The sequence below is a fragment of the Ambystoma mexicanum genome, chromosome 6p (assembly GCF_040938575.1).
Source record: "Ambystoma mexicanum isolate Mex_15411 chromosome 6p, UKY_AmexF1_1, whole genome shotgun sequence".
Taxonomy (NCBI): domain Eukaryota; kingdom Metazoa; phylum Chordata; class Amphibia; order Caudata; family Ambystomatidae; genus Ambystoma; species Ambystoma mexicanum.
Genome location: NC_090935.1, coordinates 440,687,387 through 440,759,475, shown reverse-complemented (window position 1 = coordinate 440,759,475; position 72,089 = coordinate 440,687,387). Strand labels below are relative to the sequence as shown.

The 72,089-nt window shown below is 48.9% G+C and overlaps 1 protein-coding gene across 1 annotated transcript; it reads left to right on the top strand.

The window, feature by feature from the left end:
• The first annotated feature begins 49,150 nt into the window (after positions 1–49,150).
• Positions 49,151–52,447, top strand: LOC138510732 (caldesmon-like). Its single transcript, XM_069626484.1, has one exon. It carries the CDS (start codon positions 49,151–49,153, stop codon positions 52,445–52,447), a length of 3,297 nt encoding a protein of 1,098 aa, XP_069482585.1.
• Positions 52,448–72,089: the final 19,642 nt, after the last annotated feature.

Below are 72,089 nucleotides of genomic sequence, written 5' to 3'. Positions count from 1 at the left end.
TCGGGGTGCGGGGGAAGTTACACAAGCGAAATCAGCAGGGTACGTGTATTCCAGGGGTGCGCGGGAAGTTCCACACGCGATTCCATCAGGGTACGTGTATTTCGGGGTGCGCGTGAAGTTCCACACGCGATATCAGCAGGGTACCTGTATTTCGGGGTGCGGGGGAAGTTACACAAGCAAAATCAGCAGGGTACGTGTATTCCAGGGGTGCGCGGGAAGTTCCACATGCGATTCCATCAGGGTACGTGTATTTCGGGGTGCGGGGGAAGTTCGACACGTGATTCCATCAGGGTACGTGTATTACAGGGGTGCGTGGGGAGCACCACACGTGAATTGCACGTGTGGGCCCTCCCAGGTGTTCCCTCTACACCCTCCACGGCACCTGCAGGTGGCTCACACCACAGGGGCCTACCCTGCACATGTCCTGCAGGCACCCCATCCACCATGGCCATGCCCCCCAGCCAACCCACATGTCAACTTGCACTACTGTCCACCAACGCATGTCCCCCTGCACCCCCAGCCACCAGGGGAACCAACCACCAGGCCCCCACCCATGTCTCCCACCACCCCCACCCCCCCAGTCACCAGGGGCAGCCTCCACCAGGCCCCCACCCATGTCTCCCACCACCCCCACCCCCCAGCCTACCAGGGTAAGCCTCCACCAGGCCCCCAGCCATGTCTCCCAGCGCCCACACCACCGAGCAGTGCAGGGGCACCCACCACCAGGCCCCCACCCATGTCTCCCAGCACCCCCACCCCCCAGCCACCAGGGGCACCAACCACCAGGCCCCCACCCATGTCTCCCACCACCCCCACCCCACCAGTCACCAGGGGCAGCCTCCACCAGGCCCCCACCCATGTCTCCCACTACCCCCACCCACCCAGTCACCAGGGGCAGCCTCCACCAGGCCCCCACCTGTGTCTCCCACCACCCCCACCCCCCAGCAGTGCAGGGGCACCCACCACCAGGCCCCCACCCATGTCTCCCAGCACCCCCACCCCCCAGCCACCAGGGGCAGCCTCCACCAGGCCCCCACCCATGTCTGACACCACCCCCACCCCCCCAGTCACCAGGGGCAGCCTCCACCAGGCCCCCACCCATGTCTCCCACCACCCCCACCCCCCAGCAGTGCAGGGGCACCCACCACCAGGCCCCCACCCATGTCTCCCAGCACCCCCACCCTCCAGCCACCAGGGGCACCAACCACCAGGCCCCCAACCATGTCTCCCACCACCCCCACCCCCCCAGTCACCAGGGGCAGCCTCCACCAGGCCCCCACCCATGTCTCCCACCACCCCCACCCTCCCAGTCACCAGGGGCAGCCTCCACCAGGCCCCCACCCATGTCTCCCACCACCCCACCCCCCAGCAGTGCATGGGGCACCCACCACCAGGCCCCCACCCATGTCTCCCAGCACCCAACCCCCCAGCCACCAGGGGCAGCCTCCACCAGGCCCCCACCCATGTCTATCAGCACCCCCACCCCCCCAGTCACCAGGGGCAGCCTCCACCAGGCCCCCACCCATGTCTCCCACCACCCCCACCCCCCAGCAGTGCAGGGGCACCCACCACCAGGCCCCCACCCATGTCTCCCACCACCCCCACCCCCCAGCCACCAGGGGCACCAACCACCAGGCCCCCACCCATGTCTCCCACCACCCCCACCCCCCCAGTCACCAGGGGCAGCCTCCACCAGGCCCCCACCCATGTCTCCCACCACCCCCACCCCCCAGCCACCAGGGGCAGCCTCCACCAGGCCCCCACCCATGTCTCCCAGCACCCCCACCCCCAGCAGTGCAGGGGCAGCCTCCACCAGGCCCCCACCCATGTCTCCCACCACCCCCACCCCCCAGCAGTGCAGGGGCACCCACCACCAGGCCCCACCCATGTCTCCCACCACCCCCACCCCCCAGCCACCAGGGGCACCAACCACCAGGCCCCCACCCATGTCTCCCACCACCCCCACCCCCCCAGTCACCAGGGACAGCCTCCACCAGGCCCCCACCCATGTCTCCCACCACCCCCACCCCCCAGCCACCAGGGGCAGCCTCCACCAGGCCCCCACCCATGTCTCCCAGCACCCCCACCCCCCAGCACTGTGGGGCACCTGCCAGCAGGCCCCCACCCATGTGCAACTCATGTTCCCCACCACCCCCACCCCCAGCACTGTGGGGCACCTGCCAGTAGGCCCCCACCCATGTCCAACTCATGTTCCCCACCACCCCCACCCCCCAGCACTGTGGGGCACCTGCCAGGGGGCCCCCACCCATGTCCAACTCATGTTCCCCACCACCCCCACCCCCCAGCACTGTGGGGCACCTGCCAGGGGGCCCCCACCCATGTCCAACTCATGTTCCCCACCACCCCCACCCCCCAGCACTGTGGGGCACCTGCCAGCAGGCCCCCACCCATGTGCAACTCATGTTCCCCAGCCAACATGTCATCACAATCTAGATCCCTGGTCCCTATGGTCAGCCTCCAAATGCAAAACACCCACCCGAGTATTGCATCCACCCACTCATAATTTGCAATTACATCACAGAACACTGATTGCAAGTTCCGAAACAAACACATTTCCCTCACATACACCCAATGGGTGTCAGTGAATCTCAAAACACATATCATGAAAAGCATGAAACCAATGAGATACCACACATTGAAGTTCACCAAAAATAATATGTATTAAAGGAAACATCAGTAGAATAAAAAAAGAAGAAACAGAAACGTGAATGTACAAAAATGAAAAGAAGCATGTCCGTCAAAAAAACCAAAACTAAAAATAAAAATCCAAAGTAATGTCCAAAGTCGATGTCCACAAAACAAAATCCAATGGGAAATGAAAAAGAAAGCCATTGCTCCATGGTCAAAAATAGAAAAATAAAATACAAACCAACTGTCAACTATGTACATGGGAACAATCCAGGGTCCATTATCCCAACAAAATAAAGGAAACCTATCTAACTACACTAACTAATAAAAAAAACTATATACAAAAATGTGGCCAATGTCCGAAAGGTCCAAATAAAATAAAAACAAAAATGAAACCTAACACTACCTAGAAACTATGTACAAGGGCAGCGGGCTAGTTTCACGGCTCACTTGTGGATGTTACGGGCCAGGGCATCATCGAACTCCTCCTCAATGTCCCGGAGGCGGTCCTCCTCCATGGCCCCGAGGGTCTGCAGGGCCGTCGCCGTGTCCACCTCCAAACCCCTGCGGATTGCCTCGAGGCACTCGGCCCGCCTCAGGGCCCTCCGCATGGAGTTCTCCGCCCTGACCATTGTGAGCCGTGCCTCTTCCGCCCGCTGCCGCTCCGCATCTATGGCGTGGCCCAACCGCTGCCACACGGAAGACACTCTCTGTCCTGGGTCCTCCTGCCCTCCGGCCGATGCCTGCCCCTCCGATGTCGAAGGCCCCGAGCCTTCATGGCTCCCACCATGTTGCTGCTGCTGCTCTGCCTCTGCCCGTGCACTGCCTCCTGCTGCCTGCACATCCTCCGCCGGCTGGGGTGCAGTCGTAGATGTGGCCACCCCTGCTGGACGTCCGACCCCCGACTGTGGCAGGGATGCCTCCTCCACCAGCCTGGCCGCACCGTCAGAGGCAGCACCACATGGCACCCAGGTGACTGATGGGTGGGAAGATGGCACAGAGGACGACTGGCGCGTAGGGGGTCCAGTTGAGGAGGGGGTCGGAGCAAGCCCCATCAGATGGAGGAATCCGGCCTGGGTGACCTGTCCCAGCAGGCTGACGTGGTCAACGAGCCATTCGAGATGACGTGCAGTCTCTCCATGAAAAGACTGCAGGTCACCTCGCATGGCCCGTTGACGCAACGCCACACCAGCCAGGACAGGCTCAACCCGGACCTGGATAGCCACGTCCGCAGGCAGAGGAAGGCCAGTTGACGTCAGCTCATCCCCTGCCTGAAATCGGGTCTGGACGTAGGCATCCCTGCTGGTCCAAGATGATGCAGGGACAGGATTTGGGACAGGATTGCACACAGGCACCTCCGCGACGGCCTGTGCTGCCTCCTGTCCCTGGTCCTGCACTGCACCACTAGCACCAGTGGGATCCCCACCTCCAGACCCCGTCTCTGGTGCTTGCACGGCCTCCTCCTCCACCAAACCCCCCACCAACCTGGATGACTCCGTCCAATCTTCCCCTGTTGGGCCCTGTGGGGTCCCAGCTGCCCCTTCTGCTGCCGAGGAGTCCAACTCCAACCTCCGCCTCTTGGACCTCCCCCCGGCAGCTGCGGCCTGGGACGCGGCACCGGACTCCTCACTCCCCGACGAGATGACAACCTGGGAGGGGAGCCGGGCCTTGCGTCTCCGGCTGGCGGTCGGATCCCCGCCGCTGTGCTCCACAGCACCTTCTCCGCCCTCTTCATCAGTTGACGCTGCAGACAGGGAGAAACAAAACACAGGCATCAGGGCACTGTACAATGGACACATACACACATGACAGTTGTACATGAGTGGCATTGGCAAACCTCAGACATGTCATCACAATCCCCAACACACATGTCATTGCAACTCGCACACATGAGCCATACCACAGCCATATCGCAACTGCCACCACCATCCATACACATACAACAGCATGAGCAGGCAAAGGTGAGCCAGACATCACATGCAACACAGGAAGTGCACCACACATGTACACACACCACCACACTTGCATGCATGTGTACACCTCTGCCAAGTGTCGCACTGTTCAGACGGGCATCCATGTCACATCTGCCAATCAGGCTTCCACATACCGCTGTCACATGCATCCATGTTGCATCACTGTTGCACCCTTGTCAAATACACACACATGCACATGTACACAGTAATGATACATGCAGCCGAAAACAACATACATGCGTGACATCACGGACATGTCTACTTACATACACATTCATCCAAACATGTGTGCCCACACAACTGCATTTGGCATGCAAGCCTACACACACAAGCACCATCCATGTCTCACACATCACAGCCCTCGCATGTGTCAGCCCCACGGCCCTGTACACCCCCACCCATACTCGACCCCATACAAACAGATGTGCAACCTGCACAATACTGAATAATCACCACACGCACTGCTCACAATCAGGATGCATGTACACTCACCGCTCGACTCCAGACGGGTCTGCTTCTCTAGGACCTGGACGTGGACCGCTGGGGATATGCGTTCCAGGACCCTCATCTGTTCTTCCGACAAGTGGCCCCGGCGCCCCTTGGCATCCGCTGCCTGAAGCTGGTGCCCCTCTGCCTCTCTGGCCGGGGGTTGTCAGTGGTCACAGATGGTGTTTGCCCCGACATGACAACCCCAGAGGCAGGAGTGGGTGGGCAACTGGGTCCTGGGGCTTGGCTGTGGAGCGATGGAATCCCAGTCGGGAGTCTTCGGTACCAGCAGGGGTGGTCACAGCAACAGCACGCCTGGCTGATGTGCAGGCAGCAAATGGCAGTGCACGTGGGCAGCAGGCAGTCAGGCAGCAGCAGATTGCAGGTGGGAGCGTGCTCGGGGCTCTGAGGGGCAGTAGTTCGGCCTTCTGGGCAGGAGCGTGGTCTTCCGTGTGCATACGCGTGGCCAGCTTGATACGGAGTGATTTGGCACGTGAAAAATCTGCACGTCAGCGTGTAATTCGAGGAAAGGCCCTTAGCGCGTAAGCGCGTCTGCACGCATACGCATTTTCATTGGACAGAAGGCCCCTCAAGCGCAAGCGCCCCTGTGACGTGATGCGTACAGACGTGCATGCGCATTTCAGCGCGCGTGAAAAACTGCACGTCCGCGTGTAATACGAGGAAAGGGCCTTATCGCGTATGCACGGCAGCACGCATATGCGATTTCATTGGACCAAAGGCCCTTAGCGCGTGATCGCGTCTGTGACGTGATGCGCGCAGGTGTTTCCCTCATTGCACGTGATGACAGAACACACGTGGATTACCACCAATCGCGTGTGAAAGTTCCCGGCACCCCGGAACACACGTACCCAGGCTAATCACGTGTGGAACTTCCCGCGCACCCCGAAACACACGTACCCAGGCCAGTTGCGTGTACGCACACTCCCCTCCGATCACACGCGATGACACTCGGACCGTATCCGAATACGGGAAACCCGCGCACGGCAAAAGACGTGCACAGGCGTCAACGCGTCTGCCACACGAAGGCAGGCGGAAGCGTCCCCGCGCACAGCATAAAAGTGCGCGCAAACAACAAACGCGTATATACAGCTACGATGAATGCCCCATTTGTCGCTGCACTGATCGTGGGACACCGCAGGAGGAGGAGAATAGCCATGGCACGCATTTTCGCACCACGGACAAGCCTTTTTGGGATGCCTGACGACCAGGTCTATGGCAGGTATAGGTTTCCACCCCATATCATCCTAGACCTGGTCTTGGAGTGGGAAGATGACCTCACATCCCCCACCCTTTGCTCCCAAGCTTTGAGCCCCTTGGAGAAGCTGCTCAATGTCCTGCATTTTTTGGCCACTGGGTCATTTCAGCAGACCACTGCCATAGTGGGGGGGGTTTCACAGTCCACGCAGTCACGCTGCCTACACCAGGTACTGGCAATCATGACAGCGCGCCCCTCAGTCCGCAGGCACATATACATGCCCAGAACACCCGCAGAAAGGCAGGCCGTTGTCCTGGATTTTTTCAGGGTGGCACACTTCCCCGAAGTGCTCGGTGCCATAGATTGCACCCATGTGGCCCTACGTCCACCTAGGGCCATTGAGCACATCTACCGAAACCGCAAGCACTGGCATTCCATCAATGTACAGGTCGTATGTGATGCAAAGGGAATCATCACCTCTGTCTATGCAAACTACCCTGGCTCCACCCATGACAGTTTCATATACAGAATGTCCGCCCTGAGCCGGGCCCTGGAAGCTGGGCAGCATGGCGACACATGGCTCCTAGGTCAGTACAAATGCCCTTGCACATGCATGCAAGTCACACACAGACAAATACCCAAACCCTAACAATCTCAACTATTATCATCTCCCCAGGGGACAGTGCCTACCCTCTGAGCAACCACATGATGACGACAATCCGGAACCCCACCACACCACCCCAGGTAAGATACAACGCCGCCCATATTGCAACCAGGGGCATAGTGGAGCGCACATTCGGAGTGCTCAAGTCACGTTTCCGCTCCCTTGACTGCTCTGGTGGGCAACTACTCTATGCACCACCAGTAGTGTGCAGGATCATTGTGGCAGCATGTGTCCTGCACAATGTTGCAACACGGCAGGGCGTCCCGGTGGACATGGTGGTGCCCCCACATCCCCAACCACAGGCGCTGCCCATGGGAAGGGACAGGGCACGTGGCGAGGAAGCCCGGACCCAGCTTGTGGCCACATTTTTCACCTAAACTCCCACCCCTGCGGAGTGCACACAGGCCTGGCACATACCAGGTGACAATCGATGATGACAAAGAGACAGTCAACTGTCACAACCTTACCACCCTGAGATTGTTGCCATGGAAGTGCCACATCGTCTGCATCCCTAGCTACTTAAACACAAGCAATCCTGTGTGACCAAAAGGCACACATATGACATATGACATGATATGGGCCATACACAAGTATTCCAAGGCGCAATGAGGCAGGGAGGGGGGAACAAGGGAATACAGAGAGCGGTACTACTAGGCCAGGTGTCATTGGGATCGTGCAAGTGCAGGGGTAGGGGGAATGGGAAAAGTGCAAGGGGAAGGGTGGGGGGGAGTCCAGTACAGGGGAAGTAACCCAAAAAAAGAATACATAGGTCGCCTGGTGGCAACTACAAAGGTAAGTGCAGACAAGTGCTGGGAAGGGAGGGCTGTAGGGATAGAGAGACAGTACTGCAGTGCAGGGGTTGCCAGGGAGGCAGTGCAAGTGGAGAGTGGCTGGGCCAGGGACCGAGGTCGGTGAGAGTGGCCCAGTTGCAGCTCCTGTGCAGTTCCAGTGGAGAATCCTGCAAGGGAGAGGCAGACAGTAAGGAGAAGCAAAGAGGAAGGTCTTGAGGTGCTTCCAGAACTGGAGATGATTCCCCTCAAGTTCAAGTCAGGCCGGAAGTCTGTTCCAGGGGGAGGGCCCTGCTGCGGAGAGAAATCTACCCCCAGCTAGTTGCTCTGAGAAGCGGATGACACGGACATGCAAGGTGTGCATCACACACACCTGCAAACCAGGCCATGGCCATCACTGTCATGTCACTCAAACCCTCCCAAACATCAACATGACATGGCACCCATACACCAATGCAGTAACGATAAGGTGCACATTGCCCTGTCCTAAATGCACAGTGGCATCGGACACTGCTGCCTGACCCGGAATCAGATGAAATGACAGACCAACAACCTCCCACCCAAAATAAGTCATTTCCAAATGCATTACAACAGTCGTAGACGTAACATCACAATGAATGCCTGCCTACATGCACATTATGCATTGCAAAATCCACACTGCAGCTCATGTGTGCAGTGTCCTACTCCTGCATCACACTGCTCAGCGCACAGCACAGTGAACAGCCATTGTGTGTGATGCACACCCTGAGCATCACATCTAAGTGACAGACCACGTCAAACATCAAATTAGGCATGTACTGGATCCATGATCGGTCACAGAACATGTGCTGCCGGGACACAGTGGGCACCAGAAGGCAAACAGTGTACACGTGGATATACAAGGGTGGGAGTACATGTAGTGCATCAGAGTGCAAGTGTGTGGTTCTGCAAGGACATGCACTCCACATATGCATGTGCACTCAAGTGACCATCAGTGTTCCCTACACATCACATGTGAACATCCACCATGTGTACACCCCAGCATGTCAAACCACAACTATCCCCTCGCACCTGAAAGGAAAACACAACACATGAACAGGCATTGATCAGCAGAACACAACATGTACATGGGATACCACCATTACTATGTCAGAGTTCCCATCACACTGCAGGGCAAGCCAACTATCAACAACAACCCCCCCCCCTCACAAATGACCATGACCCACTGAACAACTGCACCTGGGTCATGGAGCCTCCAAACCTCAATTCCACCTGGCCACAGGATCACCTTTACCCTTCGTCACCATCTCCCACCTTGTGTGTAAAAAGATGCCTGAACCCTCAGAATCCACACTCATTTCCAAAATCCCAAAATCCAAGGCATAAAAACGAACCCGAACACCCTCCAGTAGATGACTTGACGTAGCAGTACCTCACAAAGGCCAAGTACTACCACAATGATGCAACAACCAAGGTAGCACAGCAAAACAATGTCACGACAGGATGTGAGACATGTGTGGTACATGACATAGGATGATGCACCATGAATGGATGTGTACTGTCAGAGGTCCCCTGTACAGGCGCGGGAGTGTCACGAAACAACCACCCCCGCCATGTCCCGGGTGCCTGCAAGGTCAAACTCACACAGGCCCCTGAGACCCTGGTGGGGAAGGAGGTTCAGGGATATGCAGTCGGGACAGGTGTTGACACACTGGATGACTGGAATGAGCGGCAGGAGAGGGGAGGAGGAATGACACATGAAACTAGGGAATGCACGAAAATGTACAACCTGCATGAACACATACACAATCCAAACAGACTTGGACATCATTGTCATGGCCTTCTGTAGTCCAGGCTCAGGAGTGGTACGAACCAACCACCCCCTCTAGGGTTTTGGCGCCTGCCAGTTCGGGGCTTACACAGGCATCCGCAACCCCAGTGGGGAAAGAGGGTCAGGGAACGTTGCTTGGATAGGCACAGGAAGCAGGAACACCGGGTAGAGGGTACAGGTTTCGAAATTGCATAGGATCACGGGTGATTAGGGAGAAAATAACATACCAAATTGAACCACACATACATCCATGCATCAGTACACTCCCCAGCAAGCCTATGCAGAGCAGTTTGTAAGAAAAACAACAAGACACTTAGCTCTGGTTTTCAGTGCTGGCCTCCTGCCTGCGCACTCTCAGGTCCTGTTACAGGAGCACTGCAATGCTGCAAAGAGAGACACAGTCAACAACCTGTACGTGCCAATTGCACGAAAACACAACACCAAACATGCCCCATAGCAACAGACTACTCTACAAACAGACACTCTGTGGTTGATGCTTCGTACCCATATATAACATCACCCCTGTGACGGGTCATACACAGTCAATGCAGTAAGGCAGCCGCTGCTGGGTGCGTGACAAATGGAACAGCAATGTGTCACAATTCACACAACATGCAATGTTCCCTGGGTAAGCAGACAGACCCATATAGCAAGCCATGACTACAGAGCAAGTTGCGTACCACCATGACCGAAACAAAGTTGGCAGTGCATTTATCATGAAGTACGTGGAAAAGACATGCACTGCACCCGAGTATGTCCCTTGCTGCATGTCCCTGTGAGCTGCCCCTTTCCATGTCTCGGAAGGCTACATGGTTGATACAAGTGCCTCAATGGACCTTGGTGTACCGAAGGGTATGTGCCACTGCCCCTGCATGTGTCCCAGACAACCCTACTATCAGCAGCCATCAGTCCACAAACACATCTGAGCTGCATTGTGTGCTTCAACACCAATATTCGTCTAAGCTCACCCTCAGTGCTGTGACTAAGCCTGCATGTGCAACTCGCCTGGTGCAAGCTTTGCTGTGTCGTGGCTCCCCTGTGATGCTCACCTTGCCTGGAGTTCCTTGGAACATGTCAGCAGTTCTAGGATGTGGGTCTGCAATCACTGTGCCTCTGCTTCTGCACACATGTGCATGTGGGCACCAACAAACGGGTCCAGAATTCCGTCGTCCAATGGGACATGTCTGCTGGCAAAGGTGCTCTGGAGGCTCATCCCCCTGCAGAAAGGGCATGAAACACATGATTAATGCTTCAAAGTCATCTGTGTGTGTCTCATCAGGCATCTCATTACTTGACCATGTCAGAGAGTCACATCACAAATCACACCATCAGTCCGTCTTTCACCTACAAAGTGTGGAACACTATCTACAGCATGAATTGCAACAAGCACATGTACAGGAAAGAAATGAAACATACTACACAATGCATAGCAATCAATGTCCACATTAATCATGACACACCCCATCTATCAAAAGCTGAACAGTGGACAATGACACCTAAATCATCCCCACTAGGGGTGTCAACACAAGTCACACAGCACCAGACATGCCACAGATATGACAGTCCAATGCCCTTGTGTAAAATGCTGTAACACCGAACCATCCTTGCGAGCCCATGGATAAGGGAGGCAGGAGTGGCATATGTGAGTCAAGGAACCCAAGCAGCAAACAAATACACAAGACAACCATGAAGGGCCAAGCTGGAACAGACAGTGGATGCCTTCAAAAGCCACAAAGCACCGCACCGTCACATGAAAGCACAATAGACTAGCAATTTTAAACTAAATCAACTATTAACTAATTACACTAACTATGGAAAACCTACATTACCTATTTAAACTAACTATCAAACTGAAACTTAACTAACTAAACTAAAAGAAAAATCAAAAATGGCCACATACGACCTGGGGGGGAGGGGAGGCACCCAGGAGGGGGGAGGTACAGGGTGCTGCTCAACATCCACATGCGATGATGCTGAGCCAAAAAAAAAACCTCCATGGGCTCAACGCCTGCACAGCACGACCTATGTGGGAGATAGATGGTCGTCCGAGTCTGGCTCATCCTGGAAAGGAGGACGTGGCACAGTAGCCTGGCCACGCCTAGCCGCAGCTTGCCCCTCGTCGGCAGCAAGTCTGCCGGACGGGTGAGCCTGGTTCTGTGTGGCGATGTGACGTAGGTCTGCATGCAGAACCTCCCGTGATACACGTGCTTCCTCTTGCAAGGTAGCACGTGTAACACGGAGTTCCTCCTGCAAGGCCTGGCTGGACAACCGCTGCACCTCCCGGCAAGCCTGTAGCTCAGCCGAGATGGTACACTCAAGCTGTGCAAACCTCTCCTCTGCCCGCTGCCTCTGAGACATCATAAGGACACCCAGAGTGGATCTGAGGGAAGCATACTCCTCCCTCAAGGCATCCATGTGCGCCTCTGCGTGAGCAGCAATTGCTTGACGCAGAGACGACATTTCAGCCTGGCGTGCCCTGTCTGAGGCCGCCATGCCCAGCCTGAGCGAGCGGGCCGTGGACCGTGCCGCCTGCTGCTGGAGAAGCACCTGCCTAGCAGTGGGGAGCACAGATCGGGCCACACGCTCCATGCTCTCAGCGATGTTCTCCATTTCTGCCCCCTGCCGTTCGGAATTGGCAGTCATGTCTTGATCCCACTCAGTATACAGCGGTTGCGTGCGGCGACCGCGTTGCCGGGCTTGACCCCTGCGGGACCCAAGGACCGGGGGTCCTCGCTGTGTTGGCACCGCCTGCGGCTGCACGACTACATGCCCCCGTCGACGTGATGTCCCAGGCACATCAGTGACTGGTGTGGAGGGTGACCCTGCGTCCCGATCCACCACGGGCAGAGGAACCAAGACTGTCTGATCCCTCAGTGCAGGGGTCGCAGACAGAGGAGTGTCCACATCAGAATCACTCACCCCTGACACATGGACTTGATGGTCATCCAACTCAACATGGACGTCAGAGTCATCATCAAGGCTGGACTCATAGGCAGCCAGAGACAAGATGGACTGCAGCACTTGGGGGTTTTCGTGGCCTACCACCCCACGACCCCCACTAGTGCCGGGTTGATGTGGCGTTACCAACCCTGTGTCTGGCATTACAACACCATCCTCTGCCTCCATTGTGTCATCACCTGAAAAATAGAGAGGAAAAGGTCAATACACATGTCAGAAGCTCACGACACACACACACACCGACAGCAAAGGCATCAGGCAGACATGTGACACACAACATATGACCTGGCATGCATGCTGGGTCTACTTTGAATAGCTTCTGTGATCAGACCTGTTGAAAGGTGGCAGTTTCCATGGAAGTGGGTCTATGCAGTGCAGAAAATGTGTACGCCACTCACTACCTACATGTACAAGCACTACATGGTGTGTGCCAGGAAATGTGAAGGCAGTGCAATGTCAAAATCAGACATCACGTGCATTGTGCATTCAATGTGTACCATGTCTAGAAGCCAAGCACCCCTCCACCCCAGTACCAAAGCAGGGATGCCTAGCATGGTATCAAAAGGCTGACCATACACCTGTGTATTGACAGGCAGTGTTGACTGGCATCAACAGCTTCATGTGATTCAAATTACAACACTGCAAATGATGCTGGGACAGTGGGCAGGACACATGATGGAAACTCCGGAGGCCGCCCACGTGTGAAGAAGACACAACAAGAGTTGGACAGAGTCATTGGCCATTGAACAGGCTGAGGCCTGTGAGCCACACAGATTGTCAGAGCCTAAACATGTGTGCAACGCAGGACTGAGGCACAGTTGACATGGGAAGGCTGATGAGATGGAAGGCAATGTATGTAACCAAGGACTTATATTACAGTGATCATCCAGTCAAGGACACATAGGGGCATGCGTGCAATGCACATGGAGCATGAATGGGCACTCATGTCCCTGCGGGACATCTGACCCATGCACAGTACAAGTGAGATACCCTGCATTGAGTACTAAGGCTGTACCACATGGCATATGTCTGGCAGATTCTACGCTGGAAGTTAGCATCTACACAGGACACATGAACAAGAAACTACACATTGGCAAGATTGGAGCAGACCAGTGCAAAGGTGGAACTGGGGTGCAGAGTGGCGGAGGAGGGGCAAGGGAGCATGCCTACATGGAGTCCCGCATGCAGGCAGAGGAGACATGCATGACGGTAGCATTGCATTACTTACACATCAGAACCATGTACACGTCACATGTAGCAGCAATCATGCACAACACATCCCACAAGTGAAACACACACGTCCTCAACAAACACGCATCAACACTCACTGGACTGGGCATCAAAGTCCAGCTTCTCTCCCACTCCTTCGACCAATTCAGGTGGTATGAACTCCGCAACGAGAGCCTCATGCGGAGTGAGTTCTTCCTCCTCTGGTGCAGGCCCACCGCCAGTCACCAGAGTCAAGTTGTAATTTGAGGCACGCTTGGCCTTAGTGCTGCGCTTGATGTCATTCCAACGCTTTTTGCACTCCTGCGCCGTGCACACCTCACGGCCGATTGAACTGACATGTTCCGCAACATGCTTCCAGTGGGTGTCACGTTGGGCAGCCGTGGTCTGACTATTGGCACCCACTAGCATGTCACGGCTGTGGCCCCGCACGTAGTCCACGAGGAAGTCCAGTTCCTGCTTACAGAAAGGCTTCTTCCTCGACGTGCAGGAGGTCGTGGCTGTGTGTGGGGTCCCAGCCTCTGCTGCAGGTGCAACCTTCCTCCTCTTGGACTGTGGCGCAGACCCTGGCTGGCTAATGCCGCCCTGACCAGCATGACTAGTGGGTTCGGTGGATTGAGCCAAGGGAGTGGCAGGTGGAGGGATGACCAGAGGCCTGACTTGTGTCAGTGGCAGCTGGGTGCCCACTAATGGACCCTGCGCAGCAACATCAGCTGTGGCAGGGTGGTTGGCCGCAATGGTCCTGGTTGGCAGACTCACAACCGGGGTGCTGTTGGGTGCATCTGCCTCTGCACTTGCCAACACCCGGCTGTTCGGGGCAGCAGATGACATGACTGCCCCAGGGACACGTGTCTTGGTCTGAGCAGCCCGGCCTGCCCCTATGGTTTCCCCCCTGGCCTGTTGGAGATCTACCAAGGGCTCTTCAAGTGCCAACGCAGCCTGCGCTGGCAGACCCTGAGCCTGGGTGGCAGTGTCCACAGCTGCACCTGCAGCTACCACCACCCTTGGGCCCATGGCAGTCGATGGAAAATACTGCCGGGTCATATGGGTGCCAGTGCCAGATGCAGGAGCTGCATCCCCCGGAACCACAGGGGGTGGTGGCATGGCTGCACCGACAAATGGCACAACATTGTGCTCAAGTGGCGCACCCCTGCCTCTTCCCCCTCTGTGGCTGCCCTGGACACACTGGAGTCCCCCTACTCCCTGGTCACCACGGCCACGTCCCCGACCACGCCCGCCACGAGGAGTACGCCCAGCTGAGGCGCCCCTCACCTTTGGTGGCCTCCCAACCATGGCACAGATGTAGTAGTGCTGGCACAGATGGAGTGGTGCCAATGGGAGGTGTACACCACAATTGACCTGGGCAATTGGGGTGAAGGGGGTGGGAAGCAAGATGTTAACAGCCCCCCTGCACCTGCAAGGCTGTATGTGACCCCGGTGATGTGGTGACGGGTCACGCAACGCTCAGGCACCCCAAAACTGCAGTAAAACCGTGCACGCAACCCTGCAGCCTACGTGCGTGGATTCAACCTCCCGCAGTACGCGGTGGCACCCAGTAACACAATTAACGCGTACGCGTGGGACAAGCAGGCTACTATGACATCGAAAATGGGTGCGATACACAGGGGCACCCGCAGTGGGAAAAAGAGCGTGTGTGACTCACCGTCTGACTAGCGCGATGCAGAAAAACACGCGTAGCCAATACCCCCGCCAAAAGAAGAGATACGTCCTTGATAGCTGTGAAGTTGTGATGGCGCGCTAAACAACAGGAAGCAGCAACACACGTCGGTCTCCACGAAAGGCACGTACAGCGAACTGCTGGGCCCGCTCACCTTTAACCCGTGCTGAGGGAAATGCACGCGCGCGTCACATCACTTACGCGCATAGGCCCTTTCCTGTATCACACGCGGACGTGCAGTTTCCACGCGCGCTTACGCGCATGGCCCTTTCCACGTATTACACGCGGACGTGCAGTTTCCACACGCGCTTACGCGCATGGGCCCTATCCACGTATTACACGCGGACGTGCAGTTTCCACACGCGCTTACGCGCATGGGCCCTTTCCTCGTATTACACGCGGACGTGCAGTTTTTCACGCGCGCTGAAATGCCCATGCACATCTGTACGCGTCACGTCACAGGGGCGCTTGCGCTTGAGGGGCCTTCTGTCCAATGAAAATGCGTATGCGTGCAGACGCGCTTACGCGCTAAGGGCCTTTCCTCGAATTACACGCTGACGTGCAGATTTTTCACATGCCAAATCACTCCGTATCAAGCTGGCCACGCGTAAGCACACGGAAGACCACGCTCCTGCCCAGAAGGCCGAACTACTGCCCCCCAGAGCCCCGAGCACGCTCCCACCTGCCATCTGCTGCTGCCTGACTGCCTGCTGCCCACGTGCACTGCCATTTGCTGCCTGCACATCAGCCAGGGGTGCTGTTGCTGTGACCACCCCTGCTGGAACCGAAGACACCCGACTGGGATTCCATCGCTCCACAGCCCAGCCCCAGGACCCAGTTGCAAACCCACTCCTGCCTCTGGGGTTGTCATGTCAGGGCAAACACCATCTGTGACCACTGACAACCCCCGGCCAGAGAGGCAGAGGGGTACCAGCTTCAGTGCCACCGAAGTTGGTGTCCTGGTGGAGCAAGTCCTGGGGCAGTATGATGCCCTCTTCGGAAGTTCCCGCGCCGACAAGGAAGGAAGGAATCGGATCTGGACTGACATCGTGACTGCCATCAACGCGGAGGGGGTGGCAGTCCGTGACTTACAACATGTCAGGAAGCGCTGGGAGGACTTCAGGTCCAGGACCCTGAACAAGGCCCGGCGCCTCTTGAAGGCAGCGGATGCCAAGGGGCGCCGGGGCCACTTGTCGGAAGAACAGATGAGGGTCCAGGAACGCATATCCCCAGCGCTCCACGTCCAGGTCCTAGAGAAGCAGACCCGTCTGGAGTCGAGCGGTGAGTGTACATGCATCCTGATTGTGAGCAGTGCGTGTGGTGATTATTCAGTAGTGTGCAGGTTGCACATCTGTTTGTATGGGGTCGAGTATGGGTGGGGGTGTACAGGGCCATGGGGCTGACACATGCGAGGGCTGTAATGTGTGAGACATGGATGGTGCTTGTGTGTGTAGGCTTGCATGCCAAATGCAGTTGTGTGGGCACACATGTTTGGATGAATGTGTATGTAAGTAGACATGTCCGTGATGTCACGCATGTATGTTGTTTTCGGGTGCATGTATCAGCACTGTGTACATGTGCATGTGTGTGTATTTGACAAGGGTGCAACAGTGATGCAACATGGATGCATGTGACAGCGGTATGTGGAAGCCTGATTGGCAGATGTGACATGGATGCCCATCTGAACAGTGCGACACTTGGCAGAGGTGTACACATGCATGCAAGTGTGGTGGTGTGTGTACATGTGTGGTGCACTTCCTGTGTTGCATGTGATGTCTGGCTCACCTTTGGCTGCTCATGCTGTTGTATGTGTATGGATGGTGGTGGCAGTTGCGATATGGCTGTGTTATGGCTCATGTGTGCGAGTTGTAATGACATGTGTGTTGGGGATTGTGATGACTCATGTGCAACTGTCATGTGTGTATGTGTCCATTGTACAGTGCCCTGATGCCTGTGTTTTGTTTCTCCCTGTCTGCAGCGTCAACTGATGAAGAGGGCGGAGAAGGTGCTGTGGAGCACAGCGGCGGGGATCCCACCGCCAGCCGGAGACGCAAGGCCCGGCTCCCCTCCCGTGTTGTCATCTCGTCGGGGAGTGAGGAGTCCGGTGCCGCGTCCCAGGCCGCAGCTGCCGGGGGGAGGTCCAAGAGGCGAGGTTGGAGTTGGACTCCTCGGCAGCAGAAGGGGCAGCTGGGACCCCACAGGGCCCAACAGGGGAAGATGGCACAGAGTCATCCAAGTTGGTGGGGGGTTTGGTGGAGGAGGAGGCCGTGCAAGCACCAGAGACGGGGTCTGGAGGTGGGGATCCCACTGGTGCTAGTGGTGCAGTGCAGGACCAGGGACAGGAGGCAGCACAGGCCGCCGCGGAGGTGCCTGTGTGCAATCCTGTCCCCGATCCTGTCCCTGAATCATCTTGCACCAGCAGGGATACCTACGTCCAGACCCGTTTTCAGGCAGGGGATGAGCTGACGTCAACTGGCCTTCCTCTGCCTGCGGACGTGGCTATCCAGGTCCGGGTTGAGCCTGTCCTGGCTGGTGTGGCGTTGCATCAACGGGCCATGCGAGGTGACCTGCAGTCTTTTCATGGAGAGACTGCACGTCATCTCGAATGGCTCGTTGACCACTTCAGCCTGCTGGGACAGGTCACCCAGGCCGGATTCCTCCGTCTGATGGGGCTTGCTCCGACCCCCTCCTCAACTGGACCCCCTATGCGCCAGTCGTCCTCTGTGCCATCTTCCCACCCATCAGTCACCTGGGTGCCCTGTGGAGCTGCCTCTGACGGTGCGGCCAGGCTGGTGGAGGAGGCATCCCTGCCACAGTCGGGAGTCGGACGTCCAGCAGGGGTGGCCACATCAACAACTGCACCCCAGCCGGCGGAAGATGTGCAGGCAGCAGGAGGCAGTGCACGGGCAGAGGCACAGCAGCAGCAGCAACGTGGTGGGAGCCATGAAGGCTCGGGGCCTTCAACATCGGAGGGGCAGGCATCGGCCGGAGGGCAGGTTGACCCAGGACGGGGTGTGTCTTCTGTGTGGCAGCGGTTGGGCCAGCAGATATGTGCGGAGCGGCGGCGGGCGGAAGAGGCGCGGCTCACAATGGTCAGGGCGGAGAACTCCATGCGGAGGGCCCTGAGGCGGGCCGAGTGCCTCGAGGCAATCCGCAGGGGGTTGGAGGAGGACACGGCGTCGACCCTGCGGACCCTCGGGGCCATGGAACAGGACCGCCTCCGGGACATCGAACAGGAGTTCGATGATGCCCTGGCCCGGAACACCACGGAGTGAGCCGCTGGACTTGCCCGCCGCCTTTGTATATAGTTCTTTCGTTTTAGGTTTCCTTTGTTTGTTCTTATGATTTGGAGTCGACGGACACTGCTCCACTTTTTCTATATAGTTGCATTTTAGTTAGGGTTTTTTGTAGGTTTCCTTTGTTCAGTTGGGCTCATGGACCCTTGGATGTTTTGTACATAGTTCTTCATTGGATTGATTTTATTTTTCATTTGACTTTGGACAACATTTTTTTGGATTAGGATTTGGTGTTTTTATTTTTTTGAACGGACATGCAGCTTATCTTTTTTTCATTGCCATTGTAGTTTGTTTCATTTCTTTTGCATTCTTTTTTTTTAATACAATTTTGTTTTCATACTTCACTGTGTGGTATCATCTCATTGGTTTCATGCATGTCATGTTGGGTGTTTTCCCATTCAATTGCAACCATTGTGTGTGACGGACATGGGTTCATTTGCTTTATGAACATTGAGGGTGTAACATGTAATTTCCATTTCCATGTGGGTGAATGGGTTACTTGGTAGGGCTTTTTGGCTGTGGAGGCTGACCATAACGCACATGATTGGGGATTGTGAGGACCTGGTGGAGGCTGCCCATGGTGGCTGGGGGGTGGGGGTGATAGGGGACATGAGTGGGGGCCTGGTGGGGGCTGGCCATGGTGGCTGGGGGGTGGGGGTGGTGGGAGACATGGGTGGGGCCTGCTGGCAGGTGCCCCACAGTGCTGGGGGGTGGGGTGGTGGGGAACATGAGTTGGACATGGGTGGGGGCCTGCTGGCAGGTGCCCCACAGTGCTGGGGGGTGGGGGTGGTGGGGAACATGAGTTGGACATGGGTGGGGGCCTGCTGGCAGGTGCCCCACAGTGCTGGGGGGTGGGGGTGGTGGGGAACATGAGTTGGACATGGGTGGGGGCCTGCTGGCAGGTGCCCCTGGTGACTGGGGGGTGGTGGGAGACATGGGTGCGGGCCTGGTGGAGGCTGCCCCTGGTGGCTGGGGGGTGGGGGTGGTGGGAGACATGGGTGGGGGCCTGGTGGAGGCTGCCCCTGGTGGCTGGGGGGTGGGGGTGGTGGGAGACATGGGTGGGGGCCTGGTGGAGGCTGCCCCTGGTGACTGGGGGGGTGGTGGGAGACATGGGTAGGGGCCTGGCGGTTGGTGCCCCTGGTGGCTGGGGGGTGGGGGTGGTGGGAGACATGGGTGGGGGCCTGGTGGAGGATGCCCCTGGTGACTGGGGGGGTGGGGGTGGTCGGAGACATGGGTGTGGGCCTGGTGGAGGGTGCCCCTGGTGGCTGGGGGGTGGGGGTGCTGGGAGACATGGGTGGGGGCCTGGTGGTGGGTGCCCCTGCACTGCTGGGGGGTGGGGGTGGTGGGAGACATGGGTGGGGGCCTGGTGGAGGCTGCCCCTGGTGACTGGGGGGGTGGGGGTGGTGGGAGACATGGGTGGGGGCCTGGTGGAGGCTGCCCCTGGTGACTGGGGGGGGGTGGGGGTGGTGGGAGACATGGGTGGGGGCCTGGTGGTTGGTGCCCCTGGTGGCTGGGGGGTGGGGGTGCTGGGAGACATGGGTGGGGGCCTGGTGGTGGGTGCCCCTGCACTGCTGGGGGGTGTGGGTGCTGGGAGACATGGGTGGGGGCCTGGTGGAGGCTGCCCCTGGTAGGCTGGGGGGTGGGGGTGGTGGGAGACATGGGTGGGGGCCTGGTGGAGGCTGCCCCTGGTGACTGGGGGGGTGGGGGTGGTGGGAGACATGGGTGGGGGCTTGGTGGTTGGTGCCCCACAGTGCTGGGGGGTGGGGGTGGTGGGGAACATGAGTTGCACATGGGTGGGGGCCTGCTGGCAGGTGCCCCACAGTGCTGGGGGGTGGGGGTGGTGGGGAACATGAGTTGGACATGGGTGGGGGCCTGCTGGCAGGTGCCCCACAGTGCTGGGGGGTGGGGGTGGTGGGGAACATGAGTTGGACATGGGTGGGGGCCTGCTGGCAGGTGTCCCACAGTGCTGGGGGGTGGGGGTGGTGGGGAACATGAGTTGGACATGGGTGGGGGCCTGCTGGCAGTTGCCCCACAGTGCTGGGGGGTGGGGGTGGTGGGGAACATGAGTTGGACATGGGTGGGGGCCTGCTGGCAGGTGCCCCACAGTGCTGCGGGGTGGGGGTGGTGGGAAGCATGTGTTGGACATGGGTGGGGGCCTGCTGGCAGGTGCCCCACAGTGCTGGGGGTGGGGGTGGTGGGGAACATGAGTTGGACATGGGTGGGGGCCTGGTGGAGGCTGCCCCTGGTGGCTGGGGGTGCAGGGGGACATGCGTTGGTGGGCAGTAGTGCAAGTTGACATGTGGGTTGGCTGGGGGGCATGGCCATGGTGGGTGGGGTGCCTGTAGGACATGTGCAGGGTAGGCCCCTGTGGTGTGAGCCACCTGCAGGGGCTGTGGAGGGTGTAGAGGGAACACCTGGGAGGGCCCACACGTGCAATTCACGTGTGGTGCTCCCCGCGCACCCCTCTAATACACGTACCCTGCTGGAATCGCGTGTGTAACTTCCCATGCACCCTGAAATACACGTACCCTGCTGATATCGCGTGTGGAACTTCATGCGCACCCCTGAAATACACGTTCCCTGCGGAAATCGCGTGTGTAACTTCCCCTGCACCCTGAAATACACGTACCCTGCTGATATCGCGTGTGGAACTTCACGCGCACCCCTGAAATACACGTTCCCTGCGGAAATCGCATGTGTAACTTTCCCTGCACCCTGAAATACACGTACCCTGATTATATCGCGTGTGGAACTTCACGCGCACCCCTGAAATACACGTTCCCTGCGGAAATCGCGTGTGTAACTTCCCCTGCACCCTGAAATACACGTACCCTGCTGATATCGCGTGTGGAACTTCACGCGCACCCCGAAATACACGTACCCTGATGGAATCGCGTGTGGAACTTCCCGCGCACCCCTGAGATACGCGTACCCTGCTCGCACGGGCCCAATCGCGTGTGGAACTTCCCGCGCACCCCTGAAATACACGTACCCTGCTGGAATCGCGTGTGTAACTTCCCATGCACCCTGAAATACACGTGCCCTGCTGATATCGCGTGTGGAACTTCACGCGCACCCCTGGAATACACGTTCCCTGCGGAAATTGCGTGTGTAACTTCCCCTGCACCCTGAAATACACGTGCCCTGCTGATATCACGTGTGGAACTTCCCGCGCACCCCTGAGATACGCGTACCCTGCTCGCACGGGCCCAATCGCGTGTGGAAATTCCCGCGCACCCCTGAAATACACGTACCCTGCGGAAATCGCGTATGTAACTTCCCCTGCACCCTGAAATACACGTACCCTGCTGATATCGTGTGTGGAACTTCACGCGCACCCCGAAATACACGTACCCTGATGGAATCGCGTGTGGAACTTCCCGCGCACCCCTGAGATACACGTACCCTGCTCGCACGGGGCCAATCGCGTGAGGTACTTCCCGCGCACCCCAGTGATACACGTAGCCCGCTTGCTGTGCTGGTACAGGGTTAGCGCAGCCCTTTGCGCTGGATTGGGTATATTGATGCCTTTTCCCTGCGCGGGAGGTGTTCTTGGGGGCGTAACTGGCGCTGCTGCTCCACGGCTGGTTTTGGTGGCTGGAATCCATGAATACGCTGTGCGCGGAAATGGATTTCGGCGCACGCGGCTGGCGCAGGGATTCGCACGCGCACACTGTGCGCCAGCCGCGTGCGCCACTTGTGCGCTGAATTCTATGAATGACCCCCTTAATTGTTTTTTCTTTGTCTTAGTTGCGTATTTATAACGCGCTTAAACACCCAGAGCACGGACCCGGGGATCGAACCTATGTAGCTTCGTGTCGTCTTGCTTCCAAGGCGTGCACGTTGCAGCTGAGCTATCCTCCGGGACAGTTCATGTTCAGCCAATAGAGACCTTGCGGGCTTGCCTTTGTGAGGCTTGCTTCATCTCTAACAACCAGAATAGAATGGGTAGGCTTTTTGGTTTGGGCTGAGCAAGGGAGCATGCCTAAGTGAGGAGTGAACACACGTGACACATATCTTTTTGGATGCCAAAACCTGCCACATGATTAATCTCATAGCAAACCATAAATTGCACTGTAAAAATGGGACGTTACATATAATACACAGTATCCATAATTCTCACATAACTCACAACACTTGCTATTGGCAAGTGGTCCAGGGGTACCATGGCTCTACGGCACACTGGTGCATCGCATGGTGGTGAGGCCTGTCCCCTCCCCACCATGCCCTAAATGGGAGGCATCACTGGGAGGCAGCTGCACTTTCATACTGGGCCCAGCTGACCCCGGTCCCGTCACCCCTCTCACCCACCTGCAGCCTCCGGTCGCTATGCCCCATTCCAGCTCCAGAGTCCCCCAGAAAGGGATCTCAATGTCCCATGGACCACCACCATCCGTCACAGGGGCATGGACCCACTGGTCTGTGCCGCCAAAACACCTGCAAACGTTCTTATCCAGTCCGCAAAGTTCTGCTACAACTGTTCATTTCCATGCTGGGACAGATGCACTCCATCCTGGTGTTAAGATCCTGGGCCCCTCAATAGGCTATTGCTAATGATGTTCAGGTGCCCCAGGCAGCCGGCCACGTGGACTAGTTCACTGTTCAATTTGTGTGCCAACATGTTTATTGGGCATGCCAGCACCGGGCACCCCCAGGACAGTCTGGGAATGACCAAGACCAAGCGATCATGACCCCAGGGAAAACCCGGCCAAACCAAGCAAACGACGATATCAGGTGTTTGATGAGCTCTATCCTTCCCAACCTCCACAAGTCATTGCCCACAATGTGCAAAATCACCAGCATGGGGCCGGCAGCCCCCTCCTCATATGTCCTTCCACCAATGAAGGCACTTGGCACACTTGCAGTGTCCCTCCCCCATAAATCCAGTGAATGTCCATGGCTGCCAGCCCAGACAGCGATTCCAGTCTTTCTCACAACCTCTGCTCCTTCCTTCAGACAAATGAGTGCCCCACCACCCATATGCTCCTTCCTCATAATGACAAAAGAAAGTGCATTATAAATGTTATGGTTTCTTTTTTTTCTCTAAATGGTGCCCTAATTCCCCCCCCCTACAAAACCTTTTTAACAAAAGAGGCGTGGTGGTCTGATGTATGCCTTGTACTTGTGCGACTTCCACCACCACAATGCCTTGATTTGTCCTTCGCCATATCCATAACCTGCGGCTGTGATGCTTCCCCTATTATAAAGGAATGTAGGGCAAAATCCAACCCCTCTAGCCCTACCTCCTTCAAGGCTTTTTCAAAGATTTTTCTGAACTGATACCTGGATAGGCATGACCCGTCTTTGGGCAAGAACAGCGGGCCTACCAGGTCCCCCCCTGTACCCTGGGTATGCTAGTAGCCCTCTAATCGGGCACATTTTAAACATAGTATGCACTGTCTTAGCTACCCTGGCCCCTTTTCCCTCCTGATCCGTTTTGACTTCCTTAACCAAATGTGTGCCAGCCCCCCCACCTCGAACGACAAATCATTCCTGGATAGACCTTCTACAAAGTCGGTCATGGATTCTCCTACCACTTCACCGATTCTGAAGGCCCCAAAAAATGCCATCACCAAAGCTGTCCTGAACAACGCCCTTTCCTATTCATCTCTGCAAATCCCCCCCCTCCCCTTAACCTGCACCAATACTGCTAACCTTTTGGGTTGAGAGGTCTCCTACTATCTCTCCCTCGTGCCACTGCCCTCCTCCATCTGACCACTGCTTCTTTTATAGCAACATCAGTGGATGGCAGTGACCTCGGGGGAATAGCTCAGGGGCAACGTGGTCGCCTTGAAAGCAAGATGACACAGAGCAACACAGGTTTGATCCCCGGGTCCGCGCTTAGAAACCTCTGGGTATTAAGCGGGTTAGAAATAACCTATCATCATCATCATCATCACCTTTCTTGTAGCCCTGCAAAGAAAGCACTGGCTGCCAACTTTGTTCTGGCCACCCCACTGTTGCCGCCACAGCATGGTGGTGACCCAGAAAGCTTCTCGCAACATCCTTGTGGAAGATGTCTATCAGACCCTGTCCCCCACAAAACTCCCTGAATTCCACAAATGCTCTCTTGTATGCCCTCTTTGCCTTTCCTGATACTTATACATTTATCAGGGATGCTATATCCTGGCACCAAGCTCCCAAATTGTTTCCGGGAAAAAGTCGCCATCACTAGGTTTGCCCAAGGCAAATATCGCTAGATTTTAAAACAGGACAAAGCATTGGCCTCATTATTGTGGACACCTGGCACATGCTTCGCCCTGAAGTGAATTTTGGCTTTTAGACACAGCAACACCAATCTCTTTAGCAATCTCAACACCATTGGACATGTTGCCCTCTAACTGTTGATTGAGCAGACCACGGACATGCTGTCTGAACAGAACATAATGTCCTTGTCGGTGGTCGGTCAAAAAACCGAAAACAAAATATCGAATCACAAAAATATCGAATCCAAAATCTCGAAAAAAAAAATCTCGAATTATTTATTTATTTATTTATATGTATTTGTGGGTTCAGGTAAGTATAAAAAAAGGGTAAAATAAAAAAAAAAAGAAAAAAGGGGGGTTGGGGGGGGCACCCCCCCGCACCCCCCCGCACCCCCCCATTTCGAAATAAAAACGTATTAAAAAAAAAAATTCGAGATTTTTGTTTTCGATATTTTGGATTCGAGATTTTTGTTTTCGATATTTTGTAATTCGGTTTTTTCACTATAAACCGTCCTTGTCCTCTAGCACCTTCCCCCAAATAGATAGTGCTAAAATAATGGCAAAGAGTTGAAAAAATGTTATGTTTTTGTATAGTCCCTCCTTCTGCTAGCTGTCTGGCCACCCCTGTCCACATCATTTGTTGCCCAAGATTGCACCCAAAACCCACACTCCCTACGGCATCTTTGTACAAGTTCAACTGGCCGTTGCTTTCCATTTTTTCTGGCCAGGACTAGACGCCTTTGAAATCCCTCAGAAAACTGTACCAAATCCCCTCGTCCTGTTTTTGTTCTCTGGAAAGCCTGGTGTAGTAATGTGGTTTTGTCAGGCCCCTGCTATGGAACGAGAGTAGGAATGATTCTGAGAGCAGAATTTAGCTGTCCCACCAACTCTGCAGCTGCCCTAGGGTCAACTTCCTGCCCTGTATTCATGCAGATACCGCCCTCCTGAAATCACATACTTTATCACAAGGCAACCGGCATTCGCCCGCCTCGCAGTCAATCTCAATACCCAGAAAACAAAGAGAGGTGGAGGGTCCTACTGTTTTCTCCACTGCCACAGGCAACCCCCATCTTTTTCCCCACCTCTTGAAGGTTCTTAGCACCCTGGTGCACTCCTTTGTCCCCCTCTCTCCCATGAATTGGAAGACATCCAGGTAATGCAAGACCTGCGCCCTGATACACTCCTTCTTGACCACCTTCTCGAGGAACGTGCTAAATTTCTCAAAGTAAGCACATGAGATAGAGCACCCCATTGGTAAGCACCTGACATTGCCCCTTACTTGGAACCCCAGCAAGTGATAATCCTTGGGGTGCACTGGCAGCAACCAGAAGGCGGCCTCAATGTCAGCCTTTGTTAACAATGCCCCTTTACACATTAGTTGCAGCCGAGCCACTGCAGAGTCAAATGATGCATATTTCATAGCTCATAAATTGTTATCAATGGCATCATTCACTGATGGCCCTTTTGTAAAAGACAAGCTATGAATCAGCCTATACTTCCTCAGCTCTTTTTCCGGGACAATTCATAGTGGCAATCAAACCAAATCCCTCAGAGGTGGTACCGGAAATGGACCTACAATTCTCCCCAACCTGATCTCCTTTGCCACTTTGTCCATCAGTATCGATGGTTGTGACCAAGCAGATTTCTGATTGTCTGGCACCGGGGGTGTTTTAAACCCCTCCACCAGTATCAGGAAGACTTGTGAAAAACCATTTACTAACAAACCTGCATCACCCACCCGAGGGTACCGATTTTCCCATGCCGTCAACACCTCCACACGTATGGGTGAGGGTAGTCCTGATGGTGGCAAACCGAGCACCGTGCTCTTACTTCTGCTCTTTGCTGTGCTTGATGCATTTGGCTTCTCCATGACCCGACATCCTGCAGAAAGAACAGATGTGCTTAAATTTGTAGACCGGCCTTGCACACAAGGACTTGTTGTAGGCTCAACATGCCCAATTTTTATCCCTGCTTCTCCCACTGTTCCGAAAGGACTGTGCTGGTCGCCTCGATGTGAACCCCTTGCTGCTGGATGGGTGCCATGCAGCTAGCACACAAGTCCATTGCCCTAGACCACCAGTCAAGCACAGTATTGCCCACCTTTGTGCTCCTAAATCTCTTATCATACACCAATGAAGTACCAAATATACAGTCATGATACATAGTCAAAAGCAGGTGTGTTTGTTTGTTTGTTTGTTTATTTTATTTGTTAACCACACCTGACCCTAAGGTATCTGGGCGCTAGGAAATTGGTTACAAATACATAGAATTGCATAGTATATACGCCATATAATACATATTGCATATGCAAGTAAGAAATACTGTACATTACAAAAGGTAGCTTAGTGTACAAAAAACAGAATGATACTTGTGTCTCTCCTCAACCGCCGCCCACCCCCCGCTCATGTCCGTGTGTCTCTCCCCACCCGCCGCCCACCCCCGCTCATGTCCGTGTGTCTCTCCCCAGCCGCTGCCCACCCCCCGCTCATGTCCCGTGTGTCTCTCCCCACACCCCGCTCATGTCCCGTGTGTCTCTCCCCATCCGCCGCCCACCCCCCGCTCATGTCGCGTGAGTCTCTCCCTACCCGCTGCCCACCCCCCACTCATGTCCCGTGTGTCTCGCCCACCCCCCGCTCATGCCCCGTGTGTCTCTCCCCACCCGCCGCCAACCCCCCGCTCATGTCCCTTGTGTCTCTCCCCACCCGCCACCCACCCCCGCTCATGTCCCGTGAGTCTCTCCCTACCCGCCGCCCACCCCCCGCTCTCGTCCCGTGTGTCTCGCTCACCCCCGCTCATGCCCCGTGTGTCTCTCCCCACCCACCGCCCACCCCCCGCTCATGTCCAGCGTGTATCTCCCCTCCCACCCACCCCCCGCTCATGCCCCGTGTGTGTGTCTGTCTCTCCCACCCACCCACCCGCCGCTCATGCCCTGTGTGTGTGTCTCGACCACCCACCCACCCCCCGCTCATGCCCCGTGTGTGTGTCTCTCCTTCCCGCCGCACACCCCCTGCTCATTCCCTGTGTGTCTCTCCCCCTCCCGCCCACCCCCTGCTCATGCCCACCCCCCGCTCATGCCCCGTGTGTCTCTCCCTCCCGCCGGCCACCCCCCGCTCATGCCCCGTGTGTCTACCCCTCCCGCCGCCCACCTCCCGCTCATGCCCTGTGTGTCTCTCCCTCCCGCCGCCCACCCCCCGCTCATGCCCTGTGTGTCTCTCCCTCCCGCCGCCCACCCCCCGCTCATGCCCCGTGTGTCTCTCCCTCCCGCCGCCCACCCCCCCGCTCATGCCCCGTGTGTCTCTCCATCCCGCCGCCCACCCCCCGCTCACGCCCCGTGTGTCTCTCCCTCCCGCCGGCCACCCCCCGCTCATGCCCCGTGTGTCTACCCCTCCCGCCGCCCACCTCCCGCTCATGCCCTGTGTGTCTCTCCCTCCCGCCGCCCGCCCCCTGCTCATGCCCTGTGTGTCTCTCCCTCGCGCCGCCCACCCCCCGCTCATGCCCCGTGTGTCTCTCCTCCCGCCGCCCACCCCCCGCTCATGCCCCCTGTGTCTCTCCCTCCCGCCGCCCACCCCCCGCTCATGCCCCATGTGTCTCTCCCTCCTGCCGCCAACCCCCCGCTCATGCCCGTGGGTCTCTCCCTCCCGCTGCCCACCCCGCTCATGCCCCGTGTGTCTCTCCCTCCCGCCGCCCACCCCCGCTCATGCCCCGTGTGTCTCTCCCTCCCGCCGCCCACCCCCTGCTCATGCCCCATGTGTCTCTCCCTCCCGCTGCCCACCCCCTGCTCAAGCCCCGTGTGTCTCTCCCATCCCGCCACCCACCCCCCCTCATGCCCCGTGTGTCTACCCCTCCCGCGGCCCAACCCCCGCTCATGCCCCGTGTGTCTCTCCCTCCCGCCGCCCACCCCCCGCCCCCCGCTCATGCCCCGTGTCTCCCTTCATTCCCCCGCTCATGCCCCGTGTCTGCACTGTTGGAACAGGGCAGACACGGGGCATGAGCGGGGTGGGGGCCCCACCTTACCCTACCCCCGCTCATGCCCCTTGTCTCTCCTGTTCACCCCCACCCCCGCTCATGCTCCGTGTCTGTCTCCCTCCTTTCCCTCCCGCTCATGGCCCGTGTCTCCCCGGTTCACCCCCACCCCCACTCTCATGCCCCGTGTCTCCCTTCTTTCCCGCTCATGTCCCGTGTCTCCCTTCTTTCCACCCCCCACTCATGCCCCGTGTCTCTCTCCTGGTCTTTCCGACCCCCTGCCGATGCTCTGTTGTGTTCTCTTTATACACCCTGCCTTCACTTTCCCTTGTGTCCATCTTGGTAAAAGATTTTCCTTCCTACACCGGGACGCCTGCCTGCGGTGTCCTGGTTTGGGAAGAAAATTCTTTTTTTTACCACCCGGGTTCCCATTTTGAGAACCTAGGATGCTACTGGTCTTCCTCCATTGAAAAGGACGTTATGGTTACGTTGCACTAATAAAAAAACTATGAAATTCAGTAGAAAAACTTTGTTAAAGGGACGTTATGGTTAAGTTGCGCTACTAAAAACCTATGAAATTCAGTAAAAAAATCTTTGTTAAAGGGACGTTATGGTTAAGTTTCGCTACTAAAAACCTATGAAATTCAGTAAAAAGGTTTGTTAAAGGGACGTTATGGTTCAAAGTAAAACCGAAAAACCCCTGAAATTCGGCAGTTATGGTAAGATAAGACATCACATGTCTGGCTCCATCTTTTTTTCCTTTACTGACATATCTAGGCCACATGGTTTTGCTCAGTAACAGTCAAGGGGCCTCATTACGACCCTGGCGCTAAGGGATTACCGGTACCGGTAAGGGTACCGGTACCGGTAATCCCTTAGCACCTGATTACAAGGTCCCTTTGTGGGTTCCCACCTTAACGGCTGGTTTTACCAGCCGTTAAGGATTGGACCCGCAAAGGGACCTTGGTGCTAATTACGGTACCTTCACAGTACGCAAAACTCTAATAAGAAAGCAGTTATCATTTCACTATTCAACATGGCAAGATTATGAATATTGCACCTTCATCATATATGCTGCACACACTGCCTATGTTTCTGCATAAGTAGCTTACTATACTGGATAGAACTTCATAATAGAATGCTATTTATATCAATGCATTGCTTAATGCACTAATTAGCTCATGATATTTATCCCAATGATACTTGACAGTTTTTGGTAAGCATTATAATAATCCCTTGTACAGAGTTTTCATGAAAAGTAAATGCACATGTGATGTCATCAGTGATGTCATCAATGACATTTGTGATGTCATCTTTGATGTCCTGGGTGTTAGTGTTAGCAGTGCGCGGTGGCACGAGTTATGGTTGCTTCCCTTAACCATAACGTCCCTTTAACAAAGTTTTTTTAACTGAATATATATATATATTTTCAGTTATTTCAATCGGGCACACACCCAAGTCAAAGCCCAGCATGTAGTGCACAACTGAAATCCTTATTTATTTTTGTCTATAAGTTCAATATTCTGAACGATATACCACTCATATCACACCCTTCTCCTGGAACCCCCCGAACCGCCCCCCGGTCACACTGAACCAGGAATCAGGCTAGTTTGCAAAGGTAATTATTTATTTATGTATTTGAAATTTAATCAGAATAGGTTTTAATAGATAAACAACAATTCCCAATGGGGTGACAGAACACAGAATACTATCTTTAATACACTAGGAATAAGTAATGAGGAAAACAAATGCAGCACAGTAAAAAATACATTTGTGTTGGTTCAGATCAGATAGCACTATGGTTAGATGTTCCCCCTGCAACAACCCTCCACCCCAATAGGCAATGCAAAGAGATAGGGGGGAGAGCAGGTAATCAGAAATAGCACAAATCAAACAGTATATCAGTACCACTTTCCCCCTTCAAACGCAAGAGAAAAACGGAATTGACTGGTCATCTGTCAGGATGACTTTTCCAATTGTCATTAGAATTGACTGGGCAAAAACCCCAAATGTGGTCAAAAATACTTAAATTCTTATAAATTCTTATCGGAGCCGCTTTGAATAGGTGCAACCAATCACAAGCAATGATTTAGTCAGCAGAAAGCATTTGAAATCTTAAGGTCCATGTCGGAAGCAGTTTAAAGCTCTTTTACACGTGTAAAAATTTCAGATTTTTTAAATCGCGGCAAACTTTTCATTGTGAGATATTCATGTAATTGGGTTCTATGGATAGCTATGGATGGTGGGTACAAGTAGGAGTTGACATTTTGTTTCTATCACAAACACTGAGGGAGTAATCAAGATTTTAGTAAAGGTCATTTTGGTAACTAGGCGCGAGAATAGAAAACAGAAATGCACTTTTGAAAATGACAAATGGGTTGCTTACACTAGAGGATGACTATGAAAAAGCGGATACCACACATGGATCTTACAGTCACTTGATCAGAGTGACGCACCTGCTAAGGAAACTCGACTTTTTCAGATGAGAAAAGGGTCAGCACAAAGATGGCACTAACAATACTGGTTCTGAATGACAGAGGATGGGTTGGAAATAGGGATAAGAAAATTAAATATACTATTGGTCACAGTCCTTCCTATTAATACTCACAGGATCAGTTTTTAAATTGGACCGTCAGTTCTGGTCATGGATTGCGTCTGGTCTAGGAAAAACAGCACATCAGGCATGGGACTGGATCCTCTAGGCCAGTCGCCGGATTGGCACAGGATCTACCCTCCCAGTCTGGGGGTATTTGAATCAGCTGGATGGCGAGTTCGTCAGGCAAGCCTAGTGGTGGCAAGCCAGTGAATTTCAGGATACTGGTTCAAAAGGCCTTCTGACTCCACACAGCGTTTCACTGGGGGAGAGAATACATTTGAGGATTTGGGCCTTGCTGGAAATCAATAGTCTCTATTGCTGGCAAGATATTTGGCATCTGGATCTGGAAGAATATTAAAGCTGGATGTAGGATGATGGATCAGAGTGCTTCACCAGAATCAGGAAAGTGGCTGGATCAGTGAGTTCATATGTATTGTCAGCTGTCTCTATTCATCCTCTAAAATGACATCACAAAGGGGGTGTGTGGGCCGGCCTACCTAAGTTTGCCCCTGTGATAGGTGATTGGGTCAGAGTCTACTCTCTGCCTTGATAGGAGGAGGGAAACAGAGTGTCATCTTTACGGTATAATTTTATGATGCTGAGAATCCACCCCTAGCCACTGGAACACAAAGTCTAATTTTGGCAAAATACATATTTAAACACGTGCAACCTCTATAAAAATCACATTCACCGATTGCATATTTTATGGAGTATCTGCTCATCAATATTCCACAGCTCTGAGACTTTGTTTCGACTTTCTGCAGAATTTTGTCCATTTTGTAATGAGAACATGCGCCAATATTTCTGTAAATTTCCACAAATATGCACGTTTACTCTGGGAATGTGTGTATAAAGTTTCACCATTCTAACTGAAATTCGGTCCCCATTACCCTACATTTAATGCCATTCCTATTCAGAATAAGCTACAGGGTTCTACTAAGTTTTCAAAGATAGTGTTAAAAAAAAGGTTATTTAATTGCAATTTTCAGATTTTTCACCCCTTCTGATAATAAGTTGTACACCTTCTAAAAATGTCCATTACATATCCTATTAACACCAAATGGTCAGTAGTTTGTCACTCCTTGAAGCATGTGATAGCCCTCTCCTTTGGAATTTTCTTCTGCCAGCTAGGAGTTTCCTGTGCTTTAACAGTTTTTACGACCTTTCACACCTTCAATATCCTGGGTTGGAGGATGTCCATTGTTCAGTCCTGATCTAACCAGCAATTAGCACCTCCCAGTGAGTTTCTGCTAAGAGGAAGGCCCTCCTTCTGGGAGAAAAACCTGCTTTTCCAGTTCTTGCAGCTTCAGCCAGGCTAATTAACTTTTTAAACCCAGCAAAAACCAAATGTGTCACATCAACCATAAATACATTTCTTTCTTGGCCTTAAAATCTGTGGGAAAAACACAACTAACATCTGTATTCCTTTTTGGCAACAATCCTTTTTATGTTTGCTAATCCAGCAGACTTTTTAGTTTTAGGTCATTTTAAAGTTTCCTTAGTACTCCACTGACAGCTGTCATTCAGGTAGCCCCAGACACTGCACCCAGATTTTGGCATAAATGCTGTCAGTTTTCAGACTTTGTATGTTTCGTAATGCTTCATTTGATACATGAATTTTAGCACCGGGCAAGATTTTGAATGTGGAGAAGTGTTGTGTATCAGCATTTAGGAGTTTTTAGCAACAAATCAAATGTCATGTGTAAGTATATTTTGGGGTTTCACTTGCAAAGTGCTGCTTCTCTCTCTGCACTCTGTTTGTTGGTCATGGAGCCCACTGGCACCTTTTCTGCAGGGTGTGTTCTATTTCCCCGCACATGCATCATGGGTGGTAGGTTGTGCATCCCTCTTTTTGTGTGCTGAAGCACACAGTTTTTTTATAGGTTTTTGGCATTTTTTGGCATGCACAAGGGTTTTGCCGCCATTGTTGCTGTTTCTTTCACCATAACTGGCAGGGTGATGCCGCATAGCATAACGGAGTGGGTCAATACATCCCACAATATTTATGCCCATGCTCAGCGTCTGCTTTTATTTGCCTCTATCTTGGCCTCTTCCACTCCTATACTGACCACAAAAACCCCTTCACTGTCCTGCAACTGTACCCAAATGCTCCTTTCACTGCTATAAATTAATCGGAGGTTTGTAAAAATCTCTTGCTGCAGCCATACTGCTAACGATCATCTTCAGCCCCAGGCTTTGTTGCCACGGCAACCTCAATCAGCTATTCCTAGCTGCCTTTCCCTGATACTGTTATAGTGTCTCCGTGGAATGAACAGCAAAGCCACTCTGCTTTTATCCCTCGACACGCAAAAGTTAGTTCCTCACTATGAACAAAAAGACCCATGTGTCCCTTCTCCCAGGAACAAACTATGCCCTGTTCACAAACAATTCTCAGCCTGCCCATATATAATTTCCACAATTTAAGACCTGTGTCGCAAAGCTTCCCTCCCCTTTTCCTTGTAACTGAGAGTTTTCACAAAATAAAAACACCACAAGCCACGTAAAACAGCGGTGCTTGCCTACAAGCAACATGAAACACAGCACCAACACACCCGGGCCCAGGTCAGCACCCGCAGCCAGGTCCCAACAAACAACCACACATAGCACAGACCCCCCACTGCCCCTCACCCGAGCCACCTTACCCCTACTGCAAACACCTCCCCGGCACAAAGATCGGGAACAAAGACTTCCCAGCACCGGCTCCTTCCTTGTCCTGGACAGCGTGACAGGACGGCAGCAGGATCAAGGTCTGGGCAGCAGAAAAATACTCCAAGGTGATCCTGAGGGCTCCAGATGATGGTGCAGGAATGGCGGCATCAGTCAGGCAGGATGAAGCAGAGACCTATGCTCTCCCCGTCCCCAGGGGCTCTATTTAAGATCTCAAGACTGGTGCTCATCTGTCAGACACTTGATTGGTACGTTGATCAGGTACTGCTTCAATTTACAACTCAAGCTGCATATCTGTATATTCACCTTACCATCATTGCCAAACAGAGTAAATAGAGTAACATCTTTATTACTTCCTGTCTCAGCTATGGCAGCAGCCTACGGCTTGTTCACCAATATCCAGAAAGCAGCAGCTAGAATTATCCTATATTGTGATACATCTTGCTGGGTTTATCTGCTCTTTACCGGTTGTCTGACAACAATGTTTGAGGCAGCCTGCATTGTACCTAAAGCAATAAATAGACTGAGACCACACTTCACAACTCCAGATTAACACACCACACTTCAGGCAGAATTGTTGGATCTGCCGATACCAGGTTGCTTTCCATTTGTATTCCAGAAATTAATTACCTGACTTTTTGATATTATCTCACATTCTAAACTTTGCAGATCTTTTTTTGCCAGTCAGGTTCTGGTAGGTTGTCTTTTGTTCATAGACACCCTTAAGTGATTCTACATTGATGTGCATCTAGCTATATTTAGGGACCGCCAAGGCATACCGTCTGTGCCTTTTTCATAGAACTTCCAGAAGAACAACGTGTTCAGTGAATGTTGTAATGTGATGTTTGATGGCATATAGTGGCACAACATAAAATTGCATAGATATTTGACCTTCACTGCAAAGGAGGCATCTCCCTGGTGTTTCTTGTGGTATTGATTCAGCATATATTGCACAAAATTATTGTTTTCAAAGGCACTTGAACACAGAATTATTTTCACATGACAGCACATGCCCTGCCTGGAGGTTTGAATGGTTGGTGCAGAGAATGTGTAACTGAATCCTGTATGTAGACAGCCAGAGTAAAAATGGTATCACTGGGAATATATGTTCACATATTACTATATACTCGATGGTATTCCCATAGTTATATTCAATTCATGGAGCTTTGGCTGCGGCCTATGCCAGTACGGTTATTTCAAATTACTTTCAATAGGATGTGGCCACAATCTATATCTGTATGCTCACTGTAAATCATTTTAATGGAGCTTCAAGTAAAATCTGTGTTAGTATGGTCACTGTAAATCATTTTTCATGAAGCCCTGGCTGTGATCTATACCAGTATGGTCACTGTAAATCCCATAAACCACATTTTTATGAAAATGTGGCCAAAATCCATATGAGAATAGTCACTATAAATAACGTTCATGGAACTGCAGCCACAATGTATGCAAGCAATCATGTCTGTGAAGCCATGACCACTATCTATCCTCATTTGCTCCCTATCAGTAACTTTCATGAAGCTGCTATCACAATCTGTAGCAATTTGGTCACTGTTAATCATTTTCATGAAGTTGTAGCTGAAACCTATGCCAGTATGGTCACTATAAATCATGTTCATCACAGTAAATAACTTTCATGAATTGGCACCCACATTTGATGCCAATATTGAAAAACACTTTTGTGATGACATGACACAAACACAATATGCTGGCATTGCCACTATTACAAACTCTCATGATGCAGGCACCACTGACAAACACATGCACGCATCACTGTTGCACATACACACACATGCACAGATAAACAGATTCACTTACCAAAATATGTGCATTCATCCAATCACAAATCTGGCACAGACACACATACATGCACATGTATTGCAATATATTAAAAAATGTGTACATACAAACACTATTTTTTGTTCACCTGCTTCTAATTTGGTGGTCCTCCCTCAGTCTGTGTGGGGCATTGACATCACTTTGAAACAAGTTGGGTTCCGGGAAGGCACCAACATGGTTACCTAGCAACCAGTGGGAGACAGCAGTCCAGAGCCCATTCATTGCCCTGAGGCCCCACACCAATGGCGCTGTAAGAGTCATGCCTAGCACTCTACATTGTAGTGATAGCAGAGGAAATATGTTATGGCTGCCTTGCTCAAGCAATTAGACACAGTTACATCACAGTTTAGTGTCCCTGTTAAGCACAGTTTATCAATTTTACAAGCCAGGTTCAGTGGTAGTGCAAATATGGAGTTAATTCTTGCCATCCAGCCTGATCCATCACTGTATCATATTTGTGCAACAAGTGAGATGTGAGATGTGAACATTAGAAGTGTTTTCTGCTATTGAATATCATAGAGTGGAGCACTCCAGGTGTGAGCCATACAAAATATTAAAGAGAATATTGGGAGAACCACGTTGCTTGCCCTACCAAAGTCTGGTACAGCTCTCATTACAACTGAGTACAGTACATTCCATTGGGGACACCGAAGATGCTTGTTTTTCAACACCCCATCAACTTAATCCCCAGATATCAGTGAAATACTAACATTCGGTCCTGAATAATTCATGGTTGGGGCCAAATCAGAAGCGATACTTTTACAGAAATTGCTAAAGCAAGCATTTGAAGAGAAGAGGGCAGGCAAGTGATTGAAATGTGATCAATTTTAAGAAAAGGCAATTCACCTTGACAAAATATATAGTAGACACTAACTGCCTAATCACGAGTTTGGCGGTAACCTTTAAATGTGGCGGTAACGGTATTACCCCTGCATTTAAGGGTCCGCCAAATCACAGGTTTGGCAAGATTTACCCCCAGCTCTGAGCTGGAGTCTAATCCACTGTGATTTTGCCAATTGTGGCCGCTATTATCGCTGTGCTAATACCGGCGGCGGCAATTGCGCTGAAAATTCCCCATTGGGCCCAATGGGGAATGGGGAAATCCCGAATGTGCCCAATGGGGAATGGGGGTTTACAGTTCTGCCAAACCCGTGATCCGGCACCAATAGCACCGGGGGTTTGGCGATAATGCTAATAACCCCAGCAGTGATACCGCCGGGGATACCGGCCAACTCGTGATGAGGCCCTAATTATTGATACTTTTAATAAGTGAAGTAATGCATTTATGCAGAACAAAAGAGCTCAGAATTAATATGTACACACAAGATCACATTTTTCTACTGCACTGCATTCCTTCCACTCACCCATTAGCCCTCTTTTTTGTACACTTACTGTGCTACAAGAAAATACTGGTACTGCTGGAATACCTTTGTACAATAGGATGTTTGTGAAAGTGGCACACAGTATTTTCAATTTTTGATCATACTTGTTATCCAAATAATGACTTTCAAGAGATTATGAGAGATTATGTGGAAGAGTTTGGTTCCTTTTCTCATAACTTTGTTTCATCAATGCCCAACAATGGGCCTCATTACGACCCAGGCGCTAATGGGTGAACGGCGCCGTAAAAGGCTGCAGCGCCGTTAACCTATTAGCGCCTAATTACGAGGTCCCTTTGCGGGACCCAACCTTAACGGCTGGTTTTACCAGCCGTTAAAGTAGGGACCCGCAAAGGGACCTTGGTGCTAAGTACGGTGCGGCAATTGGCGGCACCTTACTTAGCGCCTTCCCCATTCCCATTGAGCCCTATGGGGCAAAAATGGGAATGGGGAAGGGCCATGGCGGCATGGGGAATTACCGCCCGCCAAGATTGGAATGGGGTGGTAATTCCCCATTCTGCCATGGCGGACACCGGCATGGACCATGGTGCTTGTAGCACCATGGTCCTCCGCCTGGGTCGTAATGAGGCCCAATGTTTCGTAATTAGCATGTAAATAGCCCATGTAGGCCCTTCTTGAGTTTAAACATCTCTTGTGTGCAGGCCCACTATCACTATCCAAAGGAAATTTGTCTTTGATGGCCCACAACTCGGTTGCACTATGCCAGCCAACAGTGGCGCTGGCAAACATTTAAAGTGATGGGGAGTAAATGTACATTCCACTGAAGCATGAGCAAGTGAGCGTATTTTGAAACGAGGAGTGCATTTTCCAACATAATTGGCAAGAAAAGTTGCAGAAAACGAGCTACGATGAAAACATTTCTCAGCGGAGAACCCAAACAATAGACTACTACCACTGATGTTCGGTTACTGACAGTACACAGGGGCATTTTGCAGCAGTAAATCATGTATGTGCCCCTCTCCTACTTGGGCACAACTTTGCTCCCATCATTAATGCAAGTGCTGGGTAAAGTGTGCCACTGCCATCCCTTAATAAAATACCACTTGTATAATTTTACTGCTGGAATTCCACTTGCCTTAAATGTTGTGCACGTAAGTCTTGCTGGGTTAAGGTAGTTACAAGTACAATCAGAATTTTCAGCAACTCATCAGGATACCACACACATCCCTCATTACGAGTTTGGTGATTTCTCAGTGGTAACACCATGAAATACCACCACAAAATATTACCGTTACCACCACTTGGTCCGGCGGTATTACCACTGGATAACAAGTGGTGATAGGCAATGTTAGTTCCCATTAATTGTAGTCCATATGACTCGATGGGAATTTTGGTGGTGTTAGCACCAGTGGGATTACGACTGGTGGTAACAGCATCGATTTGGCCGTAATTGGGAGGTAAGGTGGAGGAATTACATCCAGCATTCTGCTGGAGGTGTTTCCTCTGCCTTACCTCCAGCCCTATAGTTTGCTGGTGTGGCAATGCAGCGTTGACCATTACCACTGAATTACCACTATTTTTGACCACACCGCCAAACTAGTAATGAGGCTCAAAGTATATTTGAGTGTCAATCAAATACTCAGTGGGTGGCTAATAAGATATATAATGTGCCAATTGCCTTGTGTGATGCTTAAAAAAAACAAAGCACTACCAAATACACCAGTTATTTTACATTGCCAGGTCAGTTCAAGCTTTCCCAGCCCAGTTAATAACACATTGTTAATGCAATACCATTTGAAACAGTGCTCCCATGTTAGTCCCCACGTAGCACAACGTCATATTGGTATCCACCTTGTGCCCAGAAAACGATGTTATGCCAGTGTCAATCCCAATAAAAACACATCGGCATGCTTGCCCTACATCTGCTTCTTTTCTGCATCAGCGCTCCAACAGTGAAAACAGCAACACAAGCCTAATGCCATTCACAGATAACATGAAATTATTTGTTAGATACAGTTTAGTAAATTGGTGCTTGAGGCATCAAGCCAAGAAAATAGAATAAACTCAATATTTCTTATCAAACTTGGTTACTTTTTCAATCGTACAAAAATAAATGTTTACGAAAAAGGATATCCATATCCAGACGTGACGATAAATAGAAAACTAAAATCAAAATACATGGGCCCTGATTCACAGACATGCGCAGTCCCATTGGGAAAGGCTCTGTGAATCAGGCTCAAAATGTCTTATTAAAGTTTTTAGTTGTTCCTCGTCTCAGTATACATATACTAGAGGGAAACATCGATGCACACCAGCAATCACAAATCTCAATAACGCTTAACAAACTTTCAGTTGTTCAAAAGTGCAGTTTCAGCAATGTGAAACTGCATTCCTAATTTCCGAAAGCCTTTGGGAATGCAGTTTGACCCTCTCCCTCTTTCATCAACCTGGTCAGACTGCACTGACTTGCGTGACAGTGTCACTGTGTCAGCACAGCAGCAGCACTGTCGGGGACGGCATCAGGACCTTTACACTTTTTCAGTTGAGCGGTTGCAGAAAGGAGGCAGCACTCTGCCTTGATGCCTGAGTGCTAAGACATGGGTTCCAATGGGAAAGGGGGGCTTCCAAGATCATGTCAGTTCTCACCTGGCAGAGCAGACTATTTACATTTAAACATGTATTAACGTGGCAGCAGCAGAAAAGATACAGAGGCAGAGGACAAAAGCCCACCCAGGCGATATTAATAAACCCTATGATGATGAGCTGTCAAAAGTGCCATCCAGCCACCCCTCACCCCCCAAATAAATTTGAGTCTGGCTCCACCACCGTGTCACCTCAGTGAAGCTCTTCAAAATTCTCCCATACTGGATGGCGCCCAATGTAAAAGAAAACCTCCTGACACTAGCACAAGAAGCTTTTCTGTCCAAAGGACCAGGACTGATCCAGGAAACTCCTAGATCTGCTTCAGAAGACTTAGTACAAGACTGAATACGGACACAGCCAGCCCCACATCCCGTTCAAAAGATGTCCAAATTGGAAAATATACGTCTTGCAATTTACAGGCAATTTTCTGTTAGGGTGAGTATTGTGACCAATGAAAATAGCAGAGTCCATCTTCCATTACTCACGCCTAAAGGATTTCTTGCTGATTCGCTATCACAGACATACTTTACATTTGAAACATGCATTTTGCATAAAAGCAAAAAAACGTTTTGAACATAAGAATTTCTTATTTTCCCAAAATGCTCTTTGCTTTTATACAAAAGGCCAGGTTTGGCAAGAGATTTCAGCTCTCCCTCTCCCCCAAGCAGTGGCACCCAAATTAAGTGAAACGCTCCTCACATGGGGTGAGCATTTCAGCTACATATGGTGCCACAGCAGTGCCAGCAGGGGGGAGCCTTTTATTTTACATATGGTGCCACGGACATGGTGCCCATGCCTAAGGTCAGCCCTGCCTCGCAATGCCTTATCACCCTGGACCTATTCACTGCAAGCCTTGCAGTGTGCACTTCCAGGGTAATGAAGGGATCTCAGAACAGGTTCTTGCATTATATTCATATTATCCATAAAAACAGCAAATTGTCACTGTCCTCGTGGATAATGGTTGTAAAGACTGGAAGGTATATTGGTACTTCTGCCCCTGTATGGTCGGATAAGGCACATAACAAACCCAGCAAGGCTATTGTTTTAGTAACAGTGGCGGAGCAGCCAGGATTAAGCTTTCAGGAGGTGATACAGGCAGGTTCTTAAGTACAGTGTTTACCCAAAGCCCCGAAAAGTGACTTTGGAGTAAATTACGGCACCGTAATTTACGGTCGCGTAATTACCTCCTTCCCCATTCCCATTGAGCCCTATGGGGGCAGAAATGGGGATGGGAAAGGGCTATGGTGAATGGGGAATTACCGGTCCATCCAACCTTGGAATGGACTGGAAATTACTCCATTCACCATGCCGGTATTCCATGGAGTAAATAGCTCCATGGTTGCCAACCATGGAGCTATTTACTCCATGGTGTATTCCTAACTCGGAATGAGGGCCAATGTCCTTTATTCACAGCAAAGTTCAGCTGGCATATAAATGGCCTATATATAAATTCCCCAAAACAGCGTGCGTATTGTGGGGCCCTGTCTGATTTCCAGGCCATTGCAATGGATCTTTTGGCCAGTATGCCAATTATACCACCTGTTTGAAGTTGCTATCTCTGGGGTATGCTCCCAACAGGCATTCTTTCGGGGTCCATTCGTATAGGGCTATCCCAGCACTTCTGCATGCCTGTCCTATTCGTGCCCAGAATTGTTCTATGTGCACACATCCTCAAAACATGTGTATTAGCCCTGCTTCGGTTGCAGCACACCAAGGGCACAATGTTTGGGTGTTTCTGTTGAAGTTGGCTATCTTATGTGGTGTCATATAGGTGCAGTATAGAACGTTCAGCTGGATTTGTCTGAAGCGGGTGTTCCTGGACGCTTCCTGGGGGTACAATAATATTCGTTCCCACTCCCTTTCAGTAATGTCTCCCCCTAAATCTGCCTCCCAGCGTTCTTTCAGTACTGTGCTCTTGGGGTTGGACCTATCTATCAGTAGACCATATAATCTGGACTCCGGTTTCCAGCCGTCACTCAGATTGTGCATTAAACTCAGTAAGGGGCTGACTGCCGGCTCCCCAGTCCATTCTGCCCAGTTCCCTCTTCCCACTTTCCTAACGCTCTGGTACCACAATAAGTGCCCTTTGGGCAGCCCTTCCTTCTCAAGTAGAGATCAGAACTCCCTAAAGACACCCACCTCATACATATCACCCCAGGTTTAGATACCCCATCTTTCCCAGTGTCTCACCACCACCAAGTCTATTCTGTCCTTACAGACATCGGCTGCCATTGGAATCTCAGGTGCGTAGGGGCGTTCTAGTTTAAACAGTGTCAGGGCCCTGTGGCACACTTGCTGCCCCAGTGTCACAACCATGGGCGTGTCACTCAAGCATTTCAGTGGTAGCCATAGTATTTCCTTCAAGTGTGCCGGAGCCACCAGACTTCGTAGCAGCACTGTTTCTGAAGTTGCTTCATCAGAGAACCATCTAGCTACAAAGCTAAGTTGTGCTGCCAAAAAATATCTCTCCAAATCTGGCAGTTGTGTTCTCCCTTCCCTTATAGGGCAAGCAGAGAGTTGTAAGTGATATTTGTGCCGGGATTCACCCCACAGGAACCCCCTCAACAGTACTTCTAATAAGCAGAAGAAGGGGGGCTTCATGTAGTAATGGACATTGTTGAAGTAATACAGGAATATTGGTAAAAGTATAATTTTGGTGAGGTGATAGCAACCCTACCCCTCAGAGACAGTGGTAACTTGGACCACAATGTTATGGACTTTCTTAATCCTTTCCTCACAGCTGCCGTGTTACTTTTCTGCATTTTCTCTGTTGTGTGCCCTATATTCATCCCCAAATATCTAAATGATTCCAGCTGCCATTGGAGCCCCACATTCAGTAATTCATCCACCGTCTTCCCTCTTAGACCTGCCAATGGGAATATACAGGACTTTGCTCTGCTGAAGCAGATTTTGGACACTTTGCATAGTTGTCTTGCACCCTGAGTATCAATGGCACATTACAGTGTGGGTCCCTCAGGTATACTAATACATCGTCCGCGTAGAGCGATGCCAGATGGCCAACTCCTCCCACCCATATGCCTGCCTCCAGGAATTGCTTTCTAAAATAGATTGCTATTAGCTCCAGCCCTAGTACATACAGCAAGGGGTGACAACAGACACCCTGGCCTCGTGCCCCTTTGTATGTTCCAGGCCGGCGATACCAACCTCCCAGATTTAACCCTTGTCACCAGTTCAATGTATAGTATCTTTATCCATTTAAAGAACTGTTCCCCAAACCCACACTCCCTCAGTACCGCCAGGAGCCACTCCCAGTACAATGAACTGAATGCTGTTTTTCGCGTCTAGTGAGACAATTGCATATTGAGCCTGTGAGTCAGCAGTTTGTGCTATAACATGTTGAAGTCAGTGTAAATTCATGGCTGTACTGCGGCCCGGTATGAAACCATTTTGATCCTGTGTATCAGTTCCCCAATCACCCTGGATAGCCGTTTCACTAGTATGGTTGTAAGCATCTTGGCAGCTACTCTTAGCTTCAGTCAGTCTTAACTCCTCATCCCGGGTGCCCAGTGTTCGAGCTTCCATCCGCCGAATGTCTTCCTCTCTTTTCTCCAGTTCCACCCTTAGTGTCTTCCGGATACCTCCCACACAGTTGATGCCCCCCCCCCTCATTACTACTTTCAGTGCCTCCCACACCATGCTCCAGTCCTTCACACTGCCCACATTGCCATCCAAGTATTCCTCTAGTTTTGTTTTGAGACCACCTCTGAGGATATGATCCATTAGAGCGTCTGTGGGCATACACCACAATGGTGTGGGGGGCCTCGGACATAGCATCATCCATTCCAGAAGGAGCGGTGAATGGTCTGAGATTGACCTGCCTAGGTATCGTGCCGATTCTATTTCCACCAGTTGGGTCCTTCCCACAAATCAATAGTCTGTCCGAGTGTACAGGCAATGGGGCGAGGAGAAATATGAGTAGCACCTTTCGCTAGGGTGCAGTTCCCTTCAAACATCCACGAGATCCTGATTTCATAATAATGCATTCAGCGCCGCAAAAGCCACCCCTGGCTGGTTCACAGGTGGGAGAGACCTATCCAAGTCGAGATCCCTAACACAATTGAAGTCACCCCCCACCCCCAGATGAAAAAGCAATCCCGTTATGGTGTTATCTTAGTACATATCATATTAAGGTAATATGGGATTCCATGACTGGGGAAGTAGGAGTTGATTATACATATTTCTACATGTTCAATGTGACCGCGTAATATCAGATACCTCCCATCTGCATCATCCTCCATCCCCAGCAACCAGAAAGGCACAGCAGTATTTATCCAAGTAAAACCTCTCGAGCGTATTTGGAGTATGCCACCCGATACCCCTGTCCCCCCAAAACTCTTTAACCCTTGCCAGTTCACCCTTAGTGAGATGGTTTTCTTGCAACAATGCAATGGACACCTTCTTTCTGTTGAGAAAGGATTTCACTCGGTTTCTGCGCAAGTATGTGTCCATCCCCCATACATTACATGTTAATACCTTGATGTTAGCTGCCATGGTCCCATATAACTGCTTCCTTTTGCTCCCACACTGTTTCCTCCCAACCGGACCGTGCCCCCACATCATCCCCTACTGCCTGATTTGATGTTTCCGACCATCTGCCCTCACGGATATACATTCTCCTTCGTGTACCTTTTTACGTGAAGAACTTGCAACAAACCAAGCAATAACCAGAACTAAACATTCACACCCAGCTGCTGCCCACATCATGCAGTGCTGAGGTGCCCCTGCACGGCCATGGCCCATCCAGGCATTCTTGTGTTAAGATGAACTGCATCGACAACTGGTCGACTTTTAACCTTTGCATGGGTTAGACCTGTGAGCCCAAGGTAAGTGGCCAGACATCACCTCGTCTGATTTTAGGATTCGTGAAAGTAGTTGCACATTAGTGCACATTCTGCATTAGCACATCATATTATTCAATTCTGTTAAACAACATAATTCCCTCTCTACCACCACACCCTTGAGCCAGGTTACCGCTCATGTCCCAGTTTCTTCTCCGCCGTCTAGATTGTTATGTTGCAGGCACATAGTGGCTGCAGCCAGAGTTTCAAGGAAAATAGGATGGCCTTTGTGGATCACCTGAAGCCTAGACGGGTACATGAGCATTGTCAGAGTCTGGCTTTAACCGGCACAAAGGAGTTTCTGGCCCTTTGGACAGAAGGCGTGTAATCCGGTATATGGCTATTGTAGAGTTGTCTCATCGTATCTCCCCTACTTCCCTTGAATATTTCAGTATGACTTCCCTATCCTGGATGTTTAGGATCTTTGCGATCATCAGACGAGGGTGCAACACCGGCGGTGGTCCTTTCTGCAATATTCTGTGGGCCCTCTCCACCGTAAATCCCTGTGTAAGATTACCAGCTCCAATCTCTTGTAGTTGCAGGGTCTCCACAAATCCTGTGGGGTTCGGGTCCTTAAGCCCCTCAGGAATTCCTAATAATCATATATTGTTGCACTGGACCCGTGCCTCTGCATCTTCTGAACACGATTCCAGGACATAATTTCTCCTCTCCAACTCTTTCAGTCTCGTTTCCAAGTCTTTCGTGGTCTTGCTGGTTTCTTTTAGGCCAGTCGCTGCTGCTGTTACCCTCTCCACCATGTGCCCCACATCTTGCCTCATCAATTGCATATCAACCTTCACCTCATCAATATTAATTTCGATAGATGACCGCAACGCTTCAATCACCGCCAACACCTGGTCATCTTTGTTGCCGGCTTCTGGTGCCGTCATTGCGTTTTGTGCCTCAGCACTCCCCTGTGTATATTCATGGGGTCTGGATGCATTGTTGAAGGCATCCATAATTGCAGCCTTTCTCTTTCCTTTAGACGAGGTCATGCCCTTGTATTTGCTAATAAGCCCCTTCGCCCTCCCCTTTCAGCAGTCTTTTTATCCAATTGACCATACCGTGTTTATGACTATTGGCTGAGTGAAATTTATCGCCCACTTTCTGTACGTTAGGTGTAGGCTATGTTAATGGCTCTAGCTTGTCACTGCTGTTGCTGTGCCACGCCTTGGTCTGCATTGCCGTTGTACTACTAGGCGGTGTTCTTGGCCCCTTTATACCAAGCCGAGACACTGCACTGTTTGTGGGTCTCCTGTGTCCTAGACCTCGTTGTAGTCTCGATCTCCCTTGGGATCACAGTGCCTCTGCTGTGCAGTGCTGCAGCACCATTGCATCCTCCTCACACACAAATGTCCAGTGGACCCCTAGCGAGTCCGACAGTCAGCGGTACCTACTTGCCATGAAATTCAGCCTGTCGTGGCGGCCAGTGTGGTTGCTGTAGGGTTCTTTGGAGTCGGTAGCCCCTGTCAGCGCATGTTGTGGCCGGCACCAGTCGATTGCACACTTGCCTGGTCGCCAGCAGCTTTCCCTTCTCCAGTCTCACCATTAGTGCCCAGGTTTCTACAACGACTGCCCAGAGGAGGAAGAAGTGCGCATGCCAGCATTACGCCCCAATCCCAGTGGTAGGACCCCAGTGCATTCTTCCAGGGCCCATTGTGCATCAATAGTATGAGTCAGGCTGCCCACTTGTTATTCTCTTCTGTGGCCCCGTTTGACATAGTCCTCCACAACTCGTGTGTCCTTTTGTGGGTGCTTCACGATTCAGGGCAGTACTGTTATGTCTTATACTGTTTTTGGCATCATCATGCACCCTCCTCTCAGTGTGCTTGCACGCACCTGGCGCATTGTGACAAACCTGTCTGGTCTGTGTACAACCCGAGCACCTTGCGTAGTAAAGAATGCAGGTGTATTCACTCAAGTAAAGGAGGGCGAGAATCTGTTAGCATTACACTACTCTCCGAATAGTATATCAGCGTTCAGCTTGAGGCACCCAGCAATCATCCCTGGATTAGGCAAACACTGCAATACGCCCCCGGACATACACCCTCTCCTGCCATCACGTGTCTTATCACTCCATGTTTCCCGGGTTCACCACTGTTCAAACCCCATGTCCTCACGTTGTGGAGTTTTATATCCATCTAAGTGGCCCATGTGTAAATTGGCTGCTTTCCCAAACTCATGCTGTTATCAATGGCAGCCCATCCAACGTGCCAAAACACTTCCATCAGACCTCCTACCTTCACAGTTCCAGTGTTCCCAAGCCACCTGCCTGGCGCGTAGAGCCCCATTAATTGGCTCGGCTATCGAGACTTAGGGAGCCGCCCCACTGGCTTCAGTCATGGCTCTGCATGCGGTGGATCGCAGTGGCTCCTTGTGCCCTTGCAGTTGTTTCCTGCGGCTTAGTTGTGGCTTTTACCCCGTTCGCCTCACAGCAGCTGGGCCGGGAGTTCACAGGCTCGGCGCGAGTCTCTGCATGAGTCTAGCCTGCCACGCTGCAGCACTCCCTCTGAATAACTGCATGCGTCTAGGGGTTCTGCCGGTCCTCTGCTGTTTTGCACCTTGGTGGAGTTGTATGCTAGCGGCCAGCCCAGTCAGCGGTCTCCTGCCTTCCCTCAATGCTGTTGCCTCGTGCCATCCAGGGTGCTACACGGATCAGGGATGCCTCTACCATGGCTCTCCATGTGACATGAGTTTATTGATGAAGTGTTGCGTGGCCTAAAGTCAGTCAGTCACTAAGTATATTATGTTATGTGTGAAGCCTCTGTAGTCCAGTTTTTGTCTTTACATCATGATATGTGCATTTTCACTTCTATTGTCGAACATGATTTCAGTCACATAATACAAATAAAGTAATAATGCCATTAAAAGGCTACCTATCACATGTTATAGTAAAAAAGTAACAAGTGCACCTTAAAAGCTATATTTTTTTTTAAAACTCAAATCCGTGCAATGAAGACCCATGGATAGTTTGGCCCACTGAATGGGACTTGTGTGGTACATTCAGCCCTCGAGCGAAAACCGTTGTCCCCTGGTGTAGAGGTTGAACAGGAGTGGTGCCAAAACACCCCCCTGTTTCACACCTAACTATATTGAAATACTGAGCACACTCACCCGTGAGTCCACAGTGAACAGCTACTTGAGTGTCAAAATATAGAAGCTTTATAACTGCTAAAAGATGCAGGGCTATTTGTAATCCTACTAAGACCACACAAAGCCTAGCCCTAGTATCCATCTCAAAGGCAGTCAAGGGGTCCATAATAGCCAAATACATTGGTGCTTTATCCAGGTATTTTGCCAGTAGGAGGTATAGTTTAAAAGTTTGCTCTCTTGTACCCATCCCAGAACGAAATACCACCCTGCATCTCAGCTCCACCGCCGTGCCACCTCAGTGAAGCTCTTCAAAGCTCTCCCATACCGGACAGCACCGAATGTAAAAGAAAACCTCCTGACACTAGCACGAGAAGCTTTTCTGTCCTGGGTACCAGGGCTGATCAAGGAAATTCCCAGATATGCTTCAGAAGACTAAGCACAAGACTTAATGCAGAAACAGCCAGCATTTCTTACAAGAGAGAGAACGAATTGAAAACTGTGCAGCTCCCGTGTCCTGGAAGCCTCTGTGCCTGTGCCTAGAGTAAGCGCTGGGAGTTTCCTTCACTCGCGCTACCACCCGCAGGCACTGCAGGCAACTACTCAGCTTCCTGGAGGAGGCGGAGTTTTGTGACTCACGTGACCGCTCACGTGACATCCTCTGCCACAAAAGCAGAGACAGCGCACCCTCGCGGCGTTGAGCCCGATAGGAGTAGAGGGCGTTGGCTGTTGTGCGGCTGTTAGGCGCTGGTGGCGTACTATCAAGTCGGGAGTCCGTGATCACTGATAAAGACATGGCCGCTAGGGCAGTAAGACCAAATAGAAAAACTGAGACCAGCGAATCCCCCCCAGAAGAAGAAGAAGGTAGGTGCCTGAGAAGCATGAAAACGACCCAAAAACAACAGGGAAGCACCTCAAGGGGTCATGAGATAACACCGACACATAGTCCAAAGAGAAACGAAAATGACAAAATCAGTGATTGGGGTCTGCAAGACAAGGGTGGCCAACAGACTTTACATCAGACTTGGGCTCCGCAACCAGAACAAAATGTACAAATACAACAAACAGACCCCTCAAACTCATTGCTGTCTCCAATAGGGGTGTTTCCGCAAAATGCAAGGAAAAAACCACAACCGCAGCCATCGCCACCATTGCAACTACTACCCGAGCTCGATCCGGACCCCGTTGTGGAGCAGGTCGCGATGGACCTGGGTGACCAGCGCAGGGATTCCTCGGCCGAGACACCGGGGACTCACAGAGTCGGCCCCTTAGCTACGAGCGTGGTGGAGAACGGCCAGGAAGGCGGGGGAGGGGTGGACGCCGTTGAGATCATAAAACACGCACCATCCGGCGAGTCTAGCCGAGCACCTCCCAGCACGGCCCATCAGGGGGAGTTGACGTTGGGCCAAATCCAAGTGGTGGCGGCAATCCACGCAGAGGCAGAAGACAGCACAGACGACAAGGACAATCAAATAGACATGGAAGAAGTTCTTACGGCCAGTGAAGGCAGTAAAACAACTAACAGCAAAAAAAGGCAAAGGCAATTGGTTAAAATTACCACAAAAAGAAATAAGGGTGGTAAACATCTCAACAAAAATAGGACAACAACAAATGAAAAAAACCCAATGACAAACTACTTCACGTCTCGATCTAACACAAAAGGGATAAATAGACATCACATGGAGCTATCAGACATGGAGATACTCGATGCTTTAAATGAATGTTTACCCCCTTTCAAACTACGAAGGTTAGACTGTAAAAAGAGTGGAAAACCAGGAACGAAGGACGTTTTACCATTGGAGGAGAAAGAGGGCTCATGGAATCAGTTAGAAGAAAGAGAAAGTGAAGAGCCCGCAACACTTAAGACACTTCTCCACCCAACGGCCTTGCAAGAAATAGAGACACTCAATGGCGACCTGCATCTACAAATCAACACAAAAACAACAGAAGAAAGGGAGAAACCGGACAACTTAAGGGCCAGGGAACAGGAGAAACCAAAATACCAACAGGAAAGGGAAAGTCTATTTGAAAAACCAGGTACCGGTGAGAAAGAAGAAACCTTGGGTGGTACACAAACAGGGATGGATAAGATAAATAAAACACTGCGGGAAATAGATACTACACTAGTTTCAAATTTGGAGAAAGGAGATACATCTGAATCAGACAATATAACATCCACAAATCCACTTCTGGAGCCCGACCCGATAGTAAATGACGAGACTATACGGGAACGACATCTGAGCAAAACGGAGGAAAACACACACTCAGTTGATCAACCAACCCCGTCCAAAGCGCCGACTCCAGTTCAGGCCCAAATGAAAAAACACGGACAGAATCACCATCAAAACCAGTGGGGCCATGAACCACTTAGTCCTCGACCAGATACGACGGAACATCGAAGTCGCTTACTTGACACTGTTGCACCATCACAAAATCTGGGGGGAAACAAGACAACAATTATAATTGACGCCCCTTTAAGGAGAACTTCAACGCAGCAATATTCTTCGAGCTCAGCGGAACACTTAAACAAAAAGACTGACCTACTTTCCATCATGTCATCTGTAAATATAGCACTCGCTCCATTCATGAAGCTCTATGAAGCCATCGCCGACTCACTGAAGGACCACACCAGCATCCAAGCAATGATGTACAGCAAAGTCATCTTTTTAGAAGCATATATCATGGCTTTAGAAGCCAGGAAAAAAAACAACCAAGAAGAGAACCAAGATACATCAGCCATGCCCAACCAAATATGTGGGAAAGATGAGGCTCACGCAACGAAGACAAAAACTATAGAAACTCAAACAATTATCACGATAGACTTAACAGAGAGCAAATCATCCACAGAAAAAGTCACTAAAGTAGTTCAGATGAATACCCGTCTAGGACAATCAGAGTGTACACTGAACTCAAACAAACCAGAAATCACAATTGAAGTACCTGGAGACCAACTTCAGGGAGGAGAAATTGTTCAAAAAAAAAAAGAGGGAACAAAATCGTTACCTAAGCTGCCTAAGACACGTACAGAATCAGTAGAGGCGATTTTTCAAGTCTTTAAGCGGCCTGCAAGCCACAAAGATAAAGTACGCATGGAGGAGAACTTAGATATAAATATAGAACCCATGAACAAACAGGAAAACTCGGAAACGAATAAGACAGCACCACCGAAGATAACTTATGACTTTCTGGAAAACGATGAACTAATGAACCTGAGTCAATACGTGTCAGAAGACTCTACCTCAGATTCAAGCCCAAAGAAAACCTCCAAAAGTCTGTATTCACAATTGGCCGGTAAAAGCAATAAAGCAGACAACAAAGCAGAGGTAAACTCACAATGGACCGAACAACGCCAAAAACAAAAATTGGTAAAGACACGTAGCAGAGACAAAAACGAAATCAAGGTCACTGAAACGGTGAGACAAAAAATTCTGAAACAAATGATGGATACAAAAAAGGAGAGAGAAAGGGCGAGATCAAGAACACCAGATCAACGGAGTGGCAGAACTCTAAAGAAGGTAGACCACTATTCCCGCGCAAGACAAGAGGCCCGCGAGGGAGAACGCTCAAATCTAACACAGCAAGTCGATTTTCAGTATCGCCAAGATGAGCAAGAGAGCGAAAGCAAAAACTTAAGAGGATATACGCCAACGAGCAAGGACATGAAATATAAACATGACAAACGAGGGAAAAATGAAAAGAACATCACAACTTCATCACGTGGCTACGGAGAACTGAGTCCACAGCATAGAGACAGGACCAAGTGGCCTAACCCAAAGCCTAGGAAATGGGACCAAGCGAAATGGCAGATTAAAATAACGCAAGTAGAAGAAAATGAGGACAAGGTAACACTAAACAGAAATTCGGTATTAAAGTTGTTCAAATACATCCGAAACCTAAAATATATCAAATCAGAAGATTTATTAGTGGTAGAACCAAGTCATAGAAACACCAAGGCCAGAACTTACCTGCATATAGCGTCAACGAAGTTAAAAAACACCCTCCTTGAAAATAAAAGAGAACTAGAAAACATGGGATACGACTTAAGGGTGTACCAAGTGACGCAGACAAAGCAAAAACACGACAACAATGATAGGAAGAGGAAAGAATCTCCAGATAAAAACTTAAATAAACAGAGTAACTCCAACTTACAAACAAAGAAAAGTTACACAAGTTTCGAAGTTAAGGAAAAGACGGAAGAAATGAAAAAGCGAGAAGGTCAAAAATCATTGAAGTTAAAGGAAAACATCCAATATGGAAGAAACCGGACAGAAGACAAGAGACTTAGCCATAGTGACATGGAAATATCCTCGCGAAAACAGGAACGAAAACAAGAAGATCCAAGAAACATTCACAGAGCCAGGGAAACAGCGACTCGCAGGGAACAAAATCAGGAGCAACAACAAAAAAAAACTGAGAGCGAACCTTCACAAAAATGTGCCCCAATGAAAGGAATATGGTCCTGGCTGCCAAAAGCACTAACAGAAAAGAAGCAAAAATAGCAGTTTCCTGGAGTCGAGCACATTCAACGAGGGAAATGCAAGGGAGGAGAACAGAAGCAGACAATAAAAATGTGCTCGTGGAATACGAGAGGACATCTTCACCTCCTATCGGCTAGCGACATGACTTTAGGAGCATATGATTTAATATGCCTCCAAGAAACCTGGCTGTGTGAACCACCCTCTATGCGAGGATTCGATTTAATCTTGGCACCCGCAAATAAGGGCCGTCTGGGGAGACCATCTTCAGGGCTCCTGATCGCCTGCAAAAACGGAAGTGGGATCACACTAGACGAGACATTGATTAGTAACCTGGAAATACTGATGGTGAAAGCCTCATGGACTCGCAAGACAAATAACAAAGAAAGCTATGGAAAAACACCATTAATTATAGCAAACGTCTACTGGAACCCAGCATCTACAGAAACAACTACCTTCCTGGAGAAAATTGAAGAAGCACTGGATATAGCCATGGCGGAACACTTAGTAAACCACTTCATGATCTGCGGAGATCTAAACGCAATATGCTCTACAGATCCAGAGAAAGGAAGCAGTCAAGTAAACAGACAGCGGGGAGAACAGCGCGGAATACTATGGACCCGTCTGATGAAATCAAGAAATCTGCACAACTTACAAGAAGCCTTCCCAGACCCAAAGCATCTGCCAACATGGGAAAGAAATAATTCAAAGGCAACAATAGATTACATGTTCGTCACAGAACCGATCTTGGCTATAACAAAAGACTTTGGAATAATTAGAACAAGGGCCAGTGATCACAATTTGCTCTCAACTTCTTGGGAGGCATCTAGCCCCCCGAATGACTACATGAAAGCCGATATCATAGTCAACGGACAAGGAAATCGATTAAAACTATCAAAGGAGCACATTGTGGAACTAGAAAATCGATTTAATTCCATGACGGAAACAGCGGAGGAGAACAAAACTAACTATATCCCTCTTCTAACAAAGTACAAAAAAACTACATTTGTAAAAAAATTTGGTGGAAACCCACCAAAACATGTGTTCGATAAACCTTTGGTGGAGAAACGCCGCATCCTTCGCAAAATCCAACGAAGAGCAAAAATTAATGATACACCGGCAGCATACGAAGAAGCAGCGGCGGCAGCAAAGCACTACAAAGCCTGGGTTAGAGAACACAGGTTAAAACTCTACCAACAAGACTCGGAAAACATCTTGAAAATGATTAGTGGGAGAAACACAAGAGAATTCTGGAGCACCTTGAGAGCCACGACGGACGTTCAAGAAAAATCATTAATAAATGAGGTGGGAGAAACAACATGGGTAAAACACTTTGAAACAATGTACTTGGCTCCAACGAAACCCTCCAGCGAACCCGTTGGACACGAGCAAGGCCCATGGCTAAAAGTAGACGACTCCGAGGAGATCCGACTAAAGATATCAAGTCTAAAGAACTCAAGAGCCCCGGGGCCCGACGGGGTCACAAATGTGGACTTAAAAACAAATCCCGATGAGTGGGCAAGCCTTCTGAGTAAAATCTTCAGAAAATGTGCGGATTTGAGAACTATACCGTCGTCCTGGAAATCAGCAACAGTGGTACCCATTTTCAAAAAAGGTGACAAAAAGAATCCAATGAACTATAGACCAATTGCGCTCCTCGATGTCATAGGGAAAGTGTTTGGAGCAATGTTACTAGACCACTTTAAGCGATGGGCAGCAAAAGCTCCTTGTGAAGACCCATTTCAAACGGGATTTAAGAAAAACATGGGCACGACGGCCAATATTCTACTCCTTTCTGTCCTGAAAAATAAAGTCCTGGAAGGGGGCCCTAGCATCTTTGTGGCTTTCATCGACTTGACCCAGGCCTTTGATCGTATAGACAGGGCAAGGCTCTGGTCTAAACTGGAGGAATGGGACTGTCCTGCACCCTTGCTGAACCCAATTAAGGCACTATACACAGACACCAGCATGCGGATCCGTTTGGACCAAAACGGCTTATTATCAAACCAGATACCAACAGCTAGAGGTGTGAAACAGGGGTGTCCACTGGCCCCGGCCTTATTCTTAGCATTTATTGGTGATATAAATGGCTCAGACACAACTATACGATCTTTTCCACCGAAAATTTGTAAAACACCAATAACGAGGCTCTTATATGCGGACGACCTAGTACTTTTGGACCACACTCCCGTGGGACTACAGCGACAAATGGCAAGTCTGCAGAAGTATATGCAAGAAAACCGGCTAGAAATCAACATCAAAAAAACCAAATTGCTGAGATTCGGGAAGGCGACTAGAAAAAGCAAAGGACCGAGCTTAAATCTGGAGGGCGAACCAATTGATACAGTCTTGGTCTTTAAATACCTAGGAGTCACATTAGACAGTACAAAACAAGACAAAGCCATGCAAATAGCACTAACAACGAAAGTAAACCTAATGGCAGCCCAAGCCAGGGCAATAGATAGAAAGTTTGGCAGATACTCGCTGATACCAGTGCGAGAATTTTACAAGAAAAAAGTTATGCCAACTCTATCATATGGAGGCGATGCCATGATAAACCTGCCTTTAGATATCTGGACAAAAATGGAGTCAAAGTTTTGGAGAAAAGTCCTCATGCTGCCTAATTCAACATCAGGTGCCTCGATTCGAAAAGAGCTCAGCTTGCCGTCCCTTAAAAGCTCTGTCGAACAGGCAAAATTGATGCTTTATAGGAAATGTCGGATGGCGGAGCCTCCATCAATTTACAATTTGATAAATCAGGAACTCGAACGAACCAATACTGGAAGCCTAATGAAATGGAAAAACGACAACATCCAGGCGTTGGAACAAATTCAGGAGAACGAAGAAACACTAACCACCAACCCGAAATTAGTCCTTAAAAAACTAAGAGAATACGATTGGATACGAACTCTGGAAATTGCAGAAAAAAACAAGTTAACCGCACATCTGCCTCCAAACGTAAAAAGACTAAACGAACTACAAGAATTCATCAAAAAATTCCCTTGTAGGAAGGGGAGAGACATGTTACTACGTGCTCGCCTAAATCTCTTGCCAACAAACGAGATCTTGGCAATAAGAGGCAAAACTGAATCCAATTTCTGTCGTTTTTGCAATATACAAGAAATAGAGTCAATACGTCATTTATTGCTAAAATGTGCTGCAAACCAACAAGTAAGAAGCCGTTACCTGAGACATATTTTTTCGGACTTTACTATAGCTGACGAAGACACTTGTTGGGCTCGCTTAATGGGAGGAGACAAGACAAAATGGCAGATAGCTACGTACAAAATACTAGAATCACTAAATCTGCCACGGGCATAGTCCGCGAGGACGGCACATTTTAAGCAATATTTTAAAGCAACACTTTTAGCGACAGCACCAGCTTTATGCGAATTTTACGACAAAAAATCATTTTTGTAAAAATCTGTTGATTAAATACAAAAAAAAAAAAAAAAAAAAAAAAAAAAAGAAACAGCCAGTCCACATTCTGTTCAAGAGATGTCCAAATTGGAAAATATAGTCTTGCAATTTACAGAGATTATTTTGCCGTAACCCACGCATTAAGCTAGTAAAGACCAATTTAGCAAAATGTTTAATAACTGTATCCAGTAGAGAGATTGGGTGATATGACCGAGGAACTATCCAGTACCACTTCTTGCAGACCTCCACAATCAGAACCTGCCTCCAGCTCCAGAGGATTTGACCAGTGACCCATATAGCATTAACAACATTGGTTAAAAAGGGAGACAAGAGGTCTAAGTAAGACTTAAAGAGGTCTGCCAGAATTGCATCATGGGCAGGACTTTGAGGAGCTGCTTGCTTAGTGATGACTTCACAGGCTTCATTTAGTGAAAACTCTGCTTGTGAAGCATGCATGGAGACACCTACATGAATTTACTGGTTGAGGGTACATTTCCCATTTAAGCCTTCTTTTGAGTATATCTCATGGAAATACTCTATGCAAGCCTGGGGACTGATGCTGGTATTGCAATGAGATTCTAAGGGCACATTCACGGAGGGTGACACAAGTAACCAAAATGTGCAGGTATTATTTGAGAAAGCAGCCAAACAGGCAATCCTATAGGCACGCCTATTTGCCTCCAATGGGCTATAAAGAGTTGTTTTAAGATCAGGTATTAACTTCTGCTTTGCTAACTTACACCCCCTTGGGAACCAGCCTACTTTAAAGTGGCATGTGTTCACACTTGGGTTTAGGCATTTAGATTTTAAGTGAAGCCCTGCAATCTCTATATATTTCTGTAAATTTGCTATAACTTGGTTATGGCTACAGTTCTCTTCAAGCTAATGCAAGCTAAGGGTGTTGTTCACTATCATGTGTGTTATTCAGCCGGGTGACAGTTTAGCCCAATTCCTTTTACTTCACATATTGGGGGCTGCCTCAACTGGACATGCTGGAGAGGAGGCAATTGCCCTGCTACTGTGATCATTCCCCCAGATCAAATTAAGTGATAGTGCGGCATGGTCACTATCTGGCTTAGGGATAACCTCGAATGATTTTAAATGTACCCAACTGCATGCTCTCATTATAAACAAACATATAATGCATATACTTTCAGAGCTCCTAAAAGTAATATTTCCTGGAACATTAGGCAGGACTCTGCCATTAACCATTCTTAGCCCTAATTCCAAAAGGAACTTGTTAAATTTAAGGCCTAATGTGTCCCCTGTGTGTCTTGCAAAATAGTCCTTGGTACTTATTTGTTAATAATTAGCCTATGAGGCTGACAGTCAGGCAAATTAAAAAAGGCATTTGAAATGTCATGCCTCTGTTAATTAGCCTGCAAAGCTGAGTCTGATATACTAATTAGAAAAGGCAATCAGATTAATAAATACTCAAAAATAAAATACCTAACTGCAGAGGGGTGCTTGCTAGGTTGCTTGCTCCCCGCTGGTGCTCCTCCTCACTTAGATCTGCCAGGTGGTATATTGTTGGGGAAAGATGTTTGGTTTTGTTTCCCTTTCCCAGGCTCCTGCATGTGGGTGGGGCACCACTGGCATTATTTCCTCCTCCCCAGCCTCTGAGAATTGAACCTCCTCCTGTCAATGCTCAGAGGCAGAAACCGAGACCTGACCCCTCCCTCAGATCACCACCCCCTTCTCCTATCACTTGCACATACTGATGTGAGGCCTACAAAGTCTGGCCCCACCCCAGACTGTATGAGGGACAGGACAGAGGGCTGAGTCTTCAGAAAAGGATGCTGTTCAGGTGGTTCTTTCTTAACACCCCCAGGCATTATTTTCAGCTGGGTTTAATTGGCTTTTTTATTGCTGGGATGACCCTCAGTGCGCATATCCAGCTGGGATGGCTCATTAGAGTGCTCTCCAATGCACATGCAGTGCAACTCCACCATGTCCATGAGTGAGAGTGACAGGATTTAGCTGTTACTCATGGACATGGTGGGGGAGTGGCATTATTGGGGGCTACTGCCCCTCCCACCTCCATGGCCAGACGCAGTCCTGAATCCACAGGGTCCACAAGAACAGAGTTTGTGAGGAAGCTCAAGATCACCAGAAAAAATATGTTTTTCAGAACTGCATTCGGCACATTTGATGTTTACTGTATGAGGCTTTATCGAGCAGTCTATCTCTCTTGCTCTTTCTCTCTTTCACTCCCCCTCTTTTCCCCTCAGTCTCTCACGCGCATGCTCTTCTCTCTCCTTCTCCCACTCCCATCCCCGTCTCTCTCTCTCTCTCTCTCTCTCTCTCTCTCTCTCTCTCTCTCTCTCTCTCTCTCTCTTTCTTTCTTTCTTTTTCACTCTGCTCTCCCTCTCTATCTCTTTCCTTCTCCCTCTCCCACCTCCCTCGCTTTATATCTTTCTCCCTCCCCTCTCATACAACCACATGAAAGCTAATATAAATATCATTTCCTTCTGCGGAAACACATGCATACTTGCTGAATTAGTCAATGGAAAGCAGGAGAAAGTGGAACTTTGAGGTTACTGATGCAGTGCAGGTTCATGCACAGGAAGACATTGAAAGTCGTCCCATGAAAAACAAGCTAGGGAGTGCTGAAAGCAGTAGGGGCCAACAGCACATGTATCAGCTGGCTCTGTTGCCCCCACACCCCTCAAAGGTGGAGTACCGGGGCATGTTTCTCTTTTTCCCTCCCATAAATATGTCTTTAATGCTGATGGTTGCAAGAGTTACAAGATCACTGTAGCCCATATTTCTTCTAGAATCCCTCAGAGTCCCCATAGACAGCACCATGCAATGAGAATGTGCTCTGGGTCATGGCGTGTAAGATGACCACCTCAGAATGATGCTTCAGTACACTACAGTACAGTAGTATCGTGTACTTCAAACCAGTTTATCTGAAGCCAAAAAGAGTGGGGGAAGTTGTTAACCGATACTGTATGTAGTGTTGTTGTAAAGAGAGAATTGTGGGATTTGTTGGGGATGTGCATGGAGTGATGTAAATAGGAAAACATGCTGTATCCAGAGAGTTTAATGACATTGGGCCTCATTACGACCCAGGCGGTAAGTTAGTGCCTGGGCCGTGACTTTACCACCATGGCGTAAACTACGTTTACGCCATGGTGGTTGGCGGACTTACCGCCCCATTCCGAGGTCGGCGGGGCGGTAAGTCCCCAATCCCCATTTACCCTTCCCCATTCCCATTTTTGCCCCATAGGGCATAATGGGAGTGGGGAAGGCGTTAATTACGCCACCGTAAATTACGGTGGCGTAATTAACTCCATGGTCCCTTAGCGCCATGGATTTTAACACCTGCTAAAAGCAGGTGTTAAAAGCGCCATGGCGCTAAGGGACCTCGTAGTTGGCGGTAAGGGGTCGGCGCAGCTAACGCTGGCGTTAACCCCTTACCGCCAGGGTCGTAATGAGGCCCATTGACACAATGGTTCATGGATACAGGGTTAGCAATTTTTTGAATAGGGTATATAGTTGTAACTCTGGAGAATGGGCAGTCGGAAGTGACAGTCTTTGGTCTGTTTGGCTAGATGGTACACTGCACGTTCGCAGGCCCACTCCTCTAGTGCTTTCACTCCAGCACGGGATGGAGGGTCACGCTGGTCGCACTGATGACAGCCATAAGGGGTAGCAAAGTAGAAGTGAAACAGTACTAGAGTGCTACCTTGAAGTCGTTAATTAGTGCTGTTCTCTATTATACAAGTGTTATTTCAGTGAGGAGTGCTGTGAGCACGTCATATTCTGGGTAGGTCCTGTGTTCTTATGTGCATCCCTGACGTGGGCCCCAGTTTGGTACTTGTGTGGCACTAGTTCAGGTGTTGGTGGATGATTTGACCCCACACTGCCTTATTTTGTCCTCCCACCTGTCTGCTGGTGGTTTTCTTGATAAATGTTCAGTTGAGCGATTTGGGCGATTTGGGCTTGCTCCTAGTTAATTTGGCCGTTTCGCTTTACATATTGGTGGTGAGGCGGTTTTCTTGCTGTATTGCTCACAGACCCTTTCGGATTTTTCTACCCTTAAGCTGTTGAACGGATTTTATATATACATTGTCGGGGTATATTACCTGTCTGGTTGTAATTGTAACACTCTGTGTGCCCGTCACCAGAGCTAATGCCAGTAAATGACATCCATGCACTCATCTGATTTACTCCCCCCACTTGCACCAACTAAGTTATCTGGCCTAGAAGCAACAAAAGGGATCTTTCATGAAGGTTATAAATCTGGGAACCTGCATATAGCTTAATGTATCCAAACTGTAGCATTCTACATATAAGTGCTTAATTGATTTAATTACAAGCTCACCACATAGTCTACAACGTCTCTTGGATCTCAGTATTTTCCTTTGAGCTCTCACAATTTTCAAAGTATTCATGTCATTGAATTTGATGGCCATATACCTACATGCTGTGGCACTATGTGGGTACACTTCAATTTATGCCAGTGGGGTATGTTTGACATAGAATTTATACAAATTGTCTGTCGTTAAATACATACTCATACCACACTTGACATGCAAGTTATCCAATCGCCCAAGGCAATAGTTATTTTGTCCATCCAACATACTATATGCATTTAGGCTGTGCAAGGCATAGTAAAGTAACTCAACTAGCATCAACAGATGGGATAACATACTCAAACCTTTACCTAATCCGGTCTGATTCACTGGAATGATTCGATGGTTATTATTCCATTCAAACGTTGAATTAGCAACACTCTTGCAAACACCTTTACTGGTATACTCAGCATGGCCAGCATCCTATGGATCATTTCTGCATCTTTTTTGTACACCGGTAGTATAATTGCATCCTTCGATGATTGAGGGACTTTAACAGTGTTACTAATGGCAATATGTAGCAAATGCATTGTCTTGGCCCAGAGCATTGGCTCCAATTTTAACAAGGCATTGCAGGACTGGTCGGGACTGCCAGCTTGCAAGGAATTCAGATTTGTTGTTATTCCGATCAATGCTTCAATCATGATATTACACTCCCATTTGTCCGTCAGGTAATGTGTGTTCTGCGAGGTATCCCTATTATCACCTAGAGTGACCGCTATGCAGGGCGCCCAATCAGTGCCTGCCACTCCATTAATTAAGACAGAAGTGCTGGTTCTGATTAACGGTCCTTCAAAAATCTCTGTCGTCCCTGGCCTGTGCACTATTTACCAACTCCAATCATACATTCTTATTTTGTTCCTTAAAATGTCTGCTTTTTAAAATAGAGTTTCCGATCTCTTATGGCTTTACCCAATACACTGCTGTTCCCCTTGTCCTCCCCACCTGCCTGGTTCTGCAACATAGTTGTAATATTTTTCCTAAGGTTTTTTTTTTCTTGTTGAACACTTTGCTCATAACGATGCCTCTGTTTTTTTCCTCATGGTGTATTGGCTATTATTTCTACCTATCTTTGGACGAGTTTGTACAATCTTCCTAAAATTTTCTATACATAATTCCTTAAAACTTTTCAATAGAGTCAACATCCAGTGTGATCTGGGACAACTCAATCGCCTCAAACAATTGCAATCAAAACAACTAATTCTGTGTTAGGTAGTTACCTCATTCGCACAAGGCAAATTATCCATATTCCGACTGATCCTATTAATTCCTGCATTCGCATGCCCTACCACGACAGGCAATATTGCTCCTTTTTTAAATTTGTAAGAGTATAGAGAGGCAAATGATCACTTTCAGTGCGTACACCAATCCCCATGTCAATAATTATTGGAAGTGCTGCTTTATTCACTAACATGTCATCTATTGTGGACACATTTTTACTTCCTATGCGTGTGTATCCCCCATGCACATCTCCAGGATAGCAGCTTTCAGCTTTATTATATAATTTCAACAGGGTAGCCCATGCCAGACCGCTTTTATCATATGATTTACTTTCAATGGGAGATTAACCCATATTGAGCGTGTCATTCCTCAAATCAGGAGAAATAATCGCATTGAGATCCCCTTCCAGAATTACAGGTTCTAGCAGATCCACATTATTTAACACTTCATCCATAGTACATATGTTCTTAACATGCTGTTCCTGATCCGGTGGATGATAAATTTGAATGACCACCAAACCTGTGTGTCCTAACATATTTTCTTTCCATATTGCCTACAAGGACATGATCCATGCTTTGCAAATTTCTCTTAATAGACCAATATCTGTTCACAGAGATATGCAGACCTCCCTTATGTATGCCTTTCTGTCCTTAAATAGCACCTGCATTAATTGATGTTCTATCATCAAATATCAAGGGTTTGACCATCGATGTTTTCTTGTAACATTATTAATATGTATAGGTGACAATATTCACTTAAGCCACCTTCATCCCAGATATGCGCTAAATCTCTGGTGTTACAAGAACAACAAATTGTGATTTCATCCAGGATTCTGTTTAAAATATGACTTGAATGCCACTGGCAACCAGTGCCAATAACCTTCACTGCAGCATTACTTTCATCATTGTTGTCATCATTGTCAGACATTGAGGTTGTCACATTCCTTATTCTACTGGCCCATCTCAGTGACCTTTTAATCAAATTGTCTACATTGTATTACTCTCCCTCATATGTTCCTTTATTTTCGGTATTATTACCCTCATGCACTCACATCCTCTCCTCTCTTATGCAAATCAGCCTCATGCTCCATCAGATACTTCAATAGTTCAATAGTTCAGTTCACCAGAATAAATACCACATTGGAAGATGGCTGATCCGAACCTTCAACCTGGTCAACTAGTTGAATATCATCCTCTGAGATCATCCTTAGCAATATTGAGGTTTTGATAATTTTCATGATTATATTTCGATTTATCTTGTGGTGTTGACTAAACCTTTCATACAAAATGAATCCCCGATGCTTCATACCCCTATATGTCTAGTTTATTTACGGTGTCCTGTCCACAGTATATCCTTCTGTGAGGGCATTGTTTGCCTCCGGTCGGAATACCAGTTGGAAACCTTTAGTAAGGTATGTATGTCCCTCATCCTGCCACAGCTTCTTCTTCTGATGTCTCTCTTACTAATACGTTTATTCCTTTCCTTACCGTTAAGTATGATCTAATATCTTTCTCTGTAACTAATCCTTTACGAGGACTACATCCTGCATTTTCATCTATCACAAAAACACTCTCATCATTTGTATTGCCTCATTTTTCCTCGTACTCTTCTTTTTTTCACCCTCCTTCACTCTAACCATGCTTACCCTATGCTCTTCTATAGATGTTGTATTCACCAATACGATGTTTCACCTGTCTTTAACAATCATAGCTGCAAGAAATCGAGCCGAGGGTACTATTATCTGTTTATCTTTTTGTCCTGCATTTTTATATCCTTATCAATTACTCTACATTTGTTGGTTTTTTTTAGGTGTATTTGTACTTTCCGTTTCCTTGATTGCATATTAGGTATGTCCTCACCCAGCTCCTCAGCCACAACTTGTGAATCATTGGCCATGTGACTTTCTTCTAAGCAAGAGCTATTCTATACTATCACATCCATATGACAATTGTTGTCAGCATCCTCAAGTGCTGATGGTAGTTGTGGTCCCAAATAGGTCTCTTGCCAGCAAATTTGCAGCAGTCTCCAGCAAACAAAAACACAAGCACTGCTTCAGCACCTGTGTGTTCTATTTATGTGAGGGCTCAAAGGGCTCTCTGCACCACAGGCACCCTCAAGTGCTGATTGTAGTTGTGGTCCCATCTAGGTATCTTGCCAGCAAGTTCGCAGCAGTCTACAGCAAACAAAAACTCAAACACTGCTTCAGCGCTGGTGCGTTCTGTGTATGTCAGGGCTCAAAGGGCTGTAAGCCCTATAAGCACCCTCAAGTGATGATGGCAGTTGCGGTCCCAGGTAGGTCTCTCACCAGCAAATTCGCAGCAGGTTCCAGCAAATGAAAACACAATAAATGCTGTTATCACTGATGTAGAGAAGCAGGTAGGGAATGAACATAATGAGGTCCTCAGAAACAAGGTACTGGCCTGGCTGCGCCAGAGGACTGGGCCTGGGATTATAAGGCCTCAAAGGTTCTATGGAGGATCGAATGAGATAATTGGTGCTCTCAGAGCATCAGGGACTGTGTACTCTTGGGATGTGTTGGCAAAAACCTTCTATTCTTTTTTAGCATCTGTAAAGACTTTCCTAAGGGTTCCTCTAATTTGAAATTGGTAGTGGTTCTCAAGTAGGACCTCCAGCACTGTGTGGAATGCCTATTCCTGCATCTTTTTATGCTTTTGTCTACAAAACTTTTTTTATTCTTTTTTTTGTTTGATCTGGCTTTGTTGGCTTTGGCTGCTAGGTTAACTGCTCTGAAATTGTTGTTTGTGTTTGTTTCTTGTCCGTTTTATGTTGCACTCTGAGGCCTTCGGGTGTGTGGGGCTTTATAAATATAAAAAATAAATAAACTTGATTAAAGTATTCTCAACACTGGACATAACATCTACATATGGCTACTTTTTTCTGGGATAAGATGTGGATCCTGTTCTAACAAGAATTCAAATGTAGTATTTGCTGATTTCTAAACCTGTTTCCTAATGTTATTCTATAAATACTAATGTTATACTTGATGTAATAATTTTCTGAATACTTGTTGAATAAAATGGTCTGATAACCATAATATGCTCATTCAAAATGTGTAAAAAATATATGGCTACTGTATTTACAGTGTGCAATTTCTCGTAAATGCCTCCTTGTACTGTACATTAAGCTTACATTCACCTTATCGCCTTCCAGAACATGCAAATGGACCAATATCCAGCATTCGAATTCTTGCCGATCCACATTTTCGGTCCCGGCACATTTGGCTTTTGAGTTGGAGGGTTCAGGAGAATGTTTAGAATTATGGGTCATCATTTGGCAGATTACAGAAACTTTACACTGGTGCAAGTGCAAAGTTGCACCGTATTAGCACTAGGGCAAAGTGTGCCCTAGTTTGGCCTGGTATAAAAAAGCATAAAAAAGTTCATGTTTTTCTTTAACTGGTGCAATGTATGCCCTAGTGCTTATACCATGAGAAATTGCACTTCAAATATGGACCCCAATGTTTTTTTAACTAGGGCAAAATGTGCCCTGACCTGCCTTGGCTGTGGAATTTAGGACACTGTTCTTACCTCTCTAATTGATCATTCTCCACCTTTTGGAACATGACCACCTCTGATTCAACCTAAATCCCTGTTTTGTCACTCAACGTTCTTGCCCCCCTACTGTTCACAATTTAAACCTCCCTCAGATATTCCTTCCTCCTCTTTGCAGACAACATGCGTAATGAAACGACTATTGCCCAACTGCAGTACAGGTGAAAGCAGTGGTGTCTTAAACCTTTCATTAATACCAGAACAACAGTGATCTGGACATACAGATAAACATTTCATTCAAATTAATTGTATACCTCCTTCGAATCTATTGGAAGCATTAGCTGAGGGGATACTATACTCTCTAGGGATGCATGAACCTTGTACAGAAGCACCTAAATAACAACAACATTGTGGTACCAAAATACAACGAGTGTCCCCACATAGTTATTATACAATATGAACACTTACTCAACCACGGACAAGTAATACAAATAAATCCTACCTCTGTAAAGCAAATACACAGCTGAAGGCAAAATTATATATATGTGCTGATCACTTTGGATTTAACTGATGGGAGACAGTAAAAACAAACAGACATTCAGAATTATTACTATAAAAATGTCTCTTAAGGTAGGCAATGGTGCCATACCTGTCCCTCAGTCCCAATATCATTTAAAGGCCAGGGGAAAGAAAGTAGACATTCTTTTAAGAGGCATCATGTTAATTTAGAATCTTAGTCTTTTGTAGTGCCTCAATGATGTCAAGTCAGTCTTCTTGGGACTTTTCCTAAAGCTTGTTTCGTGGTTCAATGATGGAAATGCAGGCAATTAAGTCGTGCTTTTGATGCAGTTACATGATCTCGAAGGTACGGGATCATTGGTGAATGGCATCCACTTTGCAGCTTGATTGAATCTCTGTGCAGCTCAGTGCTGCAAAGTGCAGGTCAGAGAAGAGGCAATGGGGTAGTTGGTTTGTGTCAGCGGCCTGGCAGTATGTCAATTTCAGGTTGGTTTGCTTGATGTGGCTTGAATCAGACAGTATGTTGTAATGTCTCCCGAGCATTATAATTACATGATATTCTTAACTTATGTTTGTTAAGAAATTGTTCAAGATATTGGTTTCACCAATCAATTGTTTTCATTTGTAAAATTGTTCTTTCTTGGTTTTCTGCAGTTTCAAAATATTTAATTGTTCATTGTTGTAAAGGGGGAGATATGTTGTAATGTCTCCCAAGCTTTCCATTCTTGGAACCTGAAAGGCTTTGGAGAGGGAGTTTCCAGGACGGTTATGGGGAGGCACTGTAGCTCTGACTGGGGACCGCAGGCCTGTGTTGAATAAACCGGCTTACCCCAACCTTGAATGAGTGGTGCTCCTTCACAGTACTCTTTATCTGCAACCAGCATTGTCATAGGCAGCACCTTTGTGATTGCCTGCTTTGGGTCCTTTCACCAGGGCCATTGAAGGAGCCCTGCCTACATGAAATACTTCAGAGCTGGTTGCAAGACCAACACAGTTCTGGGCATGGTCCCTGTGTATCAGAAGTCTAAAGTGGCAGGCAGATTTTCCACCCAGCAATCACTTCTCCTGCCCCCCAGCACTTGTTTTATTTTATTTTTTATTTTATTGCATTTATTTTACGCCCAAACCCAGAGGTACCACAGCATAGATTACAGAATACTTAGTCTTGGTCGTTACATTTACATCAATAAACAGTACGGTTTGCAGTTGCATTATGCATTACACTTATGACAATAACAGAGGCTTACAGGCAGATATAGTAGTTAGTGTTACACAAGGCAGGTAAAAGGGTCAGGAGCGTTGTGGGTCAATTAGCAGCTGTAGTTATTAGAAAACTGGATGAGGGTCAAGCATATGGTAAGTATGTGTCGAAAAGCCAGGTGTTAAGGAGTTATTTCTATTTGTTTAGTGAGGGTTCGTTAGTGATGTTGGCTGGGAGTGTGTTCCAGATTCTGGGGGCCGCTATAGGGAAGCTGGATCTGCCTGATCTAGCGTTCTTGAATCGTGAGATGAACAGATGTAGGTGGGCATTTGATCTAAGTGTTCTAGTGGTGCTTTTCTGGCTTAGGCTTTGGTTGAGGTAGCTAGGTGCAGTGCCTGAGGCACATTTATGAGTTAGGGTGAGAGTTTTGTGAATTATTCTTGCTTCGATGGGAAGCCAGTGTGCTTCTCTTCTATGTTGTGATATATGATCTCTTTTCTTTATGCCAATTGCTGCCCTTAGGGCTTTATTTTGGATTAGTTGCATTTTATTTAGGTTTTTCTCAGTAGCAGTATGTTACAATAATCTATTTTAGATAGTATAAGGGCTCTTGTGAGAGTAATACAGTTTTGTTGTGTAAGAAATGGTCTGCTTAGAGTGATACGTTTAGCCGTGTATGCTGAGGAGGAAGCAAGGGCGTTTATGTGTTTACTCATGGTGAGGTTGGAATCCAGATAGACTCCTAATGTTTTTACTTGTTTAGAGATAGTGATGGGGCTACCATCAATTTTTATTTCAGTGTATTGTGGAGAGAGCTTTGCTAGTTGGGTTGGAGAGCCTACAATAAGGATCTCCGTTTATTCTCCATTTAAGCAGAGGCTGTTTGCTGCCATCCAGTTCTGGATGATGGAGTACATTTTATTTACCTCACTGGTATCCTGTTCAAGGTTTCCTGATATGGGAATGAGAATTTGTGTATCGTCAGCAACATTTTTATAAATTACTCCCATTGCGTCTAATGCTGCAAAGAGTAGTTTAGTGTATGCATTATATAGTGTTGGGAGAGGCAAGATCCTGGAGGAACTCTGAGTGGGAGTGAGATAGGGTCTGCTTCTATGTTACCTATGGCAACTCTAGAAGTGCTGCCCGAGCATAATGAGTTAATCCAGGTAGTGGCATCCTTGGAAAAATGGAAATTTCTTGTGAGCATTTGGCAGAGTTTTTGATGGTCTACTAAATCACATGCCGCGGACAGGTCAACTAGTAGCAGTATGCATAGTTGACCTGATTCCCTGACCGCATCTATCTGATTTTTAAGATGCAGTAATGCTGTCTCAGTGCTATGGCCTGGGTGGAAGCCCAACTGTCTTTCTCCTAGCAAATGGTTATTTTCAAGGTGGGATTGTACTTGAAAATATGCGATTTTGTCTATGATTTTGAGAAGGAAGGGGACAGTTGTGATGGTTCAGTATTTGGTGGGGATGGAGGGATCTAGGGTGGGTTTTTTAAAGGAGTGTGGTGACACACGCTTTTTGATGTCAGGAGGGATGGTGTTGGAGTTAAAGGAAGCATTGACAAAGCTGATAATGGTGGTTGCTAGGGTGGGGGCACATTCCTTAACTAATTTAGAAGTGATAGAGAGTCTCCTTTACAAATAGATGGTTTTTATGAGGCCATAGTTTTTAGTACTTGCTCTGTGGTGACCATGGTGAAGTGGAATTCGGGAGTGTCCGAGTTGGTGTCTGCTGTGGGCAGGACAGCTGACATTACAGTGGTGGCTAGTATTTCTTTTTGTGAGTTGATTTTATTTTGCAGGGTTTTTGGAGGCCAGCACCTCCTGGATGTTGGTAGACCATTCTTTTTTAACTTTGGCTATGGGGGGATAAGGTTTTCTAATTCCTTGATGATGGCAAATAATTCTTCACTATTTGAAGAGGCATTAGTGATTCGTGTGTTTAAGGAATTTGCTTCCTGAATGTATAATTCATGCTTGTATAATTTAGAGATACACTGCACTTCATTTTTGGTGTCGCTGGTGTTTTTTTTCTGTAGAGGTGTTCTTGTGCTCTTTTCATTTTTCTGAATTCTCTAAGGTTATCGTTAAACCAGGTTTTGCTTCTTTTGGGTTTTGGTTGTTTAGGTTTGAGTGGGTTTATTTCATCTATGGATGTCTTTAGGCAGGTATGGTAGTGCAGAGAGATGGCCTCAGGATTAAAGTTGGCTTGTTGCTGCAAGTTGATTAGTTTAGTCAGTAGTGGTGTTAGGTTTTCTTGGGTTAATTTCCTTGAGTCACACATAAATATGGGTAGAGCGATGGTGGCACACGGGGAGGGGTCTTTTTGTATAATGATATTAAATCTGATGAACCAGTGATCAGTCCAAGTCATTTCTATGATGTTTTCTATAAGTATTGTGGAGTTTACTGTCAGGATCCAATCCTGGATCCGGCCTTTAGAATGTGTGGGAATGTGGACCATTTGTTTGAATTGCATTTCAAGGAAGGCATTGTGGAAGGCTGAGGCTTTGAGGTCGGTTTGGTCATTAAATCCTACGTTGATGTCTCCTAAGAGTATAAACATAGTAGTGGGTTTAAGTATAGGAGCGATGAGCAGAGGTAGTTCTAGTTGAGGATGGTTGGTGGAGCTGGGTGCTATGTATACTAAGAGAAAGTTGAACGTGGTTTTGGGGTTGGTGGTAACTTGAGGGTGAGAAGTTCATAGCCTGCTAAGCTTTCTGTGATGCATTCTCTAAACTGGAGGGAGGATTTAGCTATGATGGTGACTCCACCTCTGGTGGTCTCCTAACGATCTGATCTGAACAATGTATAATTGGGTGCTAGTGCTAGTGTGATTAGTGGGCCTGACACTGTGTGATGCCAGGTTTCAATTAGTGCTAGGAAGTCTAATTTATGTTCCTGAATGATGTCATGTATATCAGTGGCGTGAGCACCTAATAAATCTACCATTGAGTAGGGTGCCTCTTAATGATTCTGTAGCTGGCTGGGCACAACTAGTGGGAGTGATAGAGGTTGGCTGGAGTGGCAAGTAGTGAGTTTTCTGATGTTTATATTTGGTGTTGGTTTCCTGATGGTTATGTTGGGGTGTGGAGAGTGCCGGGTAGGTGGGACTAGGACTGGAGTGGGACCCATTTTCTTGGTTATTTGCTGTGTGTCTGTGGGCGAAGGTACAAGTGATGTTTTTGGTGGTGCGGGCAGATAATCTTGATTTTCTGGCAATACCTAGGACTGGTCTCATGGCTCTGGTGTGCTTATGGGTTCTGGAGGAAAGACTGAGGTGTCGGGCTGTTCCTGTCGAGGGACAGGTGGTGTGAATTTTGGTGGCTGTGGATTGTGCTGTGGTGAAGGCTGGAGTGTTGGGTAGGAATGTCATAGGGCAAGGTAATGGGTGATGTCTAGGGCAGAGTGGACGAGCTAGACCTGCTCCTAACTGTATGTAGGTCTTGGTAGGGAGGAGACTACCAGCTGCCCTGGAAATCTTGTCTTCACTATATAGAAGAGATTTTGAGCAGCTGTAGATCAACACGATTTCGATCTTGAGTGTGCTTCTTTAAAAATTGTTCTAATAGACGGTTAATCTAAATTGAGGTTTAACACCCATATATAGTCAAATAAAAATAGGCATTTGTTCTATTTTAAGCCTTCTGATGAAGGATAATTTAAGATTCTGCTAAAGATTGTCCCTTGTCCCTCCTTTGCTGTGTCATACCCCATTGTCAAAAAGTTATAAGGGGGGGAGTGTTATGAAGCAAGAGATGTACTGTCAGAACCAAGATGTTCAACGTCTTCTTTGTGTAGCCTTTTGGTCTCATGGGTTTCCTCGACCTCCCCTAACGCAGTCTCCCTATTTCAAAAGGAATTGTATGCTAATTATATCCATTTAAGTTGTATCCTTTTGTCCTGCAGCTTCCCCTGAAGTGTTGTTCCTAGCCTGAACCTCTAGGTAAGACAGTTCCCCCACATGCAGAGGTGTGGGAGTCCCAATTAGAGCACAATGGATTTCCTGGGTGTAACTCAGTCCATGTGTTGTGGAAAGCGTTTCAAAGGCTGGAGCCAGCAGCAGATCCCTTTCATCTGTATGTCAAAGTGGAAAGCCAGATTGGCAGGATAAAGATTATGGTCAGCTAATTTGGTTAGGTTGTTTAAATTAATCCTCTCATGAATCACTGTATTGAAGATATTATTTTATCTTTACTCTTGTTCGGAGGACAATTGGCTAGCATTTCGGTGCAGGACTGCCTTGTGAGTGGGACAAAGACTGATATGTGTCCGTGAAGGGTGAAGTGAGCTAGAACATGGTTATATACCCCCCTGAGTGGAAGACATTCCATAGAACAGTACAGGATATTTGACCCATGTTTGCTCTCTGTAGAGGGCCTCCCATACTGCTTTTCAAAGTGGAACTCATCCTTGAAAGCAGGAGACTATTATGCCACAACATATCCCTCCTGCCCCCAGATTTCAAGTGCTTAACCCAAAGCAAACCCAACAACATCTAGGTCTGTCATCTATATTTATGGAACAGTTATTCAACGAGATACAACATACCAATAACTATCACTTTAATTTTTTAAAAAAGGAATCTACATTGCACCATCCATTTCATTTTTAAAACATTAATGGATGGAACAGTTTCTGAACAGCTAAATTCAGCATAGGGAAACTTTATCACCTGGACCCAATTAAGTTAAGGTTGTGAGCCTGGATGCAGCATTGCTAAAACCACCTCCTTGAAGTTTCAGGATGAAGTTGAATGCATGCTTGATGCAGGGGGTGTCTTCCTTCTGGACTTGGTGGATGTTTAGACGAGCTTGACATTAGTGAACATGAGGTGCTCCTTGGATGCCTGTGACATCAGTTGAGCATCTTGGATTGTGTTCGTGTGAGGTTCCAGTCCTCCTTATCCATCCTCTTGCAGTTGGTCCTAGTATACCGTTTTAGGGTCCCCAAGGGGTCTTCCATTTGCTCATGTTTTTCAGTCAATTCATGGAAGCACTGCAGGATCTAGTTGTTTGCTCCGAAAATATCTGAGGGTGGCATTCACAATTTTCAGAACGGACTTCAGCGGATCAAGAACTGGATAGATTCAAGCATTTTAATTCTGAACACCTCTAACACAGTATTGCTTTGACTTTCTCATTGTAGGCCATTGGTTCCTGTTCTTTCCTGGATTATAGATACATCATTTCTAGGTGCATCCTCTCTGTTTGTCTTTTCTGCTAATTCCTTATGTGTAACTCTGGATCTTTCACTTTGACTTCCTTTGTTCTACGCGGTTTGTGTTTTCTTTTAAAAATCTGTTAAGACATGTGTATCTGCTTTTCACATTCATATTTAATGTCAAGCTCTGCTTCTATCCCGTATTGGTTTTGGGAACTTTATTTTGGTGGGTCTTCCTCAAGTGACCTTTGAAGGT

Excerpts from the sequence above, each read along its gene's own strand:
- LOC138510732 (XM_069626484.1), top strand. The coding sequence starts at position 49,151 with ATGGACCTGGGTGACCAGCGCAGGGATTCCTCGGCCGAGACACCGGGG.